This window comes from Budorcas taxicolor, chromosome 19, assembly GCF_023091745.1.
Source record: "Budorcas taxicolor isolate Tak-1 chromosome 19, Takin1.1, whole genome shotgun sequence".
In the NCBI taxonomy this organism is placed as follows: domain Eukaryota; kingdom Metazoa; phylum Chordata; class Mammalia; order Artiodactyla; family Bovidae; genus Budorcas; species Budorcas taxicolor.
In genome coordinates this window covers 10,074,607-10,145,878 of record NC_068928.1, presented here as the reverse complement: position 1 = coordinate 10,145,878, position 71,272 = coordinate 10,074,607, and the positions used below count along the sequence as shown (strand labels likewise).

The 71,272-nt window shown below is 38.6% G+C and overlaps 1 protein-coding gene across 1 annotated transcript; it reads right to left on the bottom strand.

Moving 5' to 3' along the window:
* Positions 1 to 15,327: 15,327 nt before the first annotated feature.
* On the bottom strand, positions 15,328 to 63,493 carry GDPD1 (glycerophosphodiester phosphodiesterase domain containing 1). Its single transcript, XM_052658577.1, has 11 exons — positions 63,352 to 63,493; positions 46,412 to 46,454; positions 33,823 to 33,958; positions 31,462 to 31,507; positions 25,916 to 26,034; positions 25,312 to 25,401; positions 21,954 to 22,087; positions 18,339 to 18,398; positions 16,594 to 16,645; positions 15,496 to 15,497; positions 15,328 to 15,379 (listed from the first exon to the last, which is right to left on the bottom strand). The coding sequence occupies exons 1-11, from the start codon at positions 63,491 to 63,493 to the stop codon at positions 15,328 to 15,330; spliced, it is 876 nt and encodes a 291-aa protein (XP_052514537.1).
* Between the last annotated feature and the right edge of the window lie 7,779 nt (positions 63,494 to 71,272).

The window sequence follows — 71,272 nt, the reverse complement described above, 5'->3', positions numbered from 1 at the left end:
GTGCTGCGATTCATGGGGTCGAAAAGAGTCGGACACAACTGAGCAACTGAACTGAACTGAACTGAACTGGAGATGACTCTGTAGATGAAAAATCCTATTTATTCACCACCCCAAATTTATCAAATCTATATTGAACTTACTTTCTATAATCATGTTTTTATTTAATCCATCTTAACTATTTTTAACTGTACAGTTCAGTGGCATTAAATCTATTCACACTGTTGTGCATCCATCACTACCATCTATTTCCAGAACTTTCTTTCATCTTGAAAAACTGAGACTCTATCTTTTTAACAATAGCTTTTTATGCCCCTTTGTCCCAGTCCTTGGAAACCACCATTATACTTTCTGTCTCCATGAATTTCATTGCTCTGGGTACTTTGTATTAATGGACTCATAAAATATTTGTATTTTTGTGATCAGCTTATTTCATTTAACATAATGTCTTCAAAGTTCGTTCATGTTGTAGCATATTGCAGAATTTCCTTCCTTATTAAGGCTAATATTCTATTGTATGTATATTCCACATTTTGTTTATCCATTCATCTATTGATGGCTACTTGGGTTGCTTCCACCCCTTGACTAATGTGAATAATGTTCCTATGAACATGGGTATACAAATACCTTGACAAGTCCCTGCTTTCGATTTTTTTTTTTTGTATATTTAGCCAAAAGTGGAATCGTTGATCATGTGCTAATATTATTTCTAATTTTTTGAGAAATGGCCTTATCCTTTATCCACAGCAGTCACACCACTTTGCACTCCTACCAACGGCACAGAAGGGTTCCAATTTCTCCATGACCTCTCCAATATTTGTTATTTTCTGGATATTCTTAAATAGTAGTCATTCTAATAATTGTGAGATGGCTCTGATAACTTTTTATTTAATTTTTCTTTATTTATATTTTTGGCTGTGCTGGGGCTGTGTTGCTGTGCCTGGGCTCTCTCTAGTTGCAGCAAGCAGGACTACTCTCTAGTAGTGGCGTTTAGGCTTCAGTAGTTGCAGCTTGAGGGCTCTAGAGTGCTGGCTCAGTAGTTGTGGCACATGGGGTTACTTGCTCTGAGGCATGTGAAATCTTCCCAGACCAGGGATCAAACCTGTGTCTCCTGCCCTGGCAGGCAGTTTCTTAACCACTGGACCACCAGGGAAGTCCTTGATCAGTTCTTAAAACAAGTGTTTGGGTAAAGTTATTCTAAAACCTGGTGACTTGGAAAAAGACAAATTTTTTTTCCAGGAAAAAAAGCTTGCTGTAGTTCTCAGCATTTCCCACCTGAGGTATTTTTCTTCCAAGATGACATCATTTATCTAGGTTTTTGGTAGGTCGCATTTGGATTGCTGTTAGTCATTAAAAGGACCAGGTGTATCCGGTTGTGTTCTGCAAAACTGCCTAAACGTTTCTTATTTCCGAATCACAAGACCTAACTCAACATGATGACTGCAGGAATATAACCAAGAAAAGGGGAAATGAATCAGCCACAGAGGAGAAGGGACTGGGCAAAAAGTTGTAAAGAGTTGAACAGTTCATCATAACTGTTACTTAAGTACACAGAACTGTAGCGTCTTCATTGGTAAGATTTAACATTTGACCTCAAAGATCACAGAAGAGAGAAATGGTGAGACTCCTGGATTTTTTAAAGCTCAAATTTCTTTATTTCATAATATGGTGAAAATAGTTAGAATGAGGAAGTAAAAAAAAATATCCTCTGTGTAACACCATATGACATTTGAAAGAGGACCAGCACTGATGTAAATCAAATATTAATTTGTTTAATCAAAATTATTCCTTGGAAGAGAAAGGAAAGCAATTACATAAGAGCTAATTTAATTCCTTTTACCAGGTGTGGAAATAAGAAATAAGATTCGGAAATAAGAAACGTTTAGCAGTTTTGCAAAACACAACCGGATACATGGTCATATTTAAGAAATTCAGTGACAAAGCCTATGAGGAAAGAATCTGCCATTAACAGCAGTGTTGTGTGGTGAAAGAGCTTTGAACTTGGTCTCTGAAGAAACAGGTTTGCATACTAGGTTTCCAGGCTTCGACTGTAGCTCAGACAGTAAAGAATCTTCCTGCAATGCAGGAGACCAGTGTTCGACCCCTGAGTCGGCAAGATCCCCTGGAGAAGGGAATGGCTACCCACTCCAGTATTCTTGCCTGGAAAATTCCATGGGCAGAGGAGTCTGGTGGACCACACCCCAGGGGGTCGAAAAGAATGGGACATGACTGAACGACTTACAATTTCACTTTCACCGGGTTCACCACCTTACTAGTTTGCAGTGTTTTACTTGTCACATAACGCATCTCAGCTTCTGTTTCCTCATCTATAGATTAGAGATAATATCATAGGATATTAGCAGTGGCCACAGGACTGGAAAAGGTCAGTTTTCATTCCAATCCCAAACAAAGGCAATGCCAAAGAATGCTCAAACTACCGCACAATTGCACTCATGTCACACGCTGGTAGTGAATGCTCAAAATTCTCCAAGCCAGGCTTCAGCAATACATGAACCGTGAACTTCCAGATGTTCAAGCTGGTTTTAGAAAAGGCAGAGGAACCAGAGATCAAATTGCCAACATCCACTGGATCATCAAAAAAGCAAGAGAGTTCCAGAAAAACATCTATTTCTGCTTTATTGACTATGCCAAAGCCTTTGACTGTGTGGATCACAATAAACTGTGGAAAATTCTGAAAGAGATGGGAATACCAGACCACCTGACCTGCCTCTTGAGAAACCTATATGCGGGTCAGGAAGCAACAGTTAGAACTGGACATGGAACAACAGACTGGTTCCAAATAGGAAAAGGAGTATGTCAAGGCTATATATTGTCACCCTGCTATGGAGAGTACATCATGAGAAACACTGGGCTGGAAGAAGCACAAGATGGAATCAAGATTGCCGGGAGAAATATCAATAACCTCAGATATGCAGATGACACCACCCTTATGACAGAAAGTGAAGAGGAACTAAAAAGCCTCTTAATGAAAGTAAAAATGGAGAGTGAAAAAGTTGGCTTAAAGCTCAACATTCAGAAAACGAAGATCATGGCATCTGGTCTCATCACTTCATGGGAATAAATGGGGAAACAGTGTCAGACTTTATATTTTGGGCTCCAAAATCACTGCAGATGGTGATTGCAGCCATGAAATTAAAAGACGCTTACTCCTTGGAAGGAAAGTTATGACCAACCTAGATAGTATATCAAAAGCAGAGACATTTCTTTGCCAACAAAGGTCTGTCTAGTCAAGGCTATGGTTTTTCCAGTGGTCATGTATGGATGTGAGAGTTGGACTGTGAAGAAAGCTGAATGCCGAAGAACTGATGCTTTTGAACAGCAGTGTTGGAGAAGACTCTTGAGAGTCCCTTGGACTGCAAGGAGATCCATTCTAAAGAGATCAGTCCTGGGTGTTCTTTGGAAAGACTGATGCTAAAGCTGAAACTCCAGTACTTTGGCCACCTCATGCAAAGAGTTGACTCATTGGAAAAGACTCTGATGCTGGGAGGGATTGGGGGCAGGAGGAGAAGGGAATGACAGAGGATGAAATGGCTGGATGGCATCACTGCCTTGATGGACGTGAGTTTGAGTGAACTCTGGGAGTGGGTGATGGACAGGGAGGCCTGGCGTGCTGCGATTCATGGGGTCTCAAAGAGTCGGACACGACTGAGCTACTGAACTGAAATGATGATAACAATTAAATAACATAATAGGTATGAAAACATCGCTCCTTTTTCCAAAGTAGGGTTGGAGTTGTCTAGTTATTTTGCAGAGCTTTAAGCTTGAATTCTTGGGCTCTGGACAATGTTTCTCAAAGAATGACTTGAGTCACAATTTCTGTATTCCGTCCAGAAATATCTTTCTCATCTCAGTAAATGGCTCCACCATCCAACTATCCAGCTATGGAAGTCAAATCTACCCATCAACCTAGAGTTTTCCCTTTCTTTATCTGCCAGGTTCACTGGTGCTACCTCCAAAATGGCTCTCAAATCCAGCCACTTCTCTCTACCTTCACTGTCACTGACATATCTCTATTTCCATATTTTCCTTATTTATTTATTCACTCAGTCATTCCTCTGGCTGCAGCAGGTCTTAGTTGTGGCATACAGGCTCTAAGTTGTGGCACGTGGGATCTGGACCCCTGACCAGGGGTCGAACCTGGGTCCCCTGCTTTGGGAGTGCAGAGTCTTAGCCACTGGACCACCAGGGAAGTTCCCTCTTTTTGTTATAGTCATTTGTTTAGTTTTTAGTTTCCACTTATAAATGATAACATTCAGTATCTTTCTCCAAATTAATTCCCTATGCATACTGCCCTCCAAGTCCATACACATACCACATCTTTAGAAAAAAATAACTTTATATATTTGGCTGTGCTGGGGCTTGGTTGCTGCTCAGGCTTTTTTCTAGTTGTGGAGAGTAGGGGCCGCTCTTTGTTGAGCTGGGAGGCTTCTCATGGCCGTGGCCTCTCTTGCTGCAGAGCACAGAATCTAGGGTGTTCAGGCTTTAGCAGTTGTGGCTCCCAGGCTCTAGAGCACAGGCTCAACAGTTGTGGCACACGTGCTCAGTCCCTCTTCAGCATGTGCGATCCCCCCAGACTAGGGCCTGAAACCACGTCTCCTGCATTGGCAGGCGGATTCTCCACCACTGAGCCACCAGGCAAGCGCTACCACACCTTTTTCCATTCCTCTGTTGATGGACACTTAGGTAGCTCACGTATCGTGGCTATTGTAAATAATGCTGCTATGAACATTGAGGTACAGGAATCTTACCGAATTCATGTTTTTGTTTGGATACATACCCAGGAGTGGAATTGCCAGATCATAGTCCACTTTTAGTGTTTTTTTAAAGGAACCTCCATACTATTTTCCACACTGGGTACATCAATTTACCTTCCCATCAGCTGGGTGGAAGTGTTCCCTTTGCTCCACATTCTCACCGACATTTGTTATTTGTGGTTCTATTTCCATCTTGTCCTTTCCCAAACTACCCCTGCTCAGCAGCAAGAATAATCTCTAAAAATATGCACGCTTCTGTTACTCAAAATTCCTAATGGCACTTCAGCGCCCTTGGAATAAAATACAGATGCTTTACCATAACCTGCCCGGATTTCTACTCAGCTCTCCAGGTTTACAGTGCATCTCCAGTTGACTTGGCTCCAGGCACAGTGGCTTCCTTTCTGCTCCTTGAAAGCACCAAGCTCTCTCCCACCTTTTGCACTTGTGGTTTCCTCTGCCAAAAGCACTGTTCCCTCAGGCTTTATTTCATGCTTCAGGCTGAAATGCCACCTCCACAGAGAGGCCTTCCCTGGTCACTGAAGTTGCTACCTACTTCCTCAATTTTCTATCACATCCTAGTTAGCCATGATTAAGTTGCTTCCCTCTCAGTTGAATATCTTCTTTTAAGGGCAGGAACTGTCTTGTTACCTCTGTATCCATAACACTTGGCCCAATGACAGGCACATGGGGACACTTAGAGTTGTTGACTGAATGAATAACTAAGTGAATTAAGTGAAAGACTGTTGCTGAAGCTGAAGTGCCAATACTTTGGCCACCTCCTGGAAGAGCTGACTCATTGGAAAAGACCCTGATGCTGGGAAAGATTGAAGGTAGGAGGAGAAGGGGACGACAGAGGATGAGATGGTTGGATGGCATCACCGACTCGATGCATATGAGTTTGAGCAAACTCCAGGAGATAGTGTACAACAGGGAAGACTGGAGTGCTGCAGCCCGTGAGGTCATGAAGAGTCAGACATGACTGAGCGACTGAACAACAACAATGCAAGGTGTTAACAGTAGGGGAAACTGAGAAAGGGAAAAGGGGTATATAAGAGCATTCTATGCTATTGGCTTGATTGCCTGTGAACCTAAAACTGCTCAAACAAAACCAAGTCTATTATTTTTTTTAAAAGGAAAATAAATTTAAAAAACAGTAAGGTTGGTTTTCAAACTGGTCAATGAAAGAGTTAACATAACATTTAACAAGCTTAGGTACAGAAAGAATCTAATCAAAAGGGAACCCTCCTACACTGTTGGTGGGAATGTAAATTGGTGCAGCCATTATGGAAAAAGCAGTATGGAGATTCCTCAAGAAGCTAAAAATAGAGTAGCCATATGATCCAGCAATCCCACACCTGGGTATATATCTGGATAAAACCAATTCGGAGAGATACATGCATCCCTATGTTCACAGCAGCACTATTTACAATAGCTAAAACCCAGAAAAAACCTAAATGTCCATTGACAGATGAATACCTAGAGAAGATGTGCCATAGATCACACAATGGAATACTACTCAGCCATAAAAGGAATGAAATTATACCATTTGCAGCAACATGGATGGACCTGGAGATCATCATACTAAATGAAGTCAGAAAGAGAAAGACAAATTCTATGTGGTATCCCTTATATGTGGAATCTACAATACGACACAAATAAACTTACCTATTAAGTAGGAACAGACTCACAGACATAGTGGCTACAGGGGAGGAGCAGAGGGATGGATTGGGAGTTTGGGATTAGTAGAAGCAAGCTGTTACATATAGAATGGATAAGCCAAAAGGCCTTACAGTATAACCTAGGGAACTATATTCAACAACCTGTAATCAGCCATAATGGAAAAGAATATGAAAAAGAATATGTGTGTGTGTATATATATATATGAGTGAATCAGCTTGCTCTGTGCCAGAAATTAACACACTGTAAATCATCTATACTTCAATAAAATAAAAAATTTATTAAATTACTTTACTGAAAAAAAAAGAAAGTAGGGGGAAGCCTTGAAATTTTGCATTGAAAATATTCATTTATTAAATTTCGGTTGTGCTGGGTCTTCGGCTTTCTCTAGCTGCGGCGAGCATGGGATACTCTTTGTTCCAGCGTGCGGGCTTCTCATCATGGTGGCTTCTCTTGCTGGGAGCACTGGCTCTAGGGTGCTCTGGCTCGGTCGTTGTGGTATACGGGCTTAGTTGCTCTGAGGCATGTGGAATCTTCCAGGATGAAGAGCCTGTGTCCTCTGCATTGGCAGGTGGATTCTCAACTGCTGGACCACCAGGGAAGTCTGAAAATCTGCATTTCTAACTAACTTCCCAGGTGAATCGGTCAGGGAACGAATAGGAAACACATGCCTAGTCAAATCAGACTAGTCTGAGTATTGTTTAATGAGAGATAATTTACAAAGGTATGAGGAAACCACAAGGATAGCAAAACGTCCGAGGACTACTCACAGTGCTCTTACCACCCATAGAATGAAGAAAACTTGGGGCTGTTACTGGAACCTGAAAGAAAAGGGTTCTGGAGACAGAGCCACCTCGAAGGAAGCTTGCCCTTCACACAAAGGACTCAGCCAGCCCAAACTGGCTTTATGGAAAGGAACCTGAGAGCAATAGCATGCACTCTCTCTGTTCTGTCTCCTCTCTTACTGGGGCTCCCCATTGGCCAAGCAGGAAGGAGACTCCAGGTAGGCATAGGGATCTGGTAACTGCTGGGAGCCAGCATGGGGAATCCCGCCGGTGGCAAAGGTCATGAGGAAAGGGGTCTGACAAACGCAAAGGCAGGATCAGGCCTCAGGGGTCCCCCTGGACTTTCTCGAGCATCTACCCCCCAAACCAGAGTCTGCCTGCTTTACTGTGTTATGCTTTCCACCTACTCCTCTGACATTAACAGGGGGCTGTCCCCCCACCACCTTTTTCTGGAAAAAGTTAATTTAGAGCTTTTAGATAATAAGTCTCCTGGGCATAATAAGAGTGTTCCAATCCAAAAACCCCTCTGATGGCTTTCTAGCCTGGCTGACAGGTTTATCTGGACTCTTACAGCTACGCATGTGATTGTTTACAGCCTCCCGACTGTGAGAGACACAGGAAGCATAAAACATCCTAGGAATGTAGGGGCTTCTGAGGAGTCAAAATCATTAGAATAGGACTGATTAAGGGTTTCATTGTTGAGCCAATACTTGCTGCCAAGTTTTCATATCTTTTATTTGTTGATATAGTTGGTATGTAGGAAAAACAGGTAGTAGCCCTTGCATTAGCAACATTAGATCTTTGAGTGAAGTACTTTCTTTGTTATAACCCACTGCACCTTTGTTCTACAGGAATGTAACTTTATTTAGTACTTTGAGGGTGATGCAGATTAAAGAAAAAACACTTCAAGGGAAAATGAGTTTTCTGGTTGATAGACGTTTATCTGGGAAGACAGCCATAAAAATGTTAACAGGCCTCTTGGCCAGAAGATAATGTAAATCACCTAGACCTTTTGTATACGGGAAGGTATGCAAAAAGAAAGCCTGGTCTCAATAAGGATCAGGACTGCTGTCCCTGCATAACTCTGCATATTCCATTATTTCTTTATGTACAACTTGGGGTATATAAGCTGCCTTTGAAAATAAAGTTGTGGGTCTTGCACCGATGCTTGGCTTCCCCATGTCGTTCTTTTCTTATTCTCCCTTTTCAGGCTAGATTCCCATCTGGAGCATAGAGGCTCGCCGTGTCTTCTTATTTGCCTGGGCTTCTAAGACCCACACGAGAGGGAGCCCAAGATGGGGCACCCTCCGCTATTCAAGCAGGCGCCTGTGGCCTACTAGACGGTGCAAGCCCCTTGTCTCAGGGCTTTATTGGCTTTCTATGTAAACCAAGGAATACAGCCTCTTTTCTCCTCTATTTTCTCCTCTACACTATTCTTTCCTAATCTCTCTTTATATCTCTAATTAAATAATTCTTTCCTAATCACCAACTCCATCCCTGCTTCAAATTCCCTGGATCCACCGGGGCTGGACCCCATCAGGTAACATTTTACCTGTAAGGTTTGACTTCCTCTGCTAGAAAACATTAAAGCATATGTAATAAAATATTAACCACTGTCAATTCTGGGTGTTAGATTCACAAATGTTTAATGTTAGGTTTTATTTTTATCTGAGATCTCTGGATTTCTCAGAAAAGTGGTGGTAGGTTTCCATCTGCTTCCATGTTTAACGGTTTTGGTCACTGATAGAACATCAATTATTGATTCCTATCTCCACGTCACATTGTTTAAGTAACACTACTACATATAAAATAGATAACTAATAAAGACCTACTGTATAGCACAGGGAACTCTTCTTAATACTCCGTAATGACCTATACGGGAAAAGAATCTAAAAAAGAGTGGATATATGAATAACAGATTCACTTTCCTATACAGCAGAAACTAATACAACATTTTAAATCAACTATACTCCAATTAAAAAAAAAGGTCATGTCAGAGAACAATACATACATTTGATGTGTGGAAAATTTCTTTTCTGCAGCTTTAATTTGGAAATTTTACTTTTCATAGGATCATAATACAACCTCCCCTTTATCTGGTTTTTGATATTTTTCTTAGCACTGAATAGTGAATTGAAGATAAATTTAAAAAATCAGAGTGGGTACAAAGGTTAAGATGGAGAAGGAAATGGAAGCCCACTCCAGTATTCTTGCCTGGAGAATCCCATGCACAGAAGTGTTTGGTGGGCTACAGTCCATGGGGTCACAAAGGGTCGGACACGACGGAAGTGAGTTCGGTTCAGTCGGTTCAGTCGCTCAGTCGTGTCCGACTCTTTGTGACCCCACGAATTGCAGCACGCCAGGCCTCCCTGTCCATCACCATCTCCTGGAGTTCACTCAGACTCATGTCCATCGAGTCCGCGATGCCATCCAGCCATCTCATCCTGGGTCATCCCCTTCTCCTCCTGCCCCCAATCCCTCCCAGCATCAGAGTCTTTTCCAATGAGTCAACTCTTCGCATGAGGTGGCCAAAGTACTGGAGCTTCAGCTTTACCATCATTCCTTCCAAAGAAATCCAGGGGCTGATCTCCTTCAGAATGGACTGGTTGGATCTCCTTGCAGTCCAAGGGACCCTCAAGAGTCTTCTCCAACACCACACTTCAAAAGCGTCAATTCTTCGGCACTCAGCCTTCTTCACAGTCCAACTCTCACATCCATACATGACCACAGGAAAAACCATAGCCTTGACTAGATGGACCTTAGTCAGCAAAGTAATGTCTCTGCTTTTGAATATGCTGTCTAGGTTGGTCATAACTTTCCTTCCAAGGAGTAAGTGTCTTTTAATTTCATGGGTACAGTTACCATCTGCAGTGATTTTGGAGCCCAGAAAAATAAAGTCTGACACGGTTTCCACTGTTTCCCCATCTATTTCCCATGAAGTGATGGGACCATATGCTATGATCTTCGTTTTCTGAATGTTGAGCTTTAAGCCAACTTTTTTACTCTCCACTTTCACTTTCATCAAGAGGCTTTTTAGTTCCTCTTCACTTGCTGCCATAAAGGTGGTGTCATCTGCATATCTGAGGTTATTGGTATTTCTCCCAGCAATCTTGATTCCAGCTTGTGTTTCTTCCAGCCCAGCGTTTCTCATGATGTACTCTGCATATAAGTTAAATACACAGGGTGACAATATACAGCCTTGATGTACTCCTTTTCCTATTTGACCATAAAGGACCATAAATCCTTGAGGAACTGATTGAAAAAGGCTTAGAATGAGGAAAGAAGAGAAGGAGGTTCTACTTAAGGCTGAAGAGAGAAAGATCTTCAATCAAAGATTATAGTAGCAAAAAAAATATTTTTGCAGGATTCTTTTTGTAAGTCAAAATTTATGTGAAACTCACATAGGAAACAGAAAAAAAGGGGAACAACTCTTGTGAAACCTGCTCAGCTACACTTGCTCAGTCCTGTGTTAGCATAACCATCCCAGCAGAAGGCCCAGTCTCAGGACTTCAAGAAACAAATAACTAGTCCATGCATATTTGTTTCCAAATATCTGCACACATTTCTCCAGATTATGAGACTCAAAAGATTTTAGAAACACAAAAGTGAAACAGTGATTAGACTCAGATGGTTTGAAGTCAGACTGCCTGGGTTTGAGTATCAGATTGGACTCTGATTAGCACTGTGAATTGGAGAGGCATTTAGCCTCCAGTCCTTTTAAAAAAGGACAAAATAATACCACCCACCTTGTAGGACTGACACAGGAATTTTAATGGGATGATATACATACAATAAGAAGGAAAAAAAAAAACTAGTGGACAAACAAGACCAATGTATTTGTATTATTTTTCATAAGCAGTGAGTTAAAATTATGGCTGTTTTTAGAACAATTTTTTATTGTGGTAAAAGTCACATAATATAAAACATGAGACCATCATACAGAGTGAAGTCAGAAAGAGAAAAACAAATATCGTATATTAACGCATATAGGTTGGATCTAGAAAAATGGTACAGATGAACCTATTTGCAAAGCAGAAATAGAGACATAGACATGGAGGACAAACGTTTGGATACCAAGTTGGTGGGGGGTGGCAGGAGGTGTGGATTGGGAGATTGATATTGACCTATTTACACTACTATGCCTGTTTTGCTAAGAGTTCTCTATCAAAAGAAAACTTTTTGATAGAGTTTTGAAAGAAAAGGACATGAATGAGCAGGAAAGAATGTTATCATTCAACCTCACTATAGAATGAATCATGCTATTCACAATGCAGGCAGCCTCTGGTGGCATAGCAACCTATTCAATTTGCAAGCAGAATACCGAGAAGGAACTGTATAAAATCACATCTAAGTGCTAGCTGCACAGTACCTAAAATGTGCACAAAACTAAATCTATTCTTCCAGACCTATCCTTTCATGCTTAAGGCTAATATACCTAAATTCAAATGCTTTTCTGTCATTTCAGAGAGTATCCAAAACATACCATTTTTACCACCCAACGGCTTCCCCTGTCTCCAAGTTCCCCATTTGTCTGCAGCTTTGGAGTCAGTAGTGAACTTCCTCTTCCCCTTTTAAACTCACCTAGGCACCAGCTCTTCCTACTTCTCCCCTTACAGAGATGTGTAGATGCATTGTTGCCTTACTTACATGGCCACCCCTTTCATCTGGACCCTTATTACTTCCTGCCTGGATTGCTGCAAGTTTCCATCTGCTGAACTACTGCCAAATTTTTATGCAATCTCATGTTAACTGGATCCGTACAGCCTTCTGACCTGGTGTCTGGACCGTTATCTGGTCTGGGCTTACGTTATTTCAGATTATAGGATGACCCAACTCTTCAAACATTATATCCTGTCAGTGATATACAGAAGAGGCAGGAAAGCTAAACATCACTTTAGCTTTATGAATTGTCTTGGTATGCTCCCAGCATCCTGAACTCTTTGCCTCCTTGACCTCTTTAGTCCTGATCTTGTTTTGGTGCCTGGCCTCTGACTGCTATTTACATTTTCCTTGTGGTACTGAAATGATGATGTTATATTACTGCCCAGCCATTTCAGTTCTTAACGTCTTAAGTTTAGCCACCTACTTGACACACAACTTTCAATTCACAGTGAATACTTCAACCTTGTATTCATGGCTCTCTCTCCTTAATTGAAAAGGAAATTTTTACTTTTATCCATGGTGGAGCTCTCTTTTTTTTTTTTAAAAAAAAAACCTTTCCAAGGGCCACCATGTTGCACAACTCAAAGCATAATCATTCATATCGTATTTTGTGTTAATGGTTTCTCATACTAGAACACACTACTGTAGCGGGAATTTCTAATAATGTACACTCACAGCCTTGAGAAATTTCATAGAAATAGCACCTGGAGAAACAGCATATACCAAGAAGCTGTGTTGATGATGTATCAACAATGATGAAACACATTTTTCATGTTTTCCTTAGAATAATAGCCTTCTTACAGACCCCAAGGCCAGACCCAGAAGCGAGTATGACTAGGGTCATGAAAGCACGGACCTTGGAACAGTGGGTCAGCGTTAGGTATGAACACTACCTACACACTTGCTGACTGTTCCCAAGACCATCCCACGAGGGAACGGCCTGGGGAAAAACAAGGAGATCTGGCCTATGTCAGTGCAGTGCCTTGGGAAAGACAGATCAAGGAAAGTTTTGTAGCCTACAGTCAGGAGCAACAGCTGGACTCAGAGTGGACTCTGCACCTCAGTCCGACAGAGGCTGCAGGCCCCCTGACCCACTGCACCAGATTTCATGTTCTGCTCTCATGCTCGTTGCTCGCTCCTGGACACTTAGGGCAACACAATACGATTTATGTTTTGTTGTCTTCTCCTACTGCACTGCAGTGATTTTATCTCTACAGTTGTGGTGACTAGATGGCCACCTAGAGCCAGGGCCCCACCCCAATTTCTAGAACCTGTCCTGGCCGGAAAGGAGCGGCTGAACAGCTCTGGTACTCAGTACCAACGTAACCCTGTAATTAGCCCAATGTTATCCTCTGTTCTTTCAGTCCTATTAAATGAGGTTTTTTCCAAGCTCTGGATCCTAGTTCTGCTACCTTGTGTCCTGTTTTACCTGATGACATGCCTCAGACCTAGTCCTACAGAGAAGCTCTTGCGACTTCAAAGTAAAATTTCCTCAAACCAACCTGCCAACTGTTGTCCAACTGGCATGTATTTAGAATTCTGTTGGTATGCTGGACTAGACCCATAGCAGGGTCTATCAAATCTAGTGCCACCTTTATCCCAGCAAAAGGATCTAATTACATCGTTTGACCACTTCTTTAGCCTTCATGCTGTGTGCCATGCCTAGCAGTATGTCTCATTATGAAAGGATATTTAACATCTTTTAAAATGTGATGCCCCAATCAGAAAAGCAATGTTCAGATGTTATCTGATGACAAATGTGAACTCTGTTGTTACAGATACTATACCTTTATTAAGCGAATTGAAGTCACCTTGACTATAAAATCATCAAATTTTTAAAACATGATTTTCTAAACATCTTTGCCATAGTGGGTACTTTCTCTTTTACTGATTGACACAAAATATATGCTGGTCCTATAATACGAACTGCATCATAACTGAATCACAACAAAGCAAATTTGGAACAGGGAAACTGTAAAAAAGAATTATATCAGTGATGATCTAAAGCATCTCTAGCAACTATAATCGTAAGTTATATAAGTGAAAGTGAAAATGACAGATTTAATGGATTACCTGCCCAAGTTATTTATTCAAATGCCAAGAGGCAATTTACCATAAAAGTGTTTCCATATTTTATTTTCCTTATATGAGAGAGAAGTCTAAGGTGTGTTTACTTATATTATCAATTTACCACCTCATTAAATTCTGGAAAAATATTATAAGGCATATTTGGAATTATAACAGCAGAAAAGAAAACACCAATGAATTCTTTTGTTCTTGAAATTTTTATTTCAGTTTAAACAAAAAAGAAATGTTACTTATGTCATCCAGGGACAGGTGGGACAGTATGATTATCCTTCATAACTGTTAGCTGGTAAAGGTCCAAATGAGAGGTGTCATCTAGGTCTAAGATGCTTATTGTTCCAGGTTATATTTACTTTCCAAAGAGATAATGAAAATAAGTCAAAAAGATGATAAAACAGATTTACATGAAGTCACATTAGAAAATCTGATAAAGTGATGTCTAATGCTTTGGGAAATTCTGTTCCCACTTAATACGCAGAAGAATAAATTCTTAAAGATTAGGAGCAGGTGGTTTATCCTATACATATTAGACACAATGATATGCACTTTCATCAGTTTGTTATGATTATTAGGACTCAAGATGTTATTTAAAATCTAGATGTAGGCCCAGACAGTTGGTCAACGCTAACAATGGAAAATGTACATTTCGTTAGAGGAAACAAAAATCTGACTATTAGCATCTTGACTTAATTTACAATTATTAAGTCCAATTTTAATTTTTACCAAAAAAAGAAATACAGCAGCAATTGTTACACACCTAAAAAAGATTCCAAATAGAATGTCCCTATTGACAACAACAATCAAGAAATTCGAATTCAGTCTACAGATTTTATTTCTGATCATGTAACAAACTTTCAGTTATTTCTTTGAGTCTGCCTCTGTTAACAATGTACAACTTGTCAGATAATTACATCACTGATTTCCAAGCTCTCTTTCCACAACATTTTTCCCCTTTAACTAAAGGTGTACCTAGAAATAATGAGACAACCGGAATAGCTGTAATGACCTTCAATAATTCTGTCTTACTAATTAGTTGATCTTATTTCAGTGAAGGCTAATTTCAAATTTATCCAACAGCCTTTGATTTCAGAATTACTTATGATAGTAGAATACTGCATCAAATACAGAAATCTTGATCAAGAATCTTCTACTTACATCTCATAAACAATTATCTTTCTAAACAAACTATTTACAAATGTAAAATATGCAATATTGTTTAAAATAAATATACAATATATAGTTTCTACATTCTCAGACAGGCTTAAAAATGAGGTAATAAACACTTAACTGATTAAACCTTTTGCCATTCTGGAAATGGCTTAGGGAAATAATGAAACAATTTCTTCTTAGGTTTCTTCATGTTTTCTTTGAATGCTTCTGAGTACGTCCTTTTCTATTCTGAAAAATTATGTAAAAAATCCTTAAGCTTTGTTGGATAGTCTGTCATCACCCCAGTTGCTCCCAAATCAAAGGCTCTTTTGTATTCCTGCTCTTCATTTAATACCCAAATGTACACCTGAAAATTAGAAAAATGTGAAGTATAAGAAGAAATTTTATAACAGCAAATTACCTTTATGTTAGCATGCATCCACTGCAATCTCAGTACACTTAGAAACAACCTTTTAATAACCTGCAATTTAAAGTTTTTCTGGTAAGTGGTCTGAGGTGACCTCTAAAATGGTCCGCTAGTCACTTAACCCAGAAAACTCCACAAAATCATGTAAATCAAGAGGTTCAAATCTTCAGGCTCCCTTTAAGAACACTTGTGAAACTGCCCGGGCCATTAAGGGTATGCATATCTGGAAAACCACCAAGTATTTGAAGGATGTCACTTTACAGAAGCAACGTGTGTGCCATTCCATCATTACAATGGTGGAGGTGCTTAGGTATGCGCAGGCCAAACAGTGGGGCTGAACACTGGGTCAGTGGCCCAAAAAAGTGCTGAATTTTTACTGCACATGTGCAAAAATGCAGAGTCATGCTGAACTTAAAGGCTTAGATGTAGACTCTAGATGTAGGTTCTCTGGTCACCGAGCACATTCTGGTGAGCAAATCTCACAAGGCGTGGGTAGGACTTACAGAGCTCATGGTCAGATCAGCCCAGACATGAGCTCTCCCTGCCCCAATGAGATGACCCTTACTGGAAAAGAAGAGATAATTGTTCCTAAACCAGAAGAGGAGCTTATACAGAAGAAAAAGATACCCAGGAAAAAACTGAAGAAATAAATAACTTCTGGCCTCGGAATAAATGCTGCAAAAAGAAAGAAAGGAAGAAAGCAGCAGCAGCAGCAGCAAATAAAAGCCAAAAACAAAGAACTCTGCCATTTAAACAAATCATTGAGCCCTTTAAACAAATTCCACTTTGCTCACTAAGTATCACTATCCCACCCTCTGGCTTCAGTTCTTCTCACCCACCTATAGGTGAACTCTAGCTACTGAAACACCAATACTATCTTGTTGACTATAAGGCAGAGCTTAAGGTCTTCATCTGAAAACCAGTAAAAGCAGCAGGGTTAGGACCAAATCAAGTCAGTTAGAAGTTACTGCCCTTTAAACTTGTGTTGAACTGGTAAACTATGCTCTTTCTAAAATGCATCATTACAAAAACTTACCTGAATGCCTCGGGCAGTGAGGTGGTCGAACAGAGCTTTTCTCATTAGTAAACTAGAAAAGAAAAGCATAAAAGATTTAGGTACTCCTTAGTCCGAAGGAAGGACTAAAATTAGTCCTCAATTCTAATTCAGTCCGTTTAGAGTTTCTAATCCCTACTTGGATTTAATCCCAATGTTTCAGCAATATAAGCAAGGGACGGCCTCAAGCAGTAATAGCTGTTGTGGATGCGTTTATATCTTAACTGCTGGATCTCCTTTCTACTCTTTGCTGCCATTCTTCCTGAAGCAGCTCAATGGAGACCAGGCTTCCTCACTTCTCCTGCTGGCGCCATACTGAATGTGAGAAAGAACTAGGGAGTCTATATTCCTAACTTTCCAAATCAAAATAAGGCAGCAAACTTGGGTCAACTTCTATAATGTCACAGTCCATTTACAAAATGAATTAGTCTTTTGTGAGTTATCTTAGAAACGTAATGTTAATTAATTACACTATCTTTTATAAAGAAAAAAAAGGTTTTTTTTCAGCTCCAAATAACTCAAAAAGTCAACTTTTAGAATACAAGTCACTTGAGCAAGATGAAAGCTTTTTGTACTGAAAAGTTATACATATCATTTCTATTCTGTTTAGGGTATTAGAATGATTAAGTAGCAGAAATGAAAAACCATATGCATTTAACACCAGCTAAAATGCATCCTTGGGAATTTCCTGGTGGTCCAGTGGTTAGGGGGGATAGGTTCAATCCCTGGTTGGGGAACTAAGATCCTGCATGCCATGTGGCAGAGCCAAAAAAAAAAAAAAATAAAGCATCCTTAAAAACTACAAATGACATCAGGAATAAAGCAAAAAAGAATAAACCTTGTGGCACAGAGAAAAGATAAAACTAGTTTTCAAACTCTGAAAGAGGAGCTAAGGAAAAGAATGGTTGTGATTTACGACTATTATTTAAAAGCATTCAAAGCATTCAAGGTTCCATTTTCTTTTCTTTCTTTCTTTGGCTGTGTTGGGTCTTAGTTGTGACATGTAGGATTTTTTTTTTTTTTTTTTTTAGTTGTGAACTCTTAGTTGCGGCATGTGGGATCTAGTTCCCTGACCAGGCATGAGCCCAGTCCCTCTGTGCTGCAATGGAGCATGGAGTCTTAACCACTGGACCATCAGGGAAGTCCCCAAGGTTCCACTGTATTTTATTTTTTTTCACGGTTCCATTTTAAAGCAAAATGGAGGTAGGTTTTACCTAAAATTTCACTCAACATGTCTTAGAATTTAAGGCATCTCTAAAGTAGATGTTCACTGCACAAGTGGGGCTTCCATTCTGCTGTTAAGTCTCAGTGTAGCTCTTCCTTAGAAATGTGCCGTTAGTCAATCTACACTCTTACACGTGTTGTGTTGCTTTATACGCTTCTTTTCACCATGTTTTTGACTGCAGGCTAGTGGAAACAGTGAGTAAGCAGCAGGGGGCGGGTATATATCCCAGGTCTGCTACTGACACGCCACGTAAATCACTTAACTTTGGGTAGCCAGGTGCTCGGTTTTCTCCTGAGTTTGACAAGATTATCTCCCAATTCCTCTTAAGGTTTTGTGACTAGTAATTAAGCTAGTTCTAAATGATTCATACATATCCATTTGTATAGCCGATGTTCAACTCATCCTGGTTACAAATTACACATAGAAAGGCTGCTCTAGATTATAAGCATCATATTTAAGAGTTAAAACAATAATCTATGTATCAAGAAACTAAAATTCTTACATATCAGAAAGCCAGATGAGAAACTTCTGACTTCTGGACATGGTGTGCGGTTCTTTCAGCCTGAGGGAAAATACAATTTAAATTAGAAACACAGGAATATATCAGTGTGATAAAACAAGTTTAAGAACAAAAATCAGTTCCTTGACTGTACTTGGTATATGCTTCAGTTCAGTTCAGCGGCTCAGTCATGTCTGACTCTGCGACCCCGTGGACTGCAGCACTCCAGCCTTCCCTGTCCATCACCAACTCACAGAGTTTACTCAAACTCATGTCCATCGAGTTGGTAACGCCATCCAACCATCTCATCCTCTGTCATCCCCTTCTTCCGTCTTCAATCTTTCCCAGCATCAGGGTCTTTTCAAATGAGTCAGCTCTTCACATCAGATGGCCAAAGGACTGGAGTTTCAGCTTCAGCATCGGTCCTTCCAATCAATATTCAGGACTGTTTTCCTTTAGGATGGACTGGTTGGATCTCCTTGCAGTCCAAGGGACTCTCAAGAGTCTTCTCCAACACCACAGCTCAAACGCATCAATTCTTCGGCACTCAGCTTTCTTTATGGTCCAACTCTCACATTCATACATGACTACTGGAAAAACCACAGCCTTGACTAGACGGACCTTTGTTGACAAAATAATGTCTCTGCTTTTTAATATACTGCCTAGATTGGTCATAAGTTTTCTTCTAAGGAGCAAGTGTCTTTTAATTTCATGGTTGCACCTGAGTAAAAGTTACCCATTCCAGTCCATTTTAGTTCACTGAGTCTTAAAATGTTGATGTTCACTCTGGCCATCTCCTGTTTGACCACTTCCAATTTTTCTTGATTTATGGACCTAACATTCCATGTTCCTATGCAACATTGCTCTTTACAGCATCAGACCTTGCTTCCATCACCAGTCACATCCACAACTGGGTGTTGTTTTTGCTTTAGCTCCGTCTCTTCATTCTTCCTGGAGTTATTTCTCCACTGACCTCCAGTAGCATATTAGGCACCTACTGACCTGGGGAGTTCATCTTTCAGTGTCCTATCTTAAAATCTGGGAAAGGACAAAATTAAATTAGAACAAAGCCCATTTGGATTCTCTATTTTCATGATTTCAAGCTAACTTTTTGCTACACTCTTCAAAGTTTAAAATTTAAAAGTTATCTTTCTGGAGATCCTGGGTACCCAAAACCCATGTTTTTTCCTTTTTTGGTGAGGCCTCTTTCTCTTGCCTTGTCTGCTATAATTTTGTATGCAGTAGATGTAAACACATAGCCAAACTTTACTATGTATTAAATGATATTTGGGGTTAAAAATGAGATTAAAAAAAAAAACAAACCCCTAAAAACATTTCTTTCCTTTCACTTTCAATATCTGAAGACCTAGGCCCATCCTTTTAAGACATCTTTCCTACTGAAAGAGTACACTTGACTTTCAGACCTACAATGAGTTCCTTCAGCCTCTCTGATGCTAAGAGCATCAGCTGTATCATTAACTTTGGGCTATGCCCAGAGGCTTCTCTGAATAGTTAAGTCTCTCCACTGTGAAGACTGCTCAGCTTCTCTTGGAACTATAGTGCACAGTGATTTTCATTCTCCCCAGATCTTGATTCTTGTTTCCTTTCTAACTCCTTTTGTCTACACTCTTAGGATTACTCTGAGTCTCCCAACTTAAATTCATTTTTAAAAATTTTATTATTTATTTTTAAATTTATCTTTAAATTTTTGGCTGTGCTGGGTCTTCGTTGCTGTGCACAGGCCGCAAGCAGGGACTACTCTCTAGTTGCGGCAGGCGGGCTTCTCGTGGCAGCGGCTTCCCTTGTTGTAGAGCACAGGGCTCTAGGCAGGCGGGCTTCTCATGGCAGGGGCTCCTCTTGCTGCAGAGCACAGGGCTCTAGGCAGGTGGGCTTCTCGTGGCAGCGGCTTCCCCTGTTGCAGAGCACAGGGCTCTAGGCAGGCGGGCTTCTCGTGGCAGGGGCTCCTCTTGCTGCAGAGCACAGGGCTCCAGGCACACGGGCTTCTTGTTGCAGCGGCTTCCCTTGTTGCAGAGCACAGGGCTCCAGGCAGGCGGGCTTCTTGTGGCAGGGGCTCCTCTTGTTGCAGAGCACAGGGCTCTAGGCAGGCGGGCTTCAGCAGTTATGACATGTGGGCCCAGTAGTCGTGGTTCACGGGCTTAGCTGCTCCTCAGAATGTTGGGATCTTCCCCAATCAGGATCAAATCCATGTCCCCTGCCTTGGCAGATGGGTTCCTAACCACTGGACCACCAAGGTAGTCCTTTAATTTTTTCTCTTTTCAGTTTTTATTTGAAGCTTTGTAAATAAACTCCTTCTATTCTAACTCTACCCGAGGTAGAAAGTTCTAATTGCAATGTCAGGAATCCCAAGAATCTAAAAACTTGAAATTACCTCATTAAACACAAACTATTATGTTGCCTTAGGAAGTATCCACTGTCTTTCATTAAAAAAATGTACAAACAATATTCTACCACTGTCTTAATCCATAATCACTTTTTAAAGAAAAAATTAATTCTATGAAACCTGTAATTAATAGAAAAATTAATTCTATTAAATCTGAAATTTAATAACATTTCTTCCTAAAAGGAACACCTGGAGATGATCTCAAGAGCACAACAGTCCATTCTAGACCAGAGGAAAGCCAAGTAGTTTAGGGATAAATGGCTAGGAACTATTTTAATTTAGCAAATGAAAATAGTGTATTTGTAGACAAGAAGTGATTTCTGTTGTTTCATCTGAGAAACAGCTACAGAAATTGCTAATAAATACTATTATAATCAGGAATAGATAAAATAAGCATACACATAACTAACAAAGTCAAACTGGAAAACAAGCATGAAACACAGATGCTGTGTACAAGAGTGCTGACCAACTTCTTTTTCTTACTGATATTTTCTAATGATTGCTGGATGTTCAGCTTGATTTTTTATAGTTCTGTGGGGATGAAAAAAGTTCTCATGCAGGTGAAACCACATTTAAATGATATCCAGAGAAATTTACAGCTAGAAATGACATTCTAAGCATGTGGGATTGTGAGATGAAGATCTTTGTTAAATAAAAATGATAAAGATAATTTAACAATAAAAGCTATCATTTATTGAGTGCTTATTATTTGCCAGGCAATGCTCTAAGTGTTTTATGCATTTTTAGCTTTGTATTAACAGTAAACTAGTGTGTGAAAAGCAAGGCTTTATACCCAGTAGAGAAGTTACACAATTCTGAAGTATCTGAGAATCCCTTGGACTACAAGGAGATCAAACCAGTCAATCTAAAGGAAATCAGTCCTGAATATTCATTGGAAGGACTGATGCTGAAGCTGAAGCTTCAATCCTTTGGTCCCCTAATGGGACGAACTGACTCAATGGAAAAGACCCTGATGCTGGGAAAGGTTGAAGGCCGGAGGAGAAGGGGACGACAGAGGATGAGATGGTTGGATGGCATCACCGACTCGATCGACATGAGTTTGCCCAAGCTCTGGGAGTTGCGATGGACATTGAGTCGGTGATGCCATCCAACCATCTCATCCCTCTGTTGTCCCCTTCTCCCATCTTCAATCTTTCTAAGTCTTTGTCTTAGTTTTCCAGTAATTGATAACTGATGAAAACAGGGTAATCACTTACTTCAATATGATAGAAGGCATCGGGATTTCAAAAAACTGTTCTCGAATGGGCACAAAGGGCAAGAGGCCTGTGAAGAACAGGCCAAGAATGAGCAGCACACGTTGTAAACTGAAGAGTATAGGAATTTCCGAATTCTAAAAGACATTAAACAATATCAGAGGATTATTTCACAACCTTCAAAATTTCCCAAGACTGTATCTTGACATCTGTTTAAAGTATTCCCTATATCATCAACATCCACTTCCAAACACACCACACTTAAAATGACTGCTCCTTGACAAATGGGTCAGGATCTATGCTGGAGTCCTACGGTATAAACCGATACTCAAGTTTCTCCATTCTCCACTCTCTGCTTCTGCAGCACCAGTCCAGTCTATCGGTGCTAGTCTTTATCACCAGAGATTAAATGTACCAAATTTAATGCAATGAGATAAAGAAATAATGATATGAAATATTCAGTAACCTTCTACATATTCAATAACTATACATATATATATTTTTTAAATAGGATATGATACAGATATATGTTAATAGTGTTGCAAATATTCACATTTTCATCTTGCAAAACTGAAACTCTATACTAATAGTAAACAAATCCCCATATTCCTCTCCCCCAGATCCCCCGTGTCTATCTTTAAAACAAAAATTTTAGTAATAAAATATATTAAAAAAATCATGCAAAAACATATTTTATTTAACATTCAGTCACTTAAAAATATATATCTATCTATTGGCTACTTAGCTGCGATACAGGGGATGTTTTTTGCGGCATGCGGGATCCAGTTCTCTGACCAGAGACTAAACCCAGAGCCCCTGCAGTGGGAGCATGGCGTCTTGGCCACTGGCCTACCACCAGGGAAGTCTCCATCCACTCTTTTTTAGATTTCTTTCTATTTAGGTCATCACAGAGCACTGAGAAGATTTCCCTGTGCTAGACAGTAGGTTCTTCTTAGTTACCTATCTTACACATAGTAGCATATATATGTCAGTCCCAATCTCCCAATTCATTCCACCCTCCTCCCATTCTTCCATATTTTTAGCTTCCAGCATCTGGGAATTAAAGAGCGAATATGAAATTCTTATACATAGTAATTTAAGAATTATAAAAGATGCATGAATTATATAACCATGTTCATAGTACAAATGACAATTATTGTTGAGACATTCTTCCTTAGGTGTTTGAAAACTACTGCTGAAATCTTGGGAGTTTTTAAATTCTAAAATGACAGAAGCCCAGAGATGTCTAGAAAAATACATGAATCAAGGGGAATGTTCTGTGATTCTGGGCCAAAAGTGAACATGTTATTTTGTAATAATTATAAACTCACAGGAAGTTGTAAGAATATACTAGAGTTCCATTTATTCTTAACTCAGCTGCCCCATCTGTAACCAGATGTATCAAAACCAGGAACTGACAGTGATATGTTACTGTTAGACTGTCGACCTCACTCAGTTTTCACCATTTTTAAAACTTGTGTTCATCTGTGCATGTGTATAGTTAGATGCAGCTGTAATCCATGTATAGCTATGTGTAATCACCACCAGTCAAGACACAGAACTGCTCCATCACAACACAGAATTCCCTCCTCCTACCTCCTTAATTAAATGAATAATTAATTTCATGTGCACCATTTTCATTTTACTGAGATAAATGCCCAAGAGTAAGATTGATGATTAATATGCTAAATGTATGTTTGGTTTTCTAAGAAACTACTCATTTAATTAAGAGTGGCTATTTTATTTTACATCCCCATTAGCAATGCATGTGAGATAGTTTCTCCTCATCTTCTCCAGCATTTGCTATTATCACTGTTTTTAGTTTGAAAAAAAAAAATTGAATGATCTAAAACAGGGCTTCCTTGGTGGCTCAGATGGTAAGGAATCTGTCTGCCATACAGGAGACCGAGGTTTAATTCCTGGGTTGGGAAGATCCCTTGGAGAAGGCAACAGCAACCCACTCCAGTATTCTTGCCTTGAGAATCCCATGGACAGAGAAGCCTGGCCAGTTACAGTCCATAGGGTCGCAAAGAGTCAGATACGACTGAACAACTAATACACATACAAAAAGATCAGCAGGTCATGAAGTCTCCAGTATATTATCTTGCTTTTGTCTCAGTTCTATATTTTTAGGGATCTGAAGTCACTCAGCCCATTGATTATTCTGTTCTGTCCTTTTATACACAGATAAATAAAACTTGTTACTTGCCTTAATTAGAGCCTCATTACTTTTGATTGTACTGTTAATTATAATGGTGCTGATTTTGGGTCTACGCTTTCCTTCTTTGCCAGGAAGGAAGGCCTTTTCAAAAGAATTCTTTGTATTTCAGAATTGCAACTTGTGTCATAATATTCCTTCTGCATCATCACTTGTATTCTGAAAGAGAATCTTCAATGCTTAAGATTTTTTAACTCTTTGTATTTCAAATCCTCTTAGCTAAATTTGCTTGTAGAGGCTTAGTATACCATTTCAAAATATATCCAATTTTTATAGATATATTTTCTTCACACAGAAACATTTCAATTGGTGGATGGCTGTAATTCAATATGCTACCTGATAATCTTTTCATACTGTCCATCCTAAACGAAATCAGTCCTGAATATTCATTGGAAGGACTGATGTTGAAGCTGAAATTCCAATACTTTGGCCACCTGATGCGAAGAGCTGACTCATTTGAAAAGACCCTGATGCTGGGAAAGACTGAAGGAGAAGGGGACGACAGAGGATGAGATGGTTGGATGGCATCACCAAGTCAATGGACATGAGTTTGAGTAAACTCTGGGAGTTGGTGGTGGACAGGGAGGCCTGGGTGTGCTGTAGTCCATGGGGTAGCAAAGAGTCAGACACGACTGAGCGACTGAACTGAACTGAATTGAACCTGATAACCATGATTTAACTCTATTTGGGAAGTAATGTAAAGGAAAGCTTGAGTTGTAAAGTTGAAGGACTAAATACTTTCCTTCATTCAAAATTACGCAAAAAAATTTTGATTACCTCACAAAAACCAGACACTAAAAGACACACATATATACATAATAAAATGAATAACATGTTGGCAAACAACTAATATTATCATGTGAAAATAATAATTCTGTGAGCCAGTCCAATCATAGTGAACTTAACTGCAAGGTCCATTATCTACTAAATCTATTATCTATAAATTCATTATGTCTATTAGTAAACTTCTGGTTAGCTACTTCCACCCAATACTATCTGTCTTTGTATCAAGGCTATGAAAAAAGATATTTTTTAAAAATCATGACTGTAATTACTTAACTTTTATAGACATACAACAACAACAAAGACAGATCATTCTGTATCTTTTTTTTTTTTCCATCCTGAATTGTTTTTGAAGCTTACCTCTTTGTAGCACTTTTCTACAATTTCATAGCTGGCATTACCCCACACTGTTATGTGTTCTCGTCTGTACTGCTTCACCAACTCTGAAACCTACATGTGAAAATCCAAAATTTTATTCATGTGACTCTTTGTAAATCCACTTACATGATTTTACTTATAAAATGGGTTACAACTATCTGTTGGTGCATAGTATAAAATTTTGAAAGAACTGATCATTGCATTCAGATTATTTCATAAAGTACAAGAAATTACATCTACCATTATATGATTTATCTAATAGAATACAACTGTTTAGCAACTGGACATAAACTAAGTACAAATGAAACAAGTGAAACTGGAAGAAGTTAATTACATAAATGCCATAGCCATGGGGGTTCACAGGAGCTCACGCTTATCCATGACTGAGACGTGACAAGTCACTCTGAAAACAGGCTTTCCTACAGTAGAGTGATCTCTTCTACCAGGGTAGTATTTAAAACAATGCTGGTCCCTAGAGTATCACATTTCCTTGAACATTATCAATCTGTGTAGGCACCTGCTCTAGCCGTATTTAGTTCGTGAAATAGGATTGCAACACGTTCAGAGGAGGCAATGCCTTAAGTACCTTCTTAATCAGCAAATTGTTGTTGACTTTGATATCGATGTTAATGGGAGTGTTAGGAAAGGCCTCAAAAACTTCCTTCAGTAATGGAATTCGGTTATCTTTTCCTTCACATTGGCATGCTGAGAAAGCAAGATTTTTAAATGTATTTTTAAAAGATCACTTTTTTGATGATTAGAAAAGTTAAGAGTATGCAGTCATAACAGGACATTTACAAAATGATGCAAAGTATAAAGAAGAAAAAAAATCATCTAGAAATCCAACAATTTAGATATAACCATTGAGACCATTTGGTGCACTTTCTCTCCTCTTTTTTTCCTATACATAATCTAATAATGTTATAATATAGTGTCCCTTCAGGTTTTAACTTGATCTTTTCACACAGGTAAAAATAAATGTTAGTATATTGTATTTATGATTATAAGTTTTCCATTATATTTTTTGAGATAACTGTAGATTCACATGTAGTTTTAAGGAACAATATAGAGATTTATGCAGGGTTTACCCAGATTCCCCAATGGTAACCTTTAGCAAAACTGTAGGATGATATAACCATGATATTTACATTGATAGAATCCATGGAGCCTATCCTGCAATTATTATTTTAAATAAATTTAAGAGCTTAAAATTTAACCATTCTCCTTGAAGGATAACATAATCTGTCACTCCAAAATATACCATTTGGCATAAGGAATCTTTTGAAGCAAAGGCAATTGAGAAGAAGCAGATACAAGAAAAGTTCTCTATGCCCATCCTCTATCTGCCTAAAAACAAGACTAAACTGTGCAAAACATAAGCAACAACCCTCGACCCTTATCAGCACCAAAGGACTCTATATAACAAACTACTGATTAGTCTTTATATTCCATCAACCACCCATATTTACCTTCCCACCATTTGCCACTCTAGACATTCAAAGTCCTTTCTTCCTTTGTCTTGTCACTTCTCTGAAAATTTACTGAATTTTGTTTGCTTGTCTAAGATGCTATATAAACTCAAGTTCTACCCACACCTTTGAGTATTCATCCCTGAGTTTCCTCCATGACACATACACATTAATAAACTTCTGTTTTTCTCGTGTTAATCTTTTTTGTTACAGAGTCCAGATGAGAAACTAAAAGAATAGAAGAAAAAAATTTTTCCTCCCGTAGACCTTACTACTGAAAACTGAGATTGTTTCTAAAATTTTGCCATGATATCATCAGTGAATTTTTCAGAGACTGTGAATAATATGGTTAGGCAAGGGAAATGGATGCTAATTCAGTAATGGGTTGAAGAATTATATCAATGCCGTTATTCAACAAAAACTGAGTCATGAAAAATCAGAAGAGGATTTTTAATCATTCTTTTTATTTTCTGAGGGTTATTTTATTCTTTCCTTAGTTCCATTTGCTCTACTTACTTATATAATATATATACATTCTATATAACTTTTATAAAATTTCCCCTTCCATCTGAAACTTCAATTCCACTAATGCGTGAATAACAAAACTGTGAAAGATCTTTTATTTCATCCTTATTGTACAGCAAACCAAAACAAGCAAGCATATCAAAAAAAGTAATTTGAGTCTAAGTTCTAAAACTTTTAAAAACATAGGCTCGTGTGAAAAGCAGCATGGGAATGGGAAAATTTTTAAAAAGAAAAAATATGTTATCATTTTGTCTGTTCTGTATTCTATTCTTACTGCCTTTTTACTATGCTTTATAATTCAGATGGGGCTCTGGGTCATTCTGATGGGACTGTTAATCATTCGGCTTTGTCTCCCAGACACAGAGAAAGCACATAACCTTTTAAGCATAAAAATATGGACCACAGGAGATGTTGCCTAAAACGGATCCTGTACTTTTGAACTTATCAGAGGTCCATTTTTATGTGAAGAAGATGTGCTTGAGAACAAAGCTAACATGATGAAAATGGAACGAAGAAATGGAAATAAGAAACAGACAAATTATTGCTTGAGCAACTGGAATCAGTTATGTTTGAAGGCATATAACCTCTAGACTTTTTAGTTATGAGAAAACAATAAATTATTCTTGTAAACTTCTCTTAAACTATTTTCAGATGGATTTCTAGTACTGATAACTCAAAGAGTTTGGACTTAGACTCAGAACTGAACTATAAAAATTAATTATGTTAATATACAAAAATCTAGCTATAGTTTTTATCTAACCAGCAGCGTTCCTTCCTTAGGAAAATTGCATCTCCTGAATTCCAAATTGTTTTGATTGGGCTGTCAAAAACAGGACCTTCTCCTCACTCACTCTCACAAGTAGGCAAATGACCTAGGTCTGGCCAATCGTAACGGCCTGTCCCTTTATCCACATGAATAGTTCAAGATGGACACATGACCCAAGTCTAGCCAATCAGTGCCTTTCTCTAGAACCTTTCATAAGTATGGTCACAGTAAAGGTAGGGGTCACAGTACAGGCAGGATGTGAATTTATAGTTGTCAGTGATCATATTCCTGCCACATGCACCAAATCCATCTATAGTAAAAGAAGACCCAAGAGAAGCAGAACAACAGAATAAAGTGAAAGAGTCCTTTTATGTGCCCAAGGATCCCATAATGTTTAATTATGATCCTCTCTAGGATGATCCACCATATCCTAGAGAGTTAATGGTAAAAATAAATGTCTTTTTTTCCCCCTTAAGCTAGTATAAACTGGTCTCTGTTACTTATAATTTAAAAAGTCTGAACATGATGTTCTATTTATACAGTCCAATATGGCAGCCACTGGCCACATGGGGCTATTTAAACTAAGATGAAATAGAGAACTTCCCTGCTGGCCCACTGGTTTAAAATTCTGCCATTTTATTACAGGGGGTGTGGGTTCCACCCCTGGTGGGGGAACTAAGATTTCCCCATACTGCATGGTGTGGCAATAAATAAATAAATAAAATGAAATAAAATTTAAAATTCAGCTACTTGGGTATACTAACCACATTTCAAGTACTCAACAGTCACATGTGGCTATTGACTATTATATCGGACAGTACAAATGTAGGACATTTCTATCAGTATAGAAAGCTCTATTTAGGCAACTCCATTCTAGCTAAATTTTTGTTAGCTTATTCAATGTGGAAAAACTAATTTCACAGTTGAAAGAATTACTATAGACAATAGCTATTCACACCTAAGTAAGATGTATGCAAGGATCAACTTAGAAAAAGGTCACACAAAACTAACTTTGGGAAAGCAACATGACACATTACACAATAAGAATAATACTGAATCAAATAGTGGGAGGGAAACCGGGAAATGAAAATATGCTAAGAGAATGTGTGCTAAAGTGATGTGAAGATATTTAAATTAGATGACTCAGTCAGCACAGAATAAAGAGTTGGAGGAAGAAGTTTGTCCCCAGTATTGTTCAGGCAGAGAATAACTAGTGGGGAAATACTACCAAAAGGGAAAGAGGAAAATAACATGAAAACATGAACGCTAGATTCAGAGTGTGCCATAGGATGTGCTGGTTGATGGAACACATGAAGTGGCTCTGGAGCATACTAGAACTCTAAAACAGATCACTACAGTCAAATCTAGATCCAAACTATGTATTTTTCATGGAAAAGAGGTTATTTTCAAGTAAGCAGGACAGATAAAAATAAACCCTTTGGTTAACACATGTTCCTTCTTTAAGTTTACTTTTTAATGTAGCCTGTGGTACATCAAAGCACCTTGATACAAAACACTCAATTCTTCTTCACTTAAGTTGTGAACCACAAAGAAAGTAAGAGGCCTAAAACCTGTATTCCTCTGAGAGTTGATTCCCTCTCTCCCTTTTTCTTTCTCTCCCTTCCTCCAGTATTTGAAGCAAACAACAATTCCAACAGGGGAATAGAAGAAGAAAAAAACTGAACAACTTTCTGCCTAATCTGAGTCAAGTTTTTACAGTACCATATATATCTGTTTCAAATACAAAAAACCTCACGTTTGAGGCACAGCCTTTAAGCTAATTATGATATGACTTGAATACAATATGAACGAAGGATAATTATTGTTAATCAATAAATCTGAGAGTACATGGCATTGCTACTAACATGCGATCTGAAGGGACTCCATAGCTACAGGGGCAGTATAGATAGCTGAACACTGGCCTGGTAAGGAGAAGACCTAATTTCTAGTCCCACATCTGTCATTTTCTTGTTATATGACCTTAATCAAGGAAATTTACACATTTAGGATTCAGTTTACTTTCTGTAACAAGAGGAGACAGGGTCAGATGATTTCAAAGGTCTCTTCCCATTCAAAAGTTTTATGACTTATTTGGGAGATATTAAGCCAGGGGAAAAAAATTTTTTTTTTCCACAAAGCATCTTATAAACTTTGTGAGGCTTTGGCTTTGCTCTCTACAAAGGAAAACTTGGGAAAAACTTCACTTAGGAAGTTTTCTTAACTTTTCCAAGTCCGCAATTGACACCAGTACTGAACAGCTTGGCAAGTTATAATCCTACTAATTATAAGAATGAAAGGTGTTTCATCAAATCAGCAAAGGCTTAATGATACTTACTTGGAAGCAAAGTCAAAAAAACCCCCACAAACATCACATTGAAACGTCCTGTAGAGACAGCCCATGCAAACAGGTTTCTGATTTTTATTTGGCTCTCTAAGGTTTTTTCATGGGGTCGCAAAGAGATGGACATGACTTAGTGATGACCAACAGCAACAACAAGGTTTCTCAATCAAGGAGAAATTATACTGGCCAATGTTAAGTTTAGCTCACAGAGTGGTTACAGGTCTTCTTGAAAATTAGTATCAACAGATCCTTGACATTTAACCAAGGTTTCAACTATACGCAAGCTTTACCAAGGACCATGACAAGAACATCATGCAGTTTTCCTGAGTTACATGTGAATCACTCAAAACATGAGGTTGAATTGTCAAGGGAAGGGAGCTCAGCACCTGTAACTCGAGGTGGTGTGTTTTCCATCCTAACGTAACTAACACATTGGACCAAGGGACATGTCTCTTTGAGGGAAATGTTCCCTCAAAAGAAAAAAAAACAACTATGTTGCTGATTAGAAAAGGAAGATGACTAGGAAATGGATGGTTTATTTGACTAATGGAATTCTCTTACTGATTTAAAATATGGAGTAGCTAAAAAACATAGAATTAAAAAATTACAGAATTGGCAAGGATCTGAAAGGGGTCCCTTTAATTCTTTTTTCATTTATTCTTCTTATTTATGATGGATTATTTACTATAAGTTATAGTAATATTCTAGAATTTGAAGCTTTAGAAGTGCAACATATCCCTAATAATATCTGGGTTTCTCATAATTAATATTCAGACTTAAATGAACTAAATTTAGATAGAATGAGTCAGTTAATAAATCTTTGGGCATCATCACCTCAGGTTTAGATATCCATCAAGATTTCAGATTTGTAGGCCTATGCAAACAAGCTTTGAGGGAAAGACTTTTAGTTAGAACTTCTTATCAAGTTAATACACATGTATTTCTAATTCTCAGCATAAATGAATACACTTAGTATATTCATAAATGAATATGCTAGTGTAAACATTTTGTCTGCAAATGTAAATTATTACCTTTTTGAAATGAGACATCCAGTTTGCCAAGGTAAGGTGGGAGTTCCTTTAAAAGATATGATTGAAAAAAGTTAACTCTCAAAAAATAAAAAGCATTTTAGCATCTTACATTAAGACATGAAGATTTGCTTCTTTGAAAAATACAAAAATGAAATCTACAAATGTTTATATAGTAAACTCTTTAGCAGAACAGCCCTGGCAGCAAATTGACCGTATAATTGCTGACTTTCATGACCTACAGGAAATCTGTACTGATACAAACCATTTGTCAATAATAAATACACAAAGATCTCAGTAGAAAAATATCAGCAATAGACAATTCAAAGGGAAAAAAAATCACAAAGAAAAAATCTTCAAACTCACTAATACGGAAATGCTAATTAAATTTAATCTAGCAAATCAGGAAATTCTTTAATTATAGTGTCCCAAAATGGTAAGGGTGTGGCAAAATGGAAATTCTTTTAATATCAGATAGGAAAAGTCTTTTAAACACTTTTAAAAACCAAGTGGCAACAGCAACTTTCAATATATTTTAAGAAACTATCGGGAATTCCCTGGTGCTCCCACTGGTTAGGACTCTGTGTTTCTGCCTCGAGGTCCTAGGTTCAATCATTGTTCAGGGAACTAAGATCTCACAAGTCACATGGCCAGAAAACCCACAACTATAATATTCCTAATTTTTTACCCAATAATTTCCCTGCTGAGAGTTAATTCGTGTGTGTGCATTAGTCGCTCAGCCATGTCTGACTCTCTGCAACCCCATGTACTACAGCCTGTCAGGTTCCTCTGTTCATGGGATTCTCCAGGCAAGTACACTAGAGTGGGTTGCCATTTCCTTCTCCAGGGGATCTTCCCGATCCAGGGATCAAACCCAGGTCTCCTGCATTGCAGGAGATTCTTTACTCTCTGAGCTGCCAGGGAAGCCTGAGAGCTAATTTGGTGAAATAATTTTATTTATTAAAAAAATTTTTTTTTAATGTGGACTATTTTTAAAGTCTTTATTGATTTATTACAATATCAGTTCAATATCAGTTTATTTGGCTGCAAGGCATGTAGGATGCCAGCTTTCCAACCAGGGATTGAACCCACACTCTCTGCACTGGAAGCTGAAGTCTTAACCCCTGGACCACCAGCGAAGTACCAGGAAATAATTTTAAATATAGAGAAAATTTTATCTTTACAAAACTTTATCTTTACACACATATAAATAGATGTTCAGGGCAATGTTATTTCTAATGGTGAAAGCAGAACTAATTCAAATACCCAGCAAATTGGAATGGTTAAAAATAACAATATATCCACTCAGTATAATAACTTCAGTCCTTTGAAATGTTTATGAAAAATAAGCATAGAATCTGAAAAAGCTAAATAATGTATGATTCCAACTGTATGATACTTTGGAAAAAACAAAACTATAGAGACAATAAAACGACCAGTCATTGTCAGGAGTTGGGGAGCAGGAAGGATGAATAGCCAGAGGACAGATAATTTTTAGGACAGGTAGACTATGCTGTATAACATTATATTAGCGGATACAAGTTATTTTCATGCATGTCATATCAAAACCTATAGAATATATACAACATGGAGAGTGAATCCTAATGCAAGCTATGAACTCTGGGTGGTGATGACGTGTCAGTGTAGGCTCATCAACTGTAACAAATGTGCCACTAGGGAGCAGGATGCTGATAGTCGAGGGAGGCTGTACCTGTGCTAGGGCAGTAAGTATTTGGGAAATCTCTACATATTCTGTTTAGTTTTGTGTGGATATAACTCTTCTAAAGAACAAAAGTCTATTAAAAAAAGGGAAAAAACTGTACTCATGCCATAATGTTAAAGTGTTTAAAAATACAATATAAACAATACACAATGAGAACACAACCATGTAAAAGACATTCAGAGTATATATACAGATAGTATCCTGTTGACATAAGTTTTTCCTTAGGTGGTAGAATTAGGCATTGTTTTTCTTCCATTTATCAGTTTACTATAATGACCATATAAACTACTAAAATCAGATTTTTTTAAGGGTTTTTTCCTACTCCCAAAGACTAAAACTAGTTCATATATATAATCTGAATCAAATAAATTGTAGAATATTTGCAACAAGGTGAACTTCAGTAGTTTTATATTTGAGCATTTCAGTAATTTTGTTGAAATATTTATCAAAATAAGTTTTCAAATGTATGCAATGAATACAAATTCTCACTGGAAGTCAGAATAGTTTTTTAAGTTTCCTTTGACATTCATTAATCTTTAACTTTTCTTCTTATTTACTGAAGCGCTATCTGGCACTTACCATTTTAAAAAATCCTATTAAAATACCTATTAGTTATTAGTTTATCATGCATTTTTACTTACACAGTACTTGAGATCAGAGATGTTTACATTGATCCCCGTTGATCTCTTTAGGTTCTCATCATGTGACACTACAACTTGCTCATCTTTTGTGATATGGCAGTCCAATTCCAACATATCAGTTCCAATTGTAACTGCGCTGAAGAAATACAAAGAAAAATAATGACATTCTGAAACATAAGCAAATATTTAGGTTACATACATTAGATGAAAAAGATCAGAGTGACATCAAAATAGCAGAAAACCCCATAATACTAAAATTTCTCCTCAAGATTATTATTTATTATGAATAACTGATATGAAAATATTCTAAGTGAACTTAGAATAAATAAGAGACTCATGTTGCCTCCTTTCCATAACAAGCAATCCCTAATTTTGGCAACCCAAAATAAAGAAAAGGTTTCCCTGGTGGCTCAATGGTAAAGAACCTGCCTGCCAATGCAGGAGATAGATGTTTGATCCCTAGGTTGGGAAGATTCCATGGAGAAGGAAATGGCAACCCACTCCAGTACTGTTGACTGGGAAATCCCATGGACAGAGGAGCTTGGTGAGCTACAGTTCATGGGGTCTCAAAAAAGTTGGACACGACTAAGTGACTAAACAACAACACAAATATACAGGAAAGAACGCTGGACCAGAAGTTGAGATTTGGGTACCAGTTCCTACTTGGCTAAGAACTTGCTGTGTAACTTTGGGTGAGTAAATGTCCCTCTCTGGGCCTCTATTTCCACATCTATAAAATGAAAGCTTAAAGAACAAAAAAGGATGCCCACTTCAGCCACTTAAATTCAGCACAGGATCAGAAACTCTATTGGGGAAATTAAGCAAGGGAAAAAAAAAAGCACCAAAATTGGAAAAGAAGAAGTAAATTTATCACTATCTGCAGAGGACAAAGTCTCACATGTAGATACAAAGGTTCCACACACTACTGTCAGAACTTTAAAAAAAAAAACCCAGTGAATTTCAATACAAAACAAAAACACAAAAATCATTTTTATTTCTGTACACTAAGATAAAAATCTGAAAAAGAAATCATGAAACAATTTCATTTACAACAGCATCAAAAAGAATACAAACTTAGGAATTAACTAAAGAGGTGAAAAGCTTCTACAATGAAAACTACAAAACACTGTTGAAAGAAATTAAAGAAGATATAAACGCACAGACACTCCATGTTCATGGACTGGAACACTTAATAGAGTTAAGATGTAAATACTATATTGATCTATAGATTTAATGCAACTCTTATCAAAATTTCAATGATTTTTTTGCCAAAATAGAATATCCATCCTAAAATTCATACAGAAGCTCAAGGAAGCTCAAATAGCCAAAACAATCTTGAAATAGAACAAAGTTGGAAGACTCACACTTTCTAATTTCAAACTTACTACAAAGCTTCAGCACAATGTGGTACTAGCATAGAGACAACATACAGAGCAAAAGAAGACAAAGTCTAGAAATCTTCGCAGATATGGCCAAATGATTTTTGACAAGGATGCAAAGACTATTCAATAGGGAAAGGGCAGTCATTTCAACAAAGGTGTTGAGAAACCCAGATATTCAAACATGAAAGAATGAATCTGAATTCTTACCTAAAACCATATCCAAAAATAAACTTAAAATGAATCAAAGATCTAACTGTAAGACCTAAAGTGGAAAAAAAAAAAAAAAAAAAAACCCTCAGAAGAAAACATACAGAAAAAGCTTCATTGAATTGGACTTGGCAATGACTTATTGGATATGACACCAAAAGCACAGGCAACAAAATTAGACAAATTGAGCTTCTTCAAAATTTTAAAAGTTTGTGCATCAAAGGACATTAATAGACAACTCACATCAAAAGGCAACTCACAGAATGGGAAAATCACCTATCTATTAACATCTACAATACACACAGAACTCCTAAAATGAAACAAGAAACACAATCAGAGTGAAAAATGAATAGACATTCTGCAAAGAAGATGAGTCAATAAGCACATGAAAAAGATGCTCAATATCATTAATCATTAGAGAAATGTAATCAAAATACTTCACTCCCATTCAGTTCATTTCAGTCACTCAGTTGTGTCCGACTCTCTGCAACCCCATGAACCGCAGCACGCCAGGCCTCCCTATCCATCACTAACTCCTGGAGTCCACCCAAACCCATGTCCATTGCATTGGTGATGCCATCCAACCATCTCATCCTCTGTCGTCCCCTTCTCCTCCTGCCCTCAATCTTTCCCAGCATCAGGGTTTTGTCAAATGAGTCAGCTCTTCGCATGAGGTGGCCAAAGTATTGGAGTTTCAGTTTCAACATCAGTCCCTCCAATGAACACCAAGGACTGATCTCCTTTAGGATGGACTGGTTGGATCTCCCTGCAGTCCAAGGGACTCTCAAGAGTCTTCTCCAACACCACAGTTCAAGAGCATCAATTCTTTGGCAGTTAGCTTTTTTTATAGGCCAGCTCTCACATCCATACATGACTACTGGAAAAACCACAGCCTTGACTAGACGGACCTTTGTTGACAAAATAATGTCTCTGCTTTTTAATATGCTGTCTAGGTTGGTCGTAACTTTCCTTCCAAGGAGTAAGCGTCTTTTAATTTTATGGCTGCAATCACCATCTGCAGTGATTTTGGAGCCCCCAAAAATAGTCAGCCACTGTTTCCACTGTTTCCCTATCTATTTCCCATGAAGTGATGGGACCAGATGCCATGATCTTAGTTTTCTGAAAGTTGAGCTTTAAACCAACTTTTTCACTCTCCTTTTTTACTTTCATCAAGAGTCTCTTTAGTTTTTCCTCACTTTCTGCCATAAGGGTGGTGTCATCTGCATATCTGAGGTTATTGATATTTCTCCTGGCAATCTTGATTCCATCTTGTGGTTCTTCCAGCCCAGCGTTTCTCATGATGTACTCTGCATATAAGTTAAATAAGCAGGGTGACAATATACAGCCTTGATGTACTCCTTTTCCTATTCACTCCCATTCAAATGGCTATTAATAAAAAAGAAAAGAGGGAAGGAAGGAAGAGAAGAAAAGAAAAACAAATGCCACAATATTGACAATCCTTGCAGACATTATGCTAGGTGAACAAAAGCAAAAATACAAATATTTTTTTATTCTTCTTAAACAAGGTACCTAGGACAGTTTATTTAACAAAGTATAATGGTGGTTATTTCAAATGGTAAAAGATGATGTTCTTAAGTGCTACACTCAATATGCCAGAAAATTTGGAAAACTCAGCAATAACTACAGGACTGGGAAAGGTCAGTTTTCATTCCAATCCCAAAGAAGGGCAATGCCAAAGAATGTTCAAACTACCACAGTTGCACTCATTTCACATGCTAGCACAGTAATGCTCAAAATCCTTCAAGCTAGGTTTCAGCAGTAGGTGAACCAAGACCTTCCAGACATCCAAGCTGGGTTTAGAAAAGGCAAAGGAACCAGAGATCAAATTGCCAACATCCATGGGATCATAGACAAAACAAGGAAATTCCAGAAAAACATCTACTTCTGCTTCAATGACTATGTTAAAGCCTTTGACTGTGTGGATCACGATAAATTGTGAAAAATTCTTGAAGAGACGGGAATCCCAGACCATCCTGCCTGTCTCCTGAAGCCTGTATTCAGGTCAAGAAGCATCAGTTAGACCTGGACATGGAACAATGGACTGGTTCAAAATTGGGAACGGAGTATGTCAAGGCTGTATACTGTCACCCTGCTTATTTAACTTATATTTAGAGTGTATCATGTGAAATGCCAGGCTGGATGACTCACAAAAGCTGGAATCAAGACTGCTGGGAGAAATATCAGTAACCCAGGGAGGCAGATGACACCACCCTAATGACAGAAAGCAGAAAGGAACTAAAGAGCTTCTTGATGAAGGTGAAAGAGGAGAGTGAAAAAGCTGGCTTAAAACTGAACATTCAAAAACAAAGATCATGGCATCCAGTCACATCACTTCATGGCAAACAGATGGGGAAAAAAATGGAAACAGTGACATACTTTATTTTCTTGGGCTCCAAAATCACTGAGGACAGTGACTGCAGCCAGGAAATTAAGACGCCTGCTCCTTGGAAGAAAAGCTATGACAAACCTAAACAGCATATTGCAAACCAGAGAAATCACTTCGTTGACAAAGCTCTATATAGTCAAAGTTATGGTTTCTCCAGTAGTCATGTGCAGATGTGAGAGCTGGACCATAAAGAGGGCTGAGTGCCAAAGAATTGATGCTTACAAACTGTGGTGCTGGAGAAGACTCTTGAGAGTCCCTTGGACTGCATGCAAGGAGATCAAACCAGTCAATCCTAAGGGAAATCAACCCTGAATATTCATTGGAAGGACTGATGCTAAAGCTGAAGGAAGCTCCAATACTTTAGCCACCTGATGTAAAGAACTGACTCACTGGAGAAGACCCTAATGCCTGGAAAGATTGAGGGCAAGAGGAGAAGGGGGCGAAAGAGAATGAGATGGTTGGATGGCATCACTGACTCAGTGGTCATGAGTTTGAGCAAACTCTGAGAGAGAGTGAAGGACAGGGAAGCCTGGCGTGCTGCAGTCCATGGGTTCTCCAAGAATCAGGCACGACTGAGCAATTGAACAACAACAGTGGTGGTTACCAGGCCTGTGGGGCGAGGAGGTTGGGAGTTATTTAATAGGTACAGAGTTTTAATATGATATGATTAAAAAGTTCTGGAGACAAAAGCTACAAATTTCTAGATATAAGATAAATACATACTAGGGATGTAATGTATAGCATAATGAATACAGCTAACTGTTGTGATGATATACAGCAAAACTGTCGAGAGTAAATCCTAAGAGTTCTTTTCACAAGGAGAAGTTTTTCCTTTATTCTTTTTATTGTATCGATAAGAGAGGATGAAGGTTAGCTGAACCTATTGTACACAATATATGTAAATTAAACCATCATGTTGTATGCTTTAAACTTATACAGTGATTGTATGTCAATTATTTCTCAAAAAAACTGAAAAAATTTTTTGTAGAAGTGAACAGTGGTGATGGTTGTATAACAATGTGATATACTTAATGCCACTGAACTGTACACTTAAAAATGGTTAAGATGGCAACTTTTACATTATGTACATTTTACCATAATAAAACAAAAATATTTTAATTGTCTTTCAAAAAAGAAAAAACTTGCAAAGATCAGAACAGATAATTGCTAAGGTTTCTTTCCCCTTAAGATCTTATGACTGATACAGAAAGTATACCACAGTGGTTAAGAGAACAAACATTGAAAAGAAAAAAAAAAAAGGTAAATATGTGAGGTAATGGATGTGTTAATTAACTTGGTGAGAATCCTTTCACAATGTATACACACTTATCATTCATCACATTGTGACACTCTGAATACATTAAAATGTTGTCAATTATACTTCAATAGAGCTGAAAAAAAAAAAAAAACACAGACATGGGAGCCTGTGTTCAAATCCTGGCTCTGCCACTTACTTGGGCATTTATTTAGCTTCTCTAAGTTTATTTGCAAAACAGTGATAACATTAGCTCTCTACACCTCCTTCCTACCTTGCTCCTACACTCCAAGCAGCCCCATGGTCTAAATATTTACTTTGCCTGAAATGTCTTTCATAGAAAAACAACATACAATAAAATAACAGACACAAGCTGGAACAGGCACTTCTTGAGTGAGAATTTCTAACTGGCCAGTAAGTTTATGAACAGGTGTTCAACATAAAAATTCCCCAGGGAAACAGAAATTAAAACCACAATGAGACAGCACTATATACCCAACAGAATGCCTAAAATTAAAAGGAATGATAATAAGTTAGCAAGACAGTGGTGTAATTGGAACTCTCATACATTGCTGATGGGAATGTAAGTTGGTAAAATCCTTTGAAAAATATCCACCTACCTTATGACACCTCTGGAGAAGGGAATAGCAATCCACTCCACTGTTCTTGCCTGGAGAATTCCATAGACAGGGAGGCCTGGTGGGCTATAGTCCACGGGGTCGCAAGGAGTCGGACACGACTGAACGACTTAACACACACACACCCTATGACATAGCCATTCAGCTTCTGCTAAGTGTGTATCTTCTGAGAGAGACGAACTCATTTGACCATTAAAAAACATGTACAAGATTATTTCACAACTCATGGATGAATTTTACAGATGTAAATTGAAAGAAAGAAAAGCCAAAGACAAAAGTATAAATACTGCATGGTTATATTTATGTTATCAGAAACAGAAAAAAGCCCATTGATTGTAATAAGAGAAATTAAATTGTAATAGAAATTAAAATAATGGTTATCTAGGGGAAAGGAGCACAGACTGGGAGAGGCCACAAGGGTGCCCTCAGAGGTGCTAGAAATGCTCTATACTTTTATTTGGGTGGTGATCACAAGGGTGTATATATGTATATTAAAATTATTTGGGTTTGTGCATATTACCCAATGTATATTATATTATATACATTATATTATACACACTACAGTAACAGTTTAAATAACAGTTTTTAAAAAATATTTATTTATTTGGCTGTGCCGGGTCTTCTTCATACCTGCAGCTTGTGGAATCTAGTTTCCCCACCAGGGACTGAACCTGGGCCTCCTGCACTGGGAGCAGGGAGTCTTAACCAGCAGACCACCAGGGAAGTCCCACAATAACAGTCTTTAAAAAGTCTTTCTTCTTCCCCTTGTCTGCTAACTCTTACTTGTTCTCTAGGTGTAAACTAAGAAACTAGCACTCCAGGACACCTTCTCTAATCCTGCCCTGCCCCCGGCATCCCAGACTGGATTTTGTAACCTATTTACCAATTATTTGCCAAATTGCCAGGACTTCCTGTACCACCTGTGTTTACTAAGTCAGAGCACCTACCACACTCTTTTGAATATACCTATTTATCTTCCCCTACTTGCCCAATTAGACAGAAAGGGTTTCTGGACCATGGCTCGTTTACTGTTGCATTCCTCATGCCCTGGCACAGGGCGGCTCACAGCATGTACTGAATTAATAAATGAAAACAGACAGCTCTCAGTATGTGTAAAAAGCCGACATAGCACTTTATGAATCAATTACCACAGATGACATTTTCAAGATGAAAAAGAAAAGTAAATGTAGGTGGGACAGGGAGAGAGTTTTAGGAAAAAAGAAACCTTTCCTTTTTTAAAAATTCAAGAATGGAAAGAGTAAGAGCTGAGTGAGCAGAGTGAGGAAGCAGGAAGGAAAAAACATAAAAGTAGGTAAATTAGTTTGTATAATATATTCCCATACATTTAAATTGTTTCCCAGTGTTTGTGCATTAGGTCATGTCACTACAACTGGATACTAAATTCCAGTGAGGAAGGGAATCTGTTCTATACTTTCCAACGTTCACAATGTTGGGTATGTTGCAGGTAACCACACATTTTTAAACAAGCAGAATGAAGCTATGTTTGGGTTATCAATATCCAACAAGTACCTAAATGTTCATCAGTGATGATCCATTGTTGTTGTTCAGTTGCCTAGTCGTGTCCAACTCTTCGTGACCCCACGGACTGCAGCAGGCCAGGCCTCCCTGTCCCTCACCATCTCCCAGAGTTTGTCCACGTTCATGTTCATTGCATTGGTGATGCCGTCCAGCCACCTCATCCTCTGACGCCCTCTTCTCCTTCTACCCTCAATCTTTCCCAGCATCAAGGACCTTTCCAATGAGTTGTCTGTTAGCATCAGATGGCCAAAATACTGCAGCCTCAGCTTTAGCATCAGTCCATAGTGATGATCCAAAGCCACAATGAATTGTTTAGTTGCTAAGTTATGTCCGACTCTTTTTGCAACCCTATGGGCTGTAGCCCGCCAGGCTCCTCTGTCCATGGGATTTCCCAAACAAGAATACTGGAGTGAATTGCCATTTCCTTCTCCAGGGAAATCTTCCCAACCCAGGGATCAAACCAGGGTCTCTTGCGTCTCCTGCACTGTCAGGCGGATTCTTTATCCCAGGGCCACCTGGGAAGCCCTAGTGAGCATCCTACTTCAAAGAATAAAGCATTCACACGGAACGGCATTGTGGATATCTAAATGAAAAAAGCAGGCATGGTATGATCCCTCTGATGTAAAATGAAGCATGTGTGTGTGTATGTATACACTTTATATGCCTGACAAAATTTATCTTTGGAGCCAACTACTTGAGAATTGTCTTACTTGACCTACCTCTGATAATCCAACCCCATCAGCACCCCACTCCAAAAGAACCAATGGCCACTTGCTGCTGTGTGCCAAAGTCTCACACTGCTTTCCTATTTCTTAAATAATCTTTCCTTTTAGTGCTCTGATTATCACCAGCTGCTAAGAGAAACAAACCTGGCTCAAATATAATTCTTACCAAGACAGTAAATAACTGTTAACCATGTGTGTCCTCTTCTAAAGAACATCCACGTTTGAAAAAGACTGTTTGCAATTGTGTGTTTGCTAGAACCACAGATGTGTAAAAATAAAGTCTAAAAACAGGCAAAAATAGGTTTTAGGTTGGTAAAAGTATTTTTTTATATTTAAAATTTTCCTTAAATATTGTTATACTGTGTATAGCTTTTAGCTTTTTTTTTTTTAAGAATAAAAGGGGACTTTCCTGGTGGTAGTGGATGGGAATCTGCCTGCCAGGGTAAAAGCAAGGGTTATCTATATTATCCTGTATTTAAATCTATATTTCCTTGTATTTAAAAATACCTATACATATTACCTAAGAAATCTTTCTAAGTATGAAGTTTGCCTTTAGCTGAAATGTTGGCTGTCTTTAGAAATGTTTAGGAATTATACAAAAATGTTTATTTATTTTATGCTTACCTCTTATTAAGAAGCTAATAATCAAAAATTTAGAATAATTGTAAGTGTATCTAGGACAATCTGTAAATTATTCTAATAAAGTCATCTCAAATTTGATACACAAATAGCTAGAACACAGAGAGAAAAGAAAACTATTTTTTAAAATCACTTTAGCCTTCAAACTTTCCCACAAATAACAATATGTATCTACTTAAACTGAAACTCCAGACATTTTATAGCTGAATTTCTGATAAGCTGATGACAAACACAGAAAAAATTTAGGGAAGGCAAGGTTTCAATATTTTTGGAAAAAGAAAAGAAAAACTAGCTCTAAAAGAAGAAGTGAAATTACTTCAAACTCCACAAAAACTGTGTCAAAACTTACAACAGACTCTATGTTAAAGAATTCATTTGAATTTCATGTATTCCTCAAAACATTGAGGTTATAGTATTTCCACTTCAGAGATGAGATAATTAGTATTGTATTAATTAGACATTGTAAAAAATTTTACCATGAGAATCAGGTCACTGATTAATTAGTTTGACTGTCTGCCAACTTACGCTTCCAGCTATTGCTAATACAATTTGCTTCTTTCTTTTACCATTCATATTAATACCACAGGGATCAAACTGTCCTATGGGTATTCACAACAGCAGCCTGGTTTAATAACCTAGTTTTATTAGCTCTTAAGAACCACACTTTACATACTCAAGGGTTTATTGGCTCTGCGTGTGTGAGTGTGTGTGTCTTCGTGGTACAATTTTTCAGTTTTCGGTTCCATGCTTATTATAAATGGGGTTCTGCCTCTAACTTCTGTTAATAGTCAGCTTTGTTCCTGAGTGCTCCATTCCATGTGCCATTCAGTAATTGATTAGTGAGAGCCTATTAGTACCAGAGCTAGATCTAGGGACTGAGATCAATAAGGAAAATTCTTATTCTCAAAGAATCCCAGAAGAACCATATTCATAACTTAAGAAAGAAAGAAAGTGAAGTCACTCAGTTGTGTCTGACCCTGTGACTCCATGGACTGTAGCCTGTCAGGCTCCTCTGTCCATGGAATTTTCCAGGCAAGGATACTGGAGTGGGTTGCCATTTCCTTCTCTAATTCATAACTTAAGGTGTCTGTAAAATCATTTTTAAAATTTGTTTATTTACTTATTTTTTGGCTGCACTGGGTCTTCATTGCTGCATGTGGGCTTTCACTAGCTGTGGCAAGCGGGCTCAGTAGTTATGGCATGTGGGCTTAGGTGCCCTGTGGCATGTGGAGTCTTCCTGGACCGGGGATCAAATCTGTGTCCCCTGCACTGGCGGGCAGATTCTTAACCACTGGACCACCAGGGAAGTCCATGAAATTATTTTATAAGCCAGATTAAATAATTTTTATAAACTGTGAAATAGAATTATTTCTCTTTGTCAGTACTAATTATTTCTTTAGCCCTACTATAATATAATAAATACATAATGAATTAATTTTCCATATACTCTTAAGGTCCTTTCAGTTTTCTAGATGTACCTTGTCCACATAACCTCATGTTTTAACCTCAAACATTTCACATTTTTAAAAGGAGCTTCTTCCTCTCCACCAAATGATAGCTTTTCTAGTCCTGATTATCTTTTCAATTTTCTGATTAATTTTAACCAGGCTTCCCATACCAACTATTTATACTTTCTTTAATATCATCTTTACCTCCATGTCATAATATACATGCTTTTTCAATATACACAGATATTAAAATACAAATAAGATTTAAATATATGTAACAAATAAGATCTAAGTTTTAGCTGCTCATTGTATTTTCACTATTTCTTCAACTACTTACCCTATCAAGGATAAACTATACTTACGCACAGTGTCTGTCTTTTGCCAATTATGGATTATAACTGTTAATTTTTTTCATATACAATACTTTGAAAATAGTATGCGTAAAGTTTTTTCTTGTTGTTCATGAAGTAGGTATATTTAAAAAAACCTTTCTAAGAGTCCTAGTGGTTAAATAAATATTTATAAATGAAAGTACAATTATAAAAAGTACTTATTGACAATATCCTGATGCATTAAACAAAACAAAAACCCAAATCATTACTATTACCACCACCATCAAAAATATTTTTTTAAGTTTAAAATTAAAGCCTATTTGGTTTAGGTTTTATATAAATTCCAAAGTCAGTTAGCAAACAGCCATACAATGAAAGAGTTAAACAGCCTTAATATATGGAAGAGGTGCTTTCTTCTTTTAAAGTACCAGAAAAACCTCCAAAAAACTAAAGTTATAGAAAGCTACCACATGATAGAGAAGGCTGTGGTACTTTTCAATAGTTACTGCTTGAACAAAACAATATAAAAACAAACTGCTTGAAGACAGGAAATAAAATGTTGTATCCAGCAGGTAAAAATCATCTAAATTAGATATACTTTGAATATAAAAAAATTTTTCAGGGGATCAAAATCTTCAAAGATTAAAAAAAATATTTAGGTACCATCCTTAGAAATAATGTATTATACAAATGCATCATCCTTAGAAATAGTTTATTATACAACTCAGTGTCTTAATTTCATAAATAAGAGTGGCTGGTAAAGATTTAGCAAAAATACATGAAGAAAAACTTATAAAATAACATATTTTTACATACAGAATGCTAAAACCACTCAGTCATGAGCAGTTTTTCCCCCAAGTAAAAATATATCACTACATCACAGGCAAAAAGGATCTGATAAATGATAGTCAATGTAGGTGTGTGTGGGTGTGTATATGTGTGTGTGAATCACAGCGAAAATTGTTCACATAAAATTAAATACATATTTTGTTACAGGAGCTAGCTACATAATCTCAGTAGAGAAGATAAAGTAATTTACATTACTCTGCTTCACCATCAGTGACAGGAGGAAAGAATTTGCATTTTAGAGCTGTAAGAGACTTGAGATTACAGTCAAAAGGCATCATATTTTAGAGCAGGAAGAATAAGCAATGCCAAATATAGGAGGATAGGATTTAGACAAAATGACTACGGAAAAGCAGTACCTTGGGACCTGAAAACAGGAAAAAAAACTCTCAAGTGTCTTTGAATGATGAGAAATAGAACCAAATCTTAAGCCAAGTTATCCTGATTTATTAGCCCCAACTGTGTACATAAAAATGGCTAAAAATTATATAAGAAAATATTTTCCTTAGTAAACATGGATAGTAATGTTTTTCATGGGGGTTAGCTTGCCAAGTTTCCTATCTTCCTTTTCAGGGAAAAGAAAACAGTGTTCTCAGCATTACCACAGACTGATGATAAGCAATTACTTTAAGACCAAGAACAAGGTAGCAATCTGCTTTCGTTCTTGTCCCTCCTGCTGCTTCCCTGTGAGGTGCGCTAAAAGACCTCCATGGGAAAGATGAATAATTCAAAAACTGGAAAAAATAATTTACCTTAAAAAGATCAATTACTCCTAAGGCTTCAAAGAAGAAAGACCAGATAACAGGCCCAGGTCTGTGGAAGAATTACTGAGTAGACACATAATCCTACACATAAACAAGAGCCAATGTAACAGTGCTTTCCTTTTCTCTTTCTCTCTGAGACTAATTAGCATTATGCACAGTATGTGCCTTGTTACAAACGTCTTCTTTCAGCTCTGGCACTATAGTGCCAAAACTCAAATCTAGTTTTTCAGTTAAGCAGAAGACAAACACTTGTTAGAACACTTGAGACTAACTAAAAAAAAAAAAAAAAAAGAAAGATTTTAATAAAACAGAAACAACTATCACAAGTGGATGCTACATGTATACTATACTTTGTGAATCATCACTTTAATGATAAACTGTAAAAGAATGCCTTTCTATATACTTACTGTTGAAAGGCTGCCATTGTATTCTCCAAATTTTCTCCAGCACCTGTGAAAACATTAAATTGAAGCTAATTTGAATATTTTATTTTTCCCCAAATTCACCTCATATATTTCAAGTAAATCATACATTTGGTACATATGAGATAGATATTACAAGTGTTTTAAAGAATGTAAAGGCATTTTGCATTGTTTCTAGGGGCACCAGGAAGAATCAGGGCTTCCCAGGTGGTTCGGTGGTAAAGAATCCACCTGCCAATGCAGGAGATGCAGGTTTGATCCCTGGGTTGTGAAGATCCCCTGGAGGAGGAAATGGCAACCCACTCCAGTATTCTTGCCTGGGAAAGCCCATGGACAGAGGAGCCTGGCTGGTTACAGTCCATGGGGTCGCAAAGAGTCGGACACACCGAGTGACCGAGCATAGCACCGCACCACACAGGAAGAATCAAAGATCAAAACACAGTTACAGCAAGCAGGGGGTTAGAAGAACCTAAATGATTTTTAAATGCATTAAACAGTACATTAAAAATATGCATCCTTAAAATAAATTTATTTTTAAAATAGGCATCATAACTAATGGCATTAGATTCAATGAAACAGCGAATATTCAGTAAAACTAAAAGATTATTGCATTGTTATTCCACTCCCATCATATAGTAACTGGTGCTTCCACTTACTGAAGTAATAAGTAATAGTGAAATTACAAAAAAGGACACAGATAAGAAGTATCTAATTACCTCTTTTAGCTAATATTATAAACTAGTTAGAGTCAATTAGCATAAAATATGCAAGCCATAAGTTTTTAGATATTTTAAAACTAAAAGATTTTGGTATTATTAAATGATTAATGGAATGCACAGGAAAAATACTTTGGAAATATTTTTTCAAATATTTTGGAAAAACAGCCAGTTTTTTCCTAACAAAAATAAGCACTTCAAGTTTATGGTACTGTTCAAGTAACAGCATTACAATGTTTTATATACAATAACATCAGAACGTAGTTGCAAGGGTATTCAATTTTTCTTCTTTTATATTGTTAGATCATATTTTTAACATAACCTAATTAATAATGAACAGAAACATAAAGTATGAAAAAATAAATATATTAACCAAATGTTCTAAAAATTCTATCAATTTGGTAGAGAGAAAGGGACACCCTTGTGAAAAAAGCCTCTTTGACTTTAGGTTCACTTTTGTAGAGTTGATGCATAACAAAAGACTGATGAAGCAAATATAGAAAATAAAGTTTTTTTCCAAAGTAAGTGGTCTTTTTGACGTTAACTGATTTTTAAAAGTCAAGTCAGTGCCTATCTTAGTCAAGAACTATGGAAATATGTCATACACAGGTAATATTCAAGAACAAAGCACTCAAGAATACCACCAAAAAGAAAAAAGTACTAAAACGGTTATTCGTAGATTAGGTTAAACTACTGACTGATTGTTGTGACAGAAAGCAAGCAAGTTGATAGGACGCAGCAGCCAATTTGAAAGAGCTCTCACTGGCCAAAGCTGAGACAATGTTAGAATCAAAATGATGACAATAACAGACTTTAAACCACTGAACAAAATAGGATATTCTGAACCCATTTTAAGAAATGGACTTAAAGTCTGATAAGGAGTGGGGGTGTTTATGTAGGTTTAAAGTATTTTCCTACAAAAGTACTCATTACAAAGAGAAAAAGAGTAACTTCTCAACCTTAAGTCTGGCATCTCCCACTTTCACTAAGTGATCAAAGTCATCATCATTAGTTCTTTCAAGCTGACTTCTGTGTCCTTTTAATTTCCTTGCCTTTGAGTACAATAAACAATCAGTATGGGAATTCCCTGGTGGTCCAGTGGTTAAGACACTGAGATTTCACTGCTGAGGGTACAGAACTAAGTTTCTGCAAGCTGCACATTGCACCTTAAAAAAAAAAAATTAACAAATCATTCAGTTATTTCCAGCAGCTGAGGTCAGAATACAAAAGATTTCTTTTCTAATGTACACTATTCTAGCCTTACAAACCCTCCATAATGACTGTGTATTACTTTTTTGGTCAATTTTTAAAAATGTATTTATTTTTAATTGAAGGATAATTGCTTTACAATATGACGTTGGTTTCTGCCATACATCAACATGAATCAGCCATAGGTTCCCTCCCCTCTTGAACCTCTGAGAGACTCAAAGCCTTAAACACATGCCATATCCCTCCAAAATTCTCTTCACCACAGCATCCCAATCTTCATCCTAGAATGCTAAATTCACTTCCCAACTCCTCCATGAAGCATTTTTTTTTACTCACTTAAGATTACCATAACTCTTTATTACAGTCAAGAGTTCATTCTTATATATTCAATGGAATATTACTCAGCCATGAAAAGAATGAAATAATGCCATTTGCAGCAACATGGATGGATCCAGAGATTGTTATATTGAGTGAAGTCAGAGAAAGACAAATATCATATGTCATTGCTTATATGTGGAATCTAAAAAAGGGGTACAAATGAACTTATTTACAAAACAGAAATAGAGTTACAGATGTAGAAAATAAACTTATGGTTATCAGGGGATTTGGGGGGTTTAAATTAGAAGACTTAAATATACACACTGTGTGTGTATGTGCTGGTCGCTTAGATGTGTCCAACTCTTTGCAACCCCATGGACTGTAGCCTGCCAGGCTCTTTGTCCATGGAATTCTTCAGGCAAGAATACTGGAGTGGGTTGCTATTTCCTTCTCCAAATATACATACTACTACGTATAAAATAGATAACTAATAAGGACTTGCTGTAGAGCTTAGGGAACTCTGTGCAATACCCTGTAATACTCTATATGGGAAAAGGATCTAAAAAAGAGTGGATATATATATGTGTGTAACTGATTCACTTTACTATACAACTGATACAACACTGTAAATCAATTATACTCCAAAAAAAATTTTTTTTTAAAGAGTTAATGCCTTAAACTAGCATTTCTTAACCATTTTGGTCTCAGGACTCTTACTGAGTACCTCAAAGAGCTTTTGATTATGTGGGTTATATCCATTAGAAAAGACCCTGATGCTGGGAAAGACTGAGGGCAGGAGGAGGAGGAGGTAAGAGAGGATGAGGTGGTTGGATGGTATCACTGACTTCATGGACATGAGTTTGACCAAGCTCTGGAATATGGTGAAGGACAGGGAAGCCTCGTGTGCTGCAGTCCATGGTCTCAAAGAGTCGGACACGAATGAGCAACTGAACGACAAATCCATTAATAACTACATATTAGAAGCTGACTTCCAAATTTTAAAAATTTATTTGAAAAAAAAATTTATTTGAAAATAATAATAAACCCATTACATGTTAATATAACATTTTATGATAAATAACTATCTGTCAAAAAAATTTAAGGAGTGGCATTTGTTTTACACTTTTGCAAATCTCTTTAACATCTGACAATAGAAGGTAGATTCTCATATCTGCTTCAAACATACATATCAACCTTCACATAGATAGTTGGAAAAGAAAGGTTCTTCTCTGATACTGTACCGAAATTCAACAAATGGTAGATTCTTAAAAGTTGGCTGTAACACGGAATCTGAACCATATCAATGACCTTTTCGTACTCCATTACATGAAAATCAATTAGTCCATCTTGAACTTTGAATGGATCTTTCACCCATGCATAGTTTTACAATAAAATGCATTGGTTTTTGGAAAATATTTTTTTTTTTAAATATTGATTTACTGAATCATGCCGATCTTCTAAATACTGACACATTTCATTTATACAATATTTTTTAAAAATCACATTTATTAACAACTGATATCAGGAAAATCAAATTGGAAAGCTACTAAGCTCACTATGGGTGACATAAGTTTTTCAAAAGTCTAATTCTTGCTTAAAAGTTCAAATGTAATCATTGACACTGCCTTAATAGAAGGCAGCTAGATTATTTTTCTTCTAATGAAAGACTCACTTTATTAATTTTCAAGAACACAACTGTCCAATACTCAAGTCTAAATAACCAATGTGTCAGTTTTTTAAGTAAAAATGTTTGGCAGGATTGGGGGGAAGGCTAATTCAGCTCAGAAATCAATCAACTTCGCAAGTGCTTTTCCTCAAGACAATCATGTACATACTTTAGTATGCAGCAAAAGTGTTTGTGTCATCCCACACACACAAAAAAAACATTTGTCACAGAATACTAAAAGTTACACATACTCAAGGATTGAACTTTAATAAAATTAATAACTTTCTAATACATCAAAGAAATTCTTATGTGAAACTGCCCTTTAAAAAAAAAATCTGAGTGCATGATGCTGAGGAATATAATGGCTACTAGTATATTTTGTACCAGTATTTTCATTTGTCCTAAAGCGACAGCAGTTTTACCCACTACGCCAATGTCACTAAGGTGAAAAAGGTAAGAAACGCCTTATAAAAATAGTGTTGACCTTGTAGGCCCATGAAAGGTCCTGGGGACTCCCAGAATTCCACAGACCACATGTTGAAAACCACTGTCTTAAACAGTCAACGATGAGGTAAGTCAGAGGAGTGGTCACCTCTGGCGATGGAGGAGGGTAGACAGGGAAGGGATTCTTATGGGATTCTAGAAATGTTCTATGCTTTGATCTGAGTAATGGCTACTTGGATGTACACATACATTAAAGAAAATGAAGCTGTACACTTAAGGTCAGTGCGACTGTCGCTGTCGTTCAGTCGCTAGGTCGTGACTCTTTGCAACCCCATGGACTGCAGCACGCCAGGCTTTCCTGTCCTCCACCATCTCGCGGAGTTTGCACAAGTTCATGTCATTGAGTTGGTGATGCTATCTAACCATCTCACCCTCCATCGCCCCTTTCTCCTTTCGCCTTCAATCTTTCCCAGTATCAGGGTCTTTTCCAATGAGCTGGCTCTTTGCATCAGGTGGCCAAAGTATTGGAGTTCCAGCTTAGTGCTACTACATGTATGCCATTCCTAAAATTTTCTTAAGAGCTTTTATTAAAATTTCTTTTCTTCAATTGGAGGATAACTGTTTTACAATGTTGGGCTTGTTTCTGCCGTACAACAACTTGAATCCGTCATAATTATAAACATATCCCCCTCCTCGGGAGCCCCCTCCCCAATCCTACCCCACTCCTTTAGGTCACCACAGAGTGCCAGACTGGGCTCCTTGTGTTATACAGCTGCTTCCCACTAATTATCTATTTTATCCATGAATATGTATATATGTCAATGCTACTTTCTCAATTCATCCTTCTCTCTCCTTCCTATGCTGTGTAAAAAGCTTTTACTCCTAAATCGTAATTTTTAAAAATTCTAGTACATTCACCTGAACCTGACAAGGCTTTTCGAAGGCAATTATCTTTTAAAATATTTATTTATTTATTTGGCTGTACTGGGTCTTACTTGCAGCATGAGCAATCTTTAGTTGTGGCATGCAGGGTCTTGTTCCCTGACCAGCGAGTGAACCCAGGGAAAAGGGCAGCTTTCATTCCAATCCCAAAGAACGGCAATGCCAAAGAATATTCAAACTATCATACAGCTGCACTCATTTCACATGCTAGCAAGGTAGTGCTCAAAATCCTTCAAGCTAGGCTTCAGCAGTACATGAACCAAGAACTTTTGGATGTACAAGTTGCCTTTAGAAAAGGCAGAGGAAACAGAGATCAAACTGCCAACATTTGTTGGATCATAGAGAAAGCAAGGGAATGCCAGAAAAACATCTACTTCTGCTTCAAAACTGATCCATCACTTTGTGGTAAATGGAAGGGAAAAAAGCAGAAAAAGTCACAGATTTTATTTTCCTGGGTTCCAAAAGCACTGTGTACAGTGACTGCAGCCATGACATTTCCTTGGAAGGAAATCTATGGCAAACCTAGACAGCTTATTAAAAAAGCAGAGACCTTGGCTTCTGGTTCAAGACGGCCGAGCAGAAGGACGTGCACTCATCTCTTTCTGTGAGAGCACCAAAACTGCAACAAGCTGTTGAACCACCACTGACAGGAGGATGCTGGAACCCAACTAAAAAAAGATACCTCACGTCCAAAGACAAAGAAGCCACAGCGAGACAGCAGGAGGGGCACAATCACAGTTAAATCAAATCCCATGCCCGCTGAGTGGGTGACCCATAGACTGGAGAACAATGATACCAAAGAAGTTCTCACACTATTGTGAAGGTTCTGAACTCCACGTCAGGCTTTCCCAGTTCCAACAAAGGAACTGGGAATTCTCAGGGAATCTGGCCTTGCGGGTTAGCAGGATTTGATTAGAGCTCTTCCAGGGGGTGGAAGGAAACAGACTCCAGTCTTGGAGGGCACCAGGACCCAGAGGAGACGAGCAGTGACCTCACGGGAGACTACTTTCTCATGTTGGGGGGCCCCCTGCGGAGGTGTGGGTCAGCAGGGGCTCACCACAGGGACAGAGGCACTGGAAGGTCCCCCTTGGCCTTCTTGGACTTCACCATTAATCCTGCCATAGAGCCTGTAGACCCCAGGGCTGGGTCACCTCAGACCAAAAAACTATCAGGGAGGGAGTGCAACCCCACCCACCCACCCCCACCATCACCAGAAAACTGGATTAAAGCTTTAGTGAGCAAGGTTCTGTCCACCAGAGCAAGACCCAGTTTTTCTCATGGCCAGACCCTCCCATCAAGAAGCTTACACAAGCCTCTTAGCCTCATGCAACAGAGGGTAGACAGAAGAAGCAAGGAGCACAGTCTCACAGCAGCTAAAACAAAAACTGTATTACAGAAAGTTAATCATGATGAAAAAGCAGAAAGTTATGTCCCAGATGAAGGAACAAGATAAAATCCCAGAAAAACAACTAAATGAAGTAAAGATAGGCAACCTTCCAGAAGAATTCAGAATAATGATAGTGAAGATGATCCTGCTACTGCTACTGCTACTGCTGCATGATCCAGGATCTCGTGAAAAGAATGGAGGCAAAGGTTGAGAGATGCAAGAAATGTTTACCAAAGACCTAGAAGAACTAACAAACAAACAGGAATGAATAATACACTAGAAGGAATCCATAGCAGAATAACTGAAGCAGAAGAACGCATAAATGACCTGGAAGACAGAATGGTGGAAATCACTGCCACAGAAGAGGATATAAACAATGAAAGGAAATGAAGACAGACTGAGACCTCTGGGACAGCATTAAATGCACCAATATTCACATTATAGGGGTCTCAGAAGGAGAAGAGAGTAAGGACCTGAGAAAATATTTGAAGAGATAATAGCTGAAAGCTCCCTGAACATGTAAAAGGAAATAGTCAACCAAGTCCAGGAAGCACAGAGTCCCAGGAAAGATAAACCCAAGGAGGAACACACCGAGACACATAATTAAACTGACAAAAATTAAAGGCAGATAAAATATTGAAAGCAACAGGGGAAAAACAACAAATAACATACAAGGGAACTCCAATCAGGCTATGAGCTGATTTCTCAACAGAAACTCTCAAGCCAGAAGGGAATGGCATGATATATTTACTGTGATGAAAGGGAAGAAATTACAATCAAGAATACTCTACGCAGCAAGACTCTCCTTCAGATCTGATGGAGAAATCCAAAGGTTTCCAGACAAACAAAAGTTAAGAGAATTCAGCACCACCAAACCAGCTTTACAACAAATGCTAAGGGAACTTTTCTAGGTGGGAAAAACAAGAGAAGAAAAAGACCTACAGAACAGAAAATAAACCCCAAACAATTAAAAAAGTAATAGGTTCATACAGTTCAATGATTATCTTAAATGTAAATGGATTAAATGCGCCAACCAAAAGACATAGACTGACTGGGTGGATGAGAACATGTGCGTGTATGCACCTCCACTTATCACATCACTCTGCCTGATCCCCCCAAATTGTAGGTAATTATTTTATATTGTTAAATTAATCATGTTTCCATTATGGCTTGCAATTGTAATTATCTTTTATTTTTTGTCTGGCTATTGGTTGTAAAAACTGATAAAGCATCTTTTACTATTGTGATTATGTAACAATTAATATTGTATCATGATTGGGCAAGAGAAAAATAACAGAACTCTCTATCACCAAAACTAGGATCTGATAGAAAAACCTATAATCACTTTTAAAAATCCAGATACATATCAAAATTATCTTGAAATTTTTTGAAAAATAAATTTTTTTTGCTTTTTCTCTCCAGAGTTCCAGATATGTTTCTAATGAGCAGTCATGTTTAAAAACAACTGGATTATATGATGATCTTTTACTTTTACCTAGTTTGTTTCACTTTTTCTATTTCATATTCAGTGCTCCCATTTCATTTAGTTTATGTTCTCCAATTTCTCCATCTTTTAATATTCTTTCTCAAGCCTTTATCAGGTGTAGTAGAAAAGCTTTTGTATACATATATATGTATAATATATATATATATATATTTTTTTTTACAGAAATAAAAAGCAGAGACCTTCATACAGGTTTCTTAGGAGGCAGGTAAGGTGGTCTGGTATACCCATCTCTTGAAGAATTTTCCAAAGTTTGTTGTGATCCACACAGTCAAAGGCTTTAATGTAATCAACGAAGCAGATGTTTTTCTGGAATTCTGCTTTTTCTATGATCCAACACATGTTGGTAATTTGATCACTGGTTCTTCTGCCTTTTCTAAATCCAGCCTGTACACCTGGAAGTTATTGGTTCATGTATTGCTGAAGCCTAGCTTGAAGGATTTTGATCATTACCTTGTTACCGTGTGAAATGAGCACAATTGTACACTAGTTTGAACATTCCTTGGCATTGCCCATCTTTGGGATTAGAATGAAAACTGACCTTTTCCAGTCCTGTGGCCACTGCTGAGTTTTCCAAATCTGCTGGCATATTGAGTGCAGCACTAAATATGTGTACTTTGTCAGCATCATCTTTTAGGATTTGAAATAACTCAGCTGGAATTTCATCACCTCTACTAGCTTTGTTCATAGTAATGCTTCCTAAGGCCCACTTGACTTCACATTCCAGGATGTCTGGCTCTAGTCATTTGTGATCACACCATCATGGTTATCCGGGTCATGATAGAGCTTTTCTGTACAGTTCTTTTCTGTATTCTTGCCATCTCTTCTTAATCTCTTCTGCTTCTGTTAGGTCCTTGTCATTTCTATTTTCTATTGTGGCCATCTTTACATGAAATGTTCCCGTGTATCTCTAATTTTCTCAAAGAAATCACTAGTCTTTCCCATTTTATTGTTTTTTTCTATTTCTTTGCATTGATCACTGAAGAAGGCTTTCTTATCTCTCCTTGCTATTCTTTGGATTTAGATGGGTATTGGAAATCGCAACCCACTCCAGTAATCTTGCCTAGAAAATTCCATGGATGGAGGAGCCTGGCGGGCTACAGTCCATGGGGTCGCAAAGAGTCGAACATGACTGAGCGACTTCACTCGTACTCACCCATGTTCCCTTTTCTCCTTTGCCTTTCACTTCTCTTCTTTTCTCTGCTATTTGTAAGGCCTCCTCAGACAACCATTTTGCCTTCTTACATTTCTTTTTCTTAGCGATAGTTTTGATCACTGCCTTCTTTACAATGTTACGAACCACCATCCATAGTTCTTCTTGGATCTAATCCCTTGAATCTATTTGTCACTTTCACTGTATGAAAGTGAAAGTGAAGTCGCTCAGTCGTGTCCGACTCTTTGCGACCCCATGGACTGTAGCCTATCAGGCTCCTCCACCCATGGGATTTTCCAGGCAAGAGTGTTGGAGTGGATTGCCATTTCCTTCTCCAGGGGATCTTCCTGACCCAGGAATCGAACCCAGGTCTCCCACATTGCGGGCAGACGCTTTACCGTCTGAGCCATAAGGAATTTGCTTTAGGTCATACCTGAATGGCCTCCTGGTTTTCCCTACTTTGTTCAGTTTAAGCCTGAATTTTGCAAAGGGAGTTCATGATCTGAGCCAGCTGAAGATGAGCAGCTCTATGTAGGCAGCAAAAACAAGACCTGAAGCTGACTGTGGCTGCAATCGTGAGCTCCTTATAGCAAAAAAAAGCCTTAAGTGTGCAAACATTACTACTTAAGACCTCTGATCTACTTTATAAGTTTATGAAATAGCTGGTACTAAATAAAATATTAAAAAGGTGGTCAAGATATTAATAATTAAGAGAAGCTAGATACTGTGCTTAGTGCTCTCTACATTATTTCATTAAAATGCCCACAATCATGCCAAGTATTACTATCTCCAGAAATAAGATTAGGTGAGGTCACAGAAGCCAACAAGGGGAACTGAGAGTCAAGCATAAGCAGTATGACTTCAGATCCCACTCTTTTTACTACTAACTATGCTGCAGTTTCTATGCTGGCAGTCATATATCTCTTTATTTCAGCTTTATAAATAAATTATTAATGTTGTCCCTTATTTCCATATTCTTATACTTGCTTGCAAAGCTTGAAGATAAATCCCACAACGATAATACCCACAAATTACTTGTTAGATTCATATGGTGAAAGCCTGGGGAATAACTAAGGGACTAATTTAAAAGTCTGCCACTCCTCTCTAAGGAATTATTTGGTGATAGCTCTTCTCTCATGAAATTGTTTGAATTTCTTCTCTTGCCAATTATTGTAACATCATTCATAAGCATGCTTGCTATTAATTTTTCTTTTCCCTCAATAAGCAGGGGATGTCTGGCTTAATATCTGACTTTGCAAATAACCACTTTACATGGAAACAAGTTTAATTTTTAATTATGAAATGTAGCAGAGAATGAGTATATATTTTACATGGTGTTCTACTATAATTTGTTTATAATTTCTCTGCTCACGTCCTCCTGCCTCCCTCTTCACCGGTTCATACTTTCTATTTCTTTGAGAAACCATCACTTCCCAACACTATACAAAGCTATACTTTCCAATATTTCATTCTATGTTAATTTTTCCTCTTATAGTGCTTCATAGTTACTTTGTGAGTGGTTAATATCTGTTAGGATAGGAAAAGTAAAGGAAACTTTCTCTTTTGTATTTTTTGTTAGATGTAAATTCTGTAAAGGAAAGAAATATCTGTTCAGTTTCCTTTTTTACCTCCCAAATGTTTTATATACCAGTAAACATTCAACAAGGTTTCCCTGGTAGCTCACAGGTAAAGAATCTTCCTGCCAACTTAGGAGACGCAGGTTTGATCCCTGGGTTGGGAAAATTCCCTAGAAAAGGAAATGGCAAGCCATTCCATTATTCCTGCCTGAGAAATTTCAGAGGACAGAGGAGCCTGGTGGGCTACAGTTCATGGGGTTGCGAAAGAGTCAGACACAACTTAGCAACTAAACAACAACAACAACAAACATGCAGTAAATATTGTAGACCTGTTTAGATCTATTTTACAGTTAGCCTCCAGTCACCACTACCATCAACATCTTTCGTATACATGCTATATGTGTGTGTGTATGTGTGTGATGTTTATGAAACCGATGACAAACATGACAATGTGCTCCAGCCACAAAAGAATTTGCAAATTAAATATTTTTGGATACTGGAAAAGACAGTTTAGTGCAAATAAAACATTTTAATGTTGGAAGACATCATCCTATCTCAACTTAAAAAGGAGCTATTCAATAAATCAAGCAACAAAGCTGAGTTCCTCCACTTCTAAACTCACACATTAATTCAATATTTATAGTGCACCTTGGAAACAGTACATATGATTTCTGTAAGAGTATAAAGAGCTTTTAGGACTGCTGCTGCTGCTAAGTCACTTCAGTCGTGTCCAACTCTGTGTGACCCCAGAGACGGCAGCCCACCAGGCTCCGCCATCCCTGGGATTCTCCAGGCAAGAACACTGGAGTGGGTTGCCATTTTCTTCTCCAATGCATGAAAGTGAAAAGTAAAAGTGAAGTCGCTTAGTCATGTCCGACTCTTCGCAACCCCATGGACTGCAGCCTACCAGGCTCTTCCGTCCATGGGATTTTCCAGGCAAGAGTACTGGAGTGGGTTGCCATTGCCTTCTCCATTTAAGGACTAGAGATGGTATATACAAAAGAACATTTCTCAATATGTGGGATCCCTGAACACTGCAGAATTCTTTTTTTTAGGGAAAATATCAGCGAGATTTATATTTGCAGACGTAAGAAAAAATTTAAACACATCAGTAGCACAGAAGAATGATATTCAAAGTATATATTGATACAGTGGCAGCATTTACCAACTAATCACCTCATGTGTGCTCTTTTCAATGTGTTTTTTGCTATCTATCTGATTATACTTTCACATTTTTCTGTAACGACATTCAATTTTTCTAAGTTTGTATACAGTTTAAGATATATGTATACAGTTTAAGATATATGCACAGCCATTGCTGAAAATAACTGTGTACATTTTAGTCTACTTTATTAAGCAGGAAAATGTGTGCATGCTAAGTCACTTCAGTCATGTCCAACTCTTTGTTACCCTATGGACTGTAGCCTGCCAGGCTCCTCTATCCATGGGGATTCTTCAGCAAGAATACTGGAGTGGGTTACCGTCTCCTTCTCCAAGGGATCTTCCAGACCCAGGGATGGAACCCGCATCTCCTACATCTCCTCCTGCATTGGCAGGCGTGTTCTTTACCACTAATGCCACCTGGGAAGATAAAGGATGAATGATTCCACTGTTAGTAAGATATCAGTAGGAACAAGCGAGTTGGGAAAAAAGTCTTCACTGACAAGTAAGGAAGATTTCCCTGAAAATAGGAGTGCAGAGAAAAGAGAGAAGCTGAAAAGAACTGATACCCTGCCGTGCAGAACATGTTTCAGGGTACAACTGCAGAATGTTACTTCTAGTGACACTCTGAGACTCAAACAGATGCTTCAATTTCCTCCTTGAGGAATTATAGTTTAGGACTCAGAAGCAACCAGTGTCCCTCAGCAGCATTTACCCTCAGACTTTTCACCTGCTAAATCAATCTGTTGCAAAATGCCCGATTTGGGCAGTACTTTGCCTTGTAACCATGGGTGAAAGATTAGAAGGTCAGGTGAGGATTTTATCAGTTGATATTTTTTAAAATTCTTTCGCCATTGAACCCTAGTAAACCCTATTGCTTAATTTAATTGGACCATAGAAATAGGTTAGGGAGTATGAGAAAGTTATTTCCATGCTATCCTAACTCTAGTTAACTTAGTGGGCATCTGAAATAAGTATATATATATATTCCAAGGGTAGTAAAATATGTACTTAAAGGATATATTTAAAAATATTTTTTTTAAGTGCATACTTCAAAATATGTACTTAAAATATGTACTTCAAAATGTTAACAGAGATTATGTCTACTGATGGTGAGTTTTAGGAACTACTTTTTTTCATTTCTAGATTTTCTAAATTTTCTATTAATACAATGAACATGAATTACTTATGCAACTGTCAAAAATATTATTAAAATTCACAATTTCATTGAGAAACAATAAAAATAGCCTTTGAGAGTATGGCTTGCTCTTGATTTAATCCAAAGGGTATATCTTTGATCTTATTGATATTTCATTAATACACTGTTGCTGCTGCTACTAAGTTGCTTCAGTTGTGTCCGACTCTGTGCGACCCCATAGACAGCAGCCCACCAGGCTCCTACGTCCCTGGGATTCTCCAGGCAAGAACACTGAAGTGGGTTCATCAATACACTGTAGTTACAAAAAGTATTCTTTGGACAAATAGATTAGGAAACACAGGGAAAGTACCTAGCACAAAGTAGATAATTAGCAGACAATAAGCTATTATTTTAAGTGTAGGTTACAATCTGTACTAGAGGCTAGAGACTCAAGCATTAGTAAAATCTAAAATCTGCTCTTGAGGAACTCACAGTCTAATAAGGGAAGCAGATAACCTATCACAATATAATGCAATACAACCTACGTGTTACCTAGGTAAGAACAAAGCAGGCCTATACTATTTAATTTTTAAAACAAAGCATTTTCTACTTTCAACGACAATCAATCAGCAAAAAGCAAAAGTGTTCATTAAAACTTTGAAAACATTAAGTACACTGGTGATCTCCCTTTTTCCTCATTCAACTCAAAGTTCTATTGCAAAATATGAATGTGACCCCATGAATCCATGCTTACATTTCTAAACAATTTTATGGCATTCAAAGTGCTTTCTGTACACCTAATCCTCATAACAACCCAAAGGGAAGCAAGGTAAATGGTTTACATTTATAGATAAGGAAACTACAACTAAAGCTTATTCCCAAGGTTAACTAGTTACAGATCCAGAATCTGACTCAGGTGATAATGCTTTTATAGAGACATAACAGTATACATTAACAGTTTAAGTTAAAGCGATTCAGGTATATATACTTTATACACCTATCATGATCAATGTTTCAGTCTTGGAGTGGTCATACACCTGGGTTACATGAAATACGTTATTTGCAGTTAAGATGATAGAGAATTAGACCAAATGTTGATGATACGCATGGAGAAATATGCACAGATAGCACCACTTGCTATTATCAGTGTCCAAGAGAAAAATAAAAAGCAAGTAGAAGCTGACTGCTTCCTAGTCTATTATTTTCCAGAAACTTACTATCTTGAGTTCCAAAGTGGTTTTTAGCAAATATATTCTATATCACTCTGATTCAACTGTATTCTTTGATATACATACTTAACAAAAAATATATTAAGCACTATCACGCAGGAACTTACTAAGTGCTTCAGGACTGTATACAGATTTCATATCCTACAGAGTTAACAAGATTATTTCTTCTGAAATAAAATCTAGATCACCCACAATGACAGTTTAGAAAGCTTTGTAAGACCTAGTTTTATTTTGTTTTGATTTGGGTTTTTAGTAAGCACACTTTTTTTTTAAATCAGTAAACACTGATTTACTGATTTAAAAATCAGTAGGTAATACTTATCTGCAGAGTAGGACTACTACCGGAGAAGGCAATGGCACCCCACTCCAGTACTCCTGCCTGGAAAATCCCATGGACGGAGGAGCCTGGTGGGCTGCAGTCCATGGAGTCGCTGAGGGTCGGACATGACTGAGCGACTTCACTTTGACTTTTCACTTTCCTGCATTGGAGAAGGAAATGGCAACCCACTCCAATGTTCTTGCCTGGAGAATCCCAGGGACGGGGGAGGCTGGTGGGCTGCCATCTATGGGGTCGCACAGAGTCAGACATGACTGAAGTGACTTAGCAGTAGCAGGACTACTACCACTGAAAATACTTCTACAGGGACAACTCAAACACAAAAGTTGTTTTTTGGCTTTACCTACAGTTTACTTCTGTATCTATTAAAATATAGGTAAACCAAATAAGAACTAACATGTCGTTTAGCTGGTGATAGATCCCTTAAAATCTTTGACACTTTTCATGAATGGGAGACTAGCATAACCACTGAAGTCACTCTTTAGTACTCTGTTTATCTTCTTTTTCTCTTTTTTGGCACACCACAGGGCATATGAGATCTTAATTCCCCAACCAGGGCTTGAATCCACCCTCCCTGCATTGGAAGTGCAGAGTCCTAACCACTGGACCACCTGGGAAGTCCTATGTTTGTTTAACTGATAAAATTATACAGATTTTACAGCAGCGTGCAAATGTACTTCTGTGATATTTAAAACCTTATTCCTGGCCTGCAAGGAGACCCAATCAGTCCATCCTAAAGGGTGTTCCTTGGAGGGACTGATGTTGAAGCTGAAGCTCCAATACTTTGGCCACCTGATGCCAAGAGCTGACTCATTTGAAAAGACCCTGATGCTGGGAAAGATTGAGGGCGGGAGGAGAAGGGGACAACAGAGGATGAGATGGTTGGATGGTATCACTGACTCAATGGACAAGAGTTTGGGTAAACTCCGGGAGTTGGTGATGGACAGGGAGGCCTGGTGTGCTGCGGTTGAGGGGATCGCAAAGAGTCGGACACCACTGAGCGACTGAACTGACTGACTATTCCTGGCCCATTTTTACTAAAAAAAGGAGTTATGGTATTAAATTAAAATTTTGACTGTAAACTCCTAGAATTTACCATTTCAAGTAAATTCCAAGCAATTTTAACCTAGTTAAACGTTCGGCTCTAAAGAATAGCTAAAACTGAATGAAATAATCCAAACTTACAACATCTTATACATCATACTTGAAAATGAAAGCACATTATTACACAATAATGAAGAGGCAAAGATTTGGCCTGCTGTCTGAGAAACGAGAGGCTGAACTATCTAGGTTCCTTCTGGCAAGGCACTGTTTCAAAAGAAACTTCTTTGTCGTCTTCAAACAATACGGTCCTGTCACAAAACCCAATCTTTTTTATTGGAAATCCACACGTCACTGCTGGGGTGCAAGGTGGAATTGGGGAAAAAAAAATAGGTGCGAGGTTTGAAGCCTTGGGAATCAGGACACCCCAGTTTCTTGTCCCAGTCCAGCTCAAGCTCTAACTGTGACCTTGGGAAGTGTCCCCGGCTCGGGAACTTGGATTCCTCCTCTTCTCAGTTACCCTGCTCAGGAGGAGGGATGGAGGGGTGGAGAACTGGGACCGGCCCCCAGGGACTGCGGATGCCCGGGCTGCACCACGCTCCAGGTTCACGCAGCTCCTCAGCCCTGGAAGCAGTTCGCCCCATCTTCCCACAAGCTCCGCCACTGGCTAGTCTCGGAACAAGTCTGTTCCCGGGTTCCCCCGGCAGGGTACCCGCGCATCGGCCCGGGGCTCCCCACTGGTGCCTCCGCTGCTAGGAAGCGACGCGCGATTATCCTTCCCTTCGCCGAGAAGCCTCCCACCTACCGTTCATTCTCACCCCGGTCCTTCCTCCTTCGGAGAACCCCTGGCTTCCCTGCCCCCAAGAGATCCCCACCTTGGCTCGGTTTCAAGACCCTCTCCTTCCTTCAGGCGACCTCCCCTTCACATTGTCTTCACCTCCAGGGGACCCTCAGTTCACACACGCCCATCCTTCCTCAGACTCGCACGTATTTCCACCCGCCTGCCTTTTGCCGAGGAGCCCCAGCTCCAGTCGCGGGGCCGGGGGGTAGGGTTGGGGGAGCCTCCCCCACTTCCGCCATCTGGTTCTGGGGACCCCTCTCACCTCCGCGGTGAGAGATGTGTTTACTGAGGAATCGTTGCTTCTTTCGCTGGTGCAGCAAGGTCGGGTATTTGAGCAACAAGAATGAAGTCACCAAGTACCCTCCCAGGGTGGAGAGGAGGTAAAAAGCCGCGGTGGACGACATCTCAGCCCCCGTGTGAGGAAGCCTCCCGCCGCCTGGCCCTCTGAACTCCGCTGATACGCTCGCAACGGCTGCGGCGCCGGCGGCTGCTCGAGGTCTGCTCGCCCCCAGCCGGCGCCCGCGGTGCAGCGCACTTGCCGGCGCCGGCCCACCGCGCACGCGCAGCCGGACTCGGGCCGCCGAGCAACAAAGGAGCTCCGGCACGCAGGCGCGCTCTGGTAGGAGCCTGCGGGGTCCCGGCGCGGGCATCTGTCACCTAGCTTTGCGGTCCGGCTCGCGGCCCTATAAAGGAGAAAGCTTGGAAGCCCGCCAGTGCCTCTGCCGTCGTTCCCACACAAAAGGCTGTTCAAGGAGAGCCTTCAGGAAGGCCTGACGTAATTAGAAAGTCCACATCAGAAAAGAATCAGTCCGGGGCGCGTCGTTAGCCTCTGCTCGAGGAAATGCAAAGAACTCTTACCGCAGGAGGAGTTAAGGCTTATTAAAGGAAATAATAAACATACCCATTTGTCTAGCCCAGAGAGAACTTTCTCCGTTGTCGCACATACCATGCGAGGTGCCAGTTTATCAGTCAAATATTTGAGGGATGGCTCTTCTCACATTTCACTGCGAAATTGCAAACTTCGTGCGTCGGACACGGTCGACAGTCAAATATCTGTGGATTTTTGAGTTTGTTCAAAAATAAGGAAACGTTGACAGTGTTACAGGTTATCACTTCAGTCTTGGGAAGACTGGAAACTAAATTCCCTTTCATTCTACACATTCCAAACTATAATTCTAAGAGTCACATTTAAGTGCAAAAGAATTAACCCAGGGCTGAGGGAGAAAATTTGGTCATAAGAACAGATCTCCCACAGAAGTAGAAGGCAGAGTGATTATTTAAAATCATGTGACTCTGACCTGAAGCAAACTTCTCTGTTTTCTTATCTGAAAAATGAGGAACATTTTTACTAAATAACTTACAGCTCTTTCTGTTAATAATGACTTCCCAAAGATTCTTGTGTCCTTTAAGAGGAATTTAAATAAAATTTAATTTTATTTAATAAACTTAAACAAAATTTAGAGGATTCTTGAAAACAAAGGTCTTCTGTAGATTTTTAAAAGTAGCAGAAAAAAGACTTTTACATCAGTTCACCATCATAGTGAGGCAGGAGGTAGATGGGCCCCAGGCTAGGTATTTACAACTGGTCCCCTGTTTACATGGGCTTCAGGCTAGACATTTAAAATTAGCCTCCAGTTTGCATTTCCTGAGACAGGAGATAGATGGGCTCCCATCTGCCCTCTGAAATGGAAGTAACATCACAAATAGAGTAAATAGCCAGGCTTTGTCTCCTGTGTCACCTTGATAGGCATGGCAGCAACAGAGAGGGGCTAAACCTTGTTTGAGTAAAGGGTCAGGACATCATATATTTCCCATCCCTGGGGCAAGGGAGACATTTCACAGGTGGAGAAAGGCTCCTTGGGGGTCAAAAAGAAGGGGGTACCACCCCATAATATGTGACGCTAAGGCTCCCACATAGGTCTCTGGGCTGGAATCCATCTTGGGGAAAAAGTTGCATACACATGTTGGAGAGGGTGCTAAGGTAGGTCAGGTGTGGAAAAAGAAACCAGATAATTAGCCAAAGGTAAACAAAAACCCAGAACTGTCCTATAAAAATGACTTACCCACCTCTGTACTGCACGCCTCCGTGGGGAGGACACCCACACCCTTTCTCTCCAGGTGTGCATCTCTGCCTTGCCTCTATCTTCACTGTTCCTCTGTGTGCTCTCCCATTTGTTGTTGTGCTGTCTCTGATAATATACTTTGTACTGGCATTTACAGTTTTTGCCTCCGTGAGAAATGCATTTTTCACTGGGTACTAGAGCCAGGGAAATATATAGCTTCCAGCCTCTAGCCCTTGCTGGTCTGGTGGCTAGGATTTCTGGTTTTCACCCAGGCTACCCAGTTTCAATTCCTGGGCAGGGAATTAAGCTCTCACTTCATGCCACTGCTCACTACTGCTTCTCCGAGATCAATAGTAGTCTTATTTTTTGGTTTAACACCAGTATACCCAAAGAAATGATAAAGCCTTTATAGAAGAAAGAGAACTAAGTATAAAAAATTCCAAATACAAGCAAACTTAAAAACTTAAGGAAATGTTTTGAAGTATCGCATTTCACATTTAAGCCCTTGATACATCTGAAATTGACTTTGATGAAAGTTGTGAAGTAGGAATTTAATTTTTCCCCCCATATGAATAACTAGGTGTCCTCACATCAGTTTCTATGTTCTGTGAGTCAGTCCCTGGGCCCATACTACCTTGTCTTATTTAACGTGATCTTTATATATGTTATTGCAAGTTCCTTTTTTAAAATTATTATTTAAGGAAACTCAAGTTGAAAACTACTGCTTTGTTAGGAATTAGGGAAAGTATCTGTTTAGGGCTGTCAAATTATATCCTATAGAGTAGCTGTGCTCATGTTTCTGTTTCCCTCTTCTAAAATGTCACTTGACAGCAATTTTCTTTAAATTTGATGACTATTTTATGATTAGTACAGACATATGTATATGATTAGGGCTTCCCAGGTGGCTCAATGGTAAAGAATCTGCCACCAAACAGGAGATTCAGGTTCGAACCCTGGGTCTGGAAGATCCCCTGGAAGAGGAAATGGCAACCCACTCCAGTATTCCTGCCTGGAAAATCACATTGACAGAGAAGCCTGGCAGGTTACAGTCCATGGGGTCACAAAAGAGTCAGACATGACTTAGAGACTAAACAACAAGTATATGATAAATACTACCAGGAAAAAAATATGTAACTAAGACTAACCTTCAACTATAGAGGTACCAGTGGCTTAGCCAGATAGAGCTTTGAGCTTAGAACCTATAGACACAGCTATACCATTTACAAACTGAGTGGCCCTGGGCATATCACTTAGTTTTAGTCTCAGTTTCACATTTATAAAACTTGAGATAGTAACATCTAACCTCAAAGCAGTGTTTTGAGGATCTAAAGAAGTAAAATGAAAGTATTAAAAGTAACCTACAGAGTTCCCTGGTGGCCTACTTGTTAGGATTCAATGCTTTCATTGTTGTGGCCCAGGTTCAATTCAGCAAGCTGCACAGCATAGCCAGTGTAAAAAAAAAGTGTGTGTGTGTGTGTGTGTGTGTGTGTGTGTATATCCTATATAAGTAAAGCATTATGTCAAAAGATAGAATTCTTTCCTTCTGTGGACTTAAAAAAAAATTCACAACATAAAAGTTGAAAGTTATGTTTTATTGGGGGTGGGGGATGGGGAGAAAGAATTTTAAGACTTCAAGCCTGGGAGATAACCCTGTGAGAATTGCTCTGAGGAGGGGAGGGTTAGAGCCAGGTTATATAGAAGTTTTGCCCCAAAGGGCAGGTAGTCTGAACCTCAAAAGAAAACCAGATATTCCAAGTTAAGGAATTCAGTGCCTTTCTATATATGGGAAGGTGCAAGAGTCGGGCTCACTGAAATCATTTCTTTGATATGTACCTCAGCTATCTGGGGCCAGTATCCAGTGTTTTCCAAACATCCTGAGTTTCCTCAGGGCTCACCATAAGCAGTGGCCACAGACTGATGGCTGCTAGATGGAGGTATTCTTTCCTTCCTTTGTTCCCTCAGGGCTCACCAGCTCACCATCCACAGTGGCTACAACTGCCAATGACTGTAACATCCTTTGTTTATTGATACGGCAGGAAATATTCCATTTCTCACTTCTCTAAAACATTACCAACAATTTGGGGACAGTATACAGAATTATTCAAAATAAGTAACCAAGCAGGAGTCCATATGCCTTATTGGAGGCCCAAAACTTCCAATGAAACATTAATGAAAGAACAAGCGAAGTGTAACAGAAGAAAGGCATGTTTTAAAAATTGCACCAATATGACGAGAGAAGTCTTCCAAGACGATTGCCGTATTTTGATGGAAATTTATAAGGGGTGCCAAAATTAGTAAGACATCTTTTAAACCAAGAAAGGAAATGAGCACAAGAAATCAAGTGTCATGGGGGAAAATGTTGAAAAAGAAAAGAGTATCAGAAATCACTGACCTGTTTCACTGAGACGAGAAAACTGCTATCTGGATAGGTTAAGCAGTTTGCCCAAGACAATAAAGCTAGTGCTGATTGTTTAACAAGGTCACGAATCTTAACTCAGTTCAAGGGGCTGGATCTTCTAAAAGCATTGATTGTCTGAAAAATAAAAAGACTAGGAAAATAGTCTTGCCCTTTGAAGATAACATTAAGGAAATCCCCACTTAAAAAGTGTCTATTGAAGCATTTCAGAGGTAGCAGATCCAGGATGCAGTATAGTGAAAAGAACATTCATGCTAGTCAAATAACTCCTTAACTTGTCATTTCAACTCCACCTACAGATGCATTGCCCAAATTATTAGTGTTCTACAAGCAGATGCAATTGACTAGGAACATATATCATTGAGACCAGATGGCATTTACCCAAGTTCTAAAGGAACTGATAAATTAAAGTGTAATACTATTCTAAATAAGAAAACTGCCGAAACAAACAGCAAGTGTGCAAATGGGACACTGCCATTTGGATTCTCAACTCTGACAATGGGAATCTGATAGTACTAGGTTAGAGCATGGTTCAAATTTCTCCAGGGCAATTTAGCAATATACATCAAAATGTAAAATGTGTATATCCCTTGATGTATCAGTTCCAGTCCTAAGAGTTTACTCTGCCAAGAAAATTTCACAAGTATTAATAAAAGATGTATGCACCATGGTATTCCATGGTTCATAGAAATTCCAAATTTAAAAGAACCTAAATAAAGAACAGATTATATAAATCTTGATAAGAGAAAACAAAGCATTCATTAATAATACTTTCATTTATTGACAGGAAAAAAGTCTACCACATACTGTAGAGTGAAAAAAAAAGTAAATTACAGAACAAGATATATTCTGATTGCAATTATATAAAACTGAATACACATCCAGGGAATTCCCTGTCAGTCCAGTGGTTAGAACTTCACACTCACTGCCAGGGACCTGGGGTAGACCCCTAGTGGGGGAACTACAATCTCACTACTGCATGACTTGGCCCCACCAAAAACAAAAGAATACATATCCACAGGTGCCTGTATATACGCAATGTTTAGAAGGATATTCATTAGAATGCTGCCAATGGTTAACAGAGCACTAGCAAAGCAGTGGAACTTCAGGTAACATATTCTTTGTTTAAAAAATAAATTCTTAATAACAGATACAATGACTACATATTACTTTTCCAAAAACAACAAAGGTATGTTCAAAAACAAAAATTTTTAAAGTGGGATTATAAACTAGTTTGGCACTAGTTTGGCTTACCAGGTAGCACTAATGGTAAAGAGCCCACCTGACAAATAGATGGGGAAACAGTGGAAACACTGAGAGACATTATTTTGTGGGCCTCCAAAATCACTGCAGATGGTGATTGCAGCCAAGAATGAAATGAAATTAAAAGACGCTTACTCCTTGGAAGGAAAGTTATGACCATCCTAGACAGCATATTAAAAAGCAGAGACATTACTTTGCCAACAAAGGTCCGTCTAGTCAAGGCTATGGTTTTTCCAGTGGTCATGTATGGATGTGAGAGTTGGACTATAAAGAAAGCTGAGAGCCGAAGAACTGATGCTTTTGAACTGTGGTGTTGGAGAAGACTCTTGAGAGTCCCTTGGACTGCAGAGAGATCCAACCAGTCCATTCTAAAGGAGATCAGTCCTGGGTGTTCATTGGAGGGACTGATGTTGAAGTTAAAAATCCAATACTTTGGCCTCCTGATTCAAAGAGCTGACTCATTTGAAAAGACCCTGATGCTGGGAAAGATTGAGGGCAGGAGAAGGGGATGACAGAGGATGAGATGGTTGGATGGCATCACCGACTCGATGGACATGAGTTTGGGTAAACTCCGAGAGTTGGTGATGGACAGGGAGGCCTGGCGTGCTGCGGTTCATGGGGTCGCAAAGTTGAACTGAACTGAACTGATGATGCAGAGATGTAAAGAGACATGGGTTTGATCTCTGGGTCGGGAAGATCCCCTAGAGGAGGGCATGGCAACCCACTCCAGTATTCTTACCTGGGAAATGTCATGGACAGAGGAACCTGGTAGGCTACAATGCATAGCATTGCAAAGAGTAGGACAGGACTGAAGAGATTCAGCAGCATGCACGTAAACAAGGTAATCTTGCTTTTATGCTGACAAAATAGACAGGATAAAATAAAAGATAGAAGGCACTCAATACTCAAATAAGTACACATAACTTTGTAGGAGAAAGGAAGTAACAGGCGACTATGGTAACATAGTACTCTAAGAGTTTCTGGGGGGCTTCCCTGATAGCTCAGTTGGTAAAGAATCCATCTGCAATGCAGGAGACCCCAGTTCAATTCCTGGGTTGGGAAGATCTGTTGGAAAAGGGAAGAAGTTACCCACTCCAGTATTCTGGCCTGGAGAACTCCATGGACTGTATAGTTCATGGGGTCGCAAAGAGTTGGACACGACTGAGTGACTTTCACTTTCATGAGCGTCTGGAATAAAAAAGAACTATAGGATATAATTTACACTTCAGAAATCTTCCTTATAATTAGTCAAGCTGAAAATTATTACCATTGCTATACCTATGAATAGGATTATTTTCAGTATGGAAATGTTTTGGAAAAATTTTAAATCGTATTTAGAAAGATGATTAGATCAATACTATCAGCTACAAACAAGAAATAATAACCATCCCTTATACTTATGAAACAGTTCAGAGTTTGTAAAGGATTTCAATTAATGCATTCTTGAACTGTTTGAACCACAGTTCTTTGAGGTAGATAAGGGAATTATTTTGTCCATTTTACACATCAACACACTGAAGCTTTAGATGGGATACAATGTTAGGCAATGGAGTAAATTAAGATGCCAACCCAATGAGCTGCTGTGCCAATGTAGGAAAATAAATATTATTAAAGAGTATTGAAAGTTAAACAGACAATTAGCTGGCATTTGTGCAAAATTATGCAGTGTTCCAAAAACTGAGTGCAGTTCTATTTGCTACATCTTCAGTTCAGTCTCTTAGTCATGTCCAACTCTTTGCGACCCCATTAACTGCAGTACACCAGGCCTCCCTGTCCATCACCAACTTCCGGAGCTTGCTCAAACTCATGTCCATTGAGTCGGTGATGCTATCCAACCATCTCATCCACTGTCATCCCCTTCTCATCCTGCCTTCAGTCTTTCCCAGCATCAGGGTCTTTTCCAAGGAGTCAGTTCTTTCTATCAGGTGGCCAAAGTATTGGAGTTCAGTTTCAGCATCAGTCCTTCCAGTGAATATTCAGGACTGATTTCCTTTAGGATGGACTGGTTGGATCTCCTTGCTGTCCAAGGGGCTCTCAAGAGTCTTCTCCAACACCACAGTTCAAAAGCATCAATTCCTCGGCACTCAGCTTTCATTATGGTCCAACTCTCACATCCATACATGACTACTAGAAAAACCATAGCTTTGACTAGACAGACCTTTGTTGGCAAAATGATGTCTCTGCTTTTTAATATGCTGTTTAGGCTGGTCATAGCTTTTCTTCCAAGGAGCAAGGTGTCTTTAAATTTTACGGCTGCAGTCACCATCTGTGATTTTGGAGCCCCCCAAAATAAGTCTGTCACTGTTTCCATTGTTTCCCCATCTATTTGCCATGAAGTGATGGGACCAGATGATCTTAGTTTTTCTAATGTTGAGTTTCAAGCCAGCTTTTTCACTCTCCTTTTTCACTTTCAAGAGGCTCTTTAGTTCCTTGTTGCATCC

Excerpts from the sequence above, each read along its gene's own strand:
- GDPD1 (XM_052658577.1), bottom strand. The coding sequence starts at position 63,493 with ATGTCGTCCACCGCGGCTTTTTACCTCCTCTCCACCCTGGGAGGGTAC. Across the intron at positions 46,455-63,351 it reads ACACATCTCTCACCGCGGAG|GTGCTGGAGAAAATTTGGAG; the intron begins GTGAGAGGGGTC and ends ATGTTTTCACAG. Across the intron at positions 25,402-25,915 it reads ACAATTTGCTGATTAAGAAG|GTTTCAGAGTTGGTGAAGCA; the intron begins GTACTTAAGGCA and ends TTTCACATGTAG.